Source organism: Phyllobates terribilis, unplaced genomic scaffold (genome assembly GCF_046119375.1).
Source record: "Phyllobates terribilis strain yellow unplaced genomic scaffold, ASM4611937v1 Scaffold_11__3_contigs__length_659146591, whole genome shotgun sequence".
In the NCBI taxonomy this organism is placed as follows: domain Eukaryota; kingdom Metazoa; phylum Chordata; class Amphibia; order Anura; family Dendrobatidae; genus Phyllobates; species Phyllobates terribilis.
Genome location: NW_027362771.1, coordinates 343,380,310 through 343,452,398, shown reverse-complemented (window position 1 = coordinate 343,452,398; position 72,089 = coordinate 343,380,310). Strand labels below are relative to the sequence as shown.

The 72,089-nt window shown below is 42.9% G+C and overlaps 1 protein-coding gene across 2 annotated transcripts; it reads right to left on the bottom strand.

Moving 5' to 3' along the window:
- Positions 1–17,168: 17,168 nt before the first annotated feature.
- EDC3 (enhancer of mRNA decapping 3) lies at positions 17,169–61,446 on the bottom strand. 2 transcript variants are annotated; one of them, XM_073650792.1, is made up of 7 exons: positions 61,358–61,446; positions 58,665–58,860; positions 57,215–57,300; positions 36,189–36,539; positions 24,282–24,435; positions 21,021–21,238; positions 17,169–19,117 (listed from the first exon to the last, which is right to left on the bottom strand). In XM_073650792.1, exons 2-7 carry the CDS (start codon positions 58,826–58,828, stop codon positions 18,783–18,785), a joined length of 1,308 nt encoding a protein of 435 aa, XP_073506893.1. In that variant the 5' UTR covers positions 58,829–58,860; positions 61,358–61,446; the 3' UTR covers positions 17,169–18,782. The 2 variants fall into 2 exon arrangements, with proteins under 2 accessions (XP_073506893.1, XP_073506892.1); XM_073650791.1 differs by having other exon boundaries at positions 17,179–19,117; positions 57,014–57,300.
- Between the last annotated feature and the right edge of the window lie 10,643 nt (positions 61,447–72,089).

Genomic DNA, 72,089 nt, shown 5'->3' with positions numbered 1-72,089 from the left:
AGATATCGCTCATGTAATGTAAGAAGTGAAATCTTTGCATTGTACTATATATATATATATATATTTCTCTGCAGTATCTGTGCATCATGAATTGTGGTATGTATTAAAGGGGCCCACTGAGACTCTTTCGCCCGGGGCCCAGAAAAACCAGGAGCCGGCCCTGGCTCGAAGTATCCATGGGTTGAAAACTGACAAAATCATTGCCTGATCTTGCTTAGAACAGCCAAAATTAAGAAGACTGGTGAAAAAGTATATTCTAGATAAAAGTCCCATCTGTGAAGAACCACATCTATCCTTTTAAAGAGGATCTTTCATGTTAATCTGGACACACAAGGTAATAGTGGCTTCACAGCGGAATAAAACGTGTTTTTATTTTTTTTTGTATCTTGCTTCTTCATTGCAGAGATATTATCAAAGTATTTGGCAAAATGAGTTAATTTTCGATAAGTCCAAGTGGGTGTTATCAGACAGTTTTCACTGAGGCGTGTACTTCTCCCCCCTGCATGATTTTGACCAATCATAAGCAAGCAGCAACACAGCAGAAAAATAATATGCCCCCACAATAGCTTAGTGCAGGTTTTTCAGTAAGAGCTGTATAATGGTAAAGCCCTGATCTCTTGGTTAAACCTCATGCATGATTAGAACGTGCTGGGAGTAGAGCACAGATGACTGTTTGGACAAACATTTCCAGGTACCTAATCAGGGAGAAAATCTGCCTACTGGATGTTTGGTAAGGAGGCAAAGATATTCACTCCAATGTTTAACTCTAATTTGTGCTTTCAGTTGTTCAAACCAGACAATGAGACCTTGCCGTGGTCGTAGATTCAGTTACTTCCTAGGTTCTTTTTAAGAAGCTATCGGCTTTTCTTTGCTAGGGATCTTTAAGCAATCCCATGACATCAAACGGAAGTATAGATTTCCCAAAACATCACACAAACTACAACATCAATTTTTGGATGCCTATCTTATAGTCGTCAAAACTTTTTTTTTTTTTTAAACTTTACTCTATTTTGTTGGTGTTGGTGTGTGTGTGTGTGTGTGTGTGTGTGTGTGTGTGTGTGTGTGTGTGTGTGTGTGTGTGTGTGTGTGTGTGTATGTGTATGTGTGTGTGTGTGTGTGTGTGTGTGTGTGTGTGTGTGTGTGTGTGTGTGTGTGTGTGTGTGTGTGTGTGTGTGTGTATATAGACATGTACAGTACAGATCAAAAGTTTGGACACACCTCATTTAAAGATTTTTCTGTATTTTCATGACTATGAAAATTGTACATTCACACTGAAGGCATCAAAACTCTGAATTAACACATGTGGAATTATATACTTAACAAAAAAGTGTGAAACAACTGAAAATATGTCTTATATTCTAGGTTCTTCAAAGTAGCCACCTTTTGCTTTGATGACTGCTTTGCACACTCTTGGCATTCTCTTGATGAGCTTCAAGAGGTAGTCACCGGAAATGGTCTTCCAGCAATCTTGAAGGAGTTCCCAGAGATGCTTAGCACTTGTTGGCCCTTTTGCCTTCACTCTGCGGTCCCGCTCACCACAAACCATCTCGTTTGGGTTCAGGTCTGGTGACTGTGGAGGCCAGGTCATCTGGCGTAGCACCCCATCACTCTCCTTCTTGGTCAAATAGCCCTTACACAGCCTGGAGGTGTGTTTGGGGTCATTGTCCTGTTGAAAAATAAATGATGGTCCAACTAAACGCAAACCGGATGGAATAGCATGCCCCTGCAAGATGCTGTGGTAGCCATGCTGGTTCAGTATGCCTTCAATTTTGAATAAATCCCCAACAGTGTCACCAGCAAAGCACCACCACACCTCCTCCTCCATGCTTCACGGTGGGAACCAGGCATGTAGAGTCCATCCATTCACCTTTTCTGCGTCGCACAAAGACACGGTGGTTGGAACCAAAGATCTCAAATTTGGACTCATCAGACCAAAGCACAGATTTCCACTGGTCTAATGTCCATTCCTTGTGTTCTTTAGCACAAACAAGTCTCTCTGCTTGTTGTCTGTCTTTAGCAGTGGTTTCCTAGCAGCTATTTTACCATGAAGGCCTGCTGCACAAAGTCTCCTCTTAACAGTTGTTGTAGAGATGTGTCTGCTGCTAGAACTCTGTGTGGCATTGTCCTGGTCTCTAATCTGAGCTGCAATTAACCTGCGATTTCTGAGGCTGGTGACTTGGATAAACTTATCCTCAGAAGCAGAGGTGACTCTTGGTCTTCCTTTCCTGGGGTGGTCCTCATGTGAGCCAGTTTCTTTGTAGCGCTTGATGGTTTTTGCAACTGCACTTGGGGACACATTCAAAGTTTGCCCAATTTTTCGCACTGACTGACCTTCATTTCTTAAAGTAATGATGGCCACTCGTTTTTCTTTGCTTAGCTGCTTTTTACTTGCCATAATACAAATTCTAACAGTCTATTCAGTAGGACTATCAGCTGTGTATCCACCAGACTTCTGCACAACACAACTGATGGTCCCAACCCCATTTATAAGGCAAGAAATCCCACTTATTAAACCTGACAGGGCACACCTGTGAAGTGAAAACCATTTCCGGTGACTACCTCTTGAAGCTCATCAAGAGAATGCCAAGAGTGTGCAAAGCAGTCATCAAAGCAAAAGGTGGCTACTTTGAAGAACCTAGAATATAAGACATATTTTCAGTTGTTTCACACTTTTTTGTTAAGTATATAATTCCACATGTGTTAATTCATAGTTTTGATGCCTTCAGTGTGAATGTACAATTTTCAAAGTTATGAAAATACAGAAAAATCTTTAAATGAGAAGGTGTGTCCAAACTTTTGGTCTGTACTGTATGTATATACAATACTGTGCAAAAGTTTTGGGCAGGGGTGGAAAAAATGCTGTAAAGTAAGAATGCTTTTAAAAATAGAAATGTTAATAGTTTATTTCTATAAAAGACATTGTAACATAGACTTCCTACAACCTTAAAAACTAAGTCCATCTAGTTCAACCCATAGACTAACATGTTGATAAAATACAATGTTTATGAACAACAGAGAAATATAAATCAAATCAATATTTGGTGTGACTGCCCTTTGCCTTCAAACAGCATCAAACTTTCAATTGTTCTGCATACACTTGCCAGCAGTTTTTGAAGAAACTCGGCAGGGAGGTTGTTTAAAACATTTTGGTGAACTAACCACCTTAGTACTGTACTTCTTGTTTTTAATTAACTTGTGCACTTCTGATTACTGAAATTGATATTTTATTATCTGAATCTTCATATGCACTCTTAGGCTGTGTGCCCACGATGCGATTTTTAAGCGTTTCTGCAGCAGCAGAAACGCTTAAAAATTGCATGGTAGAAGGTCTGCCATGTTCCCCAATGATAATCCGCATGTGCTGTGCACATACTGCGGAAATTTCCGCTGCGGGTTATCATTGCGGAAAAAAACGCAGCACTACCAATTATTTTGCGGAAGCGCTGCATTTTCGTCGCCATTGACTTTCATTGGAACGCATGGAATCCGCATCACTGGATCTGTACATGCGGAATTCAAGCGTTTCAGTGTGCGGATGGTACCCGGGTCTGGAGGAGAGGAGACTCTCCTCCGGACCCGGGTACCATAGAACCTGTAAAAAAAAAGAATAAAATAAAAAATAAATATATTTACCTTCTGATGGCCCGCGGTGCGCTTGTCTTCGCTTGCCGGCAGATCGCGGTGGACTGAAGCACCTGCGCGGACGTCATCTAGTCATGTGACGGCTGGTCCTTCAGTGTACAGCAAGCAGCCAGCAAGCCAGGACGGAGCGAATAAAGACTGCGGGGGCCATCAGAAGGTAAGTATAGATTTATTTTTTACCATTCTTTCGGTCACACTATATAAATCCATGCCGTTTGCATGGATTTATATAGTGTGACCAAGTTGTCAAGCACTTTCCAAGTGATGCTAAAATCGCTTGGAAAGCGCCTGACAACCCGCATGCGGAAATGCATGTGAAGAACGCTTCCCATCCGCATGTCCCTGGCAGGAAAAACCGTGTACAATCCACATGCGTTATTTCTTCCAGGGAGATGCAGAAACGCTCAGGAAAAAATCCGGCGCATTTCTGCATCGTGGGCACATAGCCTTATACTTGTTTTCTATATTACATTCTCATGGATTGTTATAAAATATTTTTTTTTCCTGTCACTATGTCTATATAACTATGTGTATAAACCACCTATAGCTGCAGTGTATAAGGTACTAATCCATAAGCAATATTTATGTAAACACAAAAGTCACAAAAATACTGAGCAAAATCAAATATTTACCCCTTTACCACCGTGGGTGGTTTGCACGTTAATGACCCGACCAATTTTTACAATTCTGACCACTGTCACTTTATGAGGTAATAACTCTGAAACGCTTAAACGGATCCCGCTGATACTGAGCCTGTTTTTTGCGTGACTTATTGTTCTTCGTGATAGTGGTAAAATTTCTTCGATATCACTTGCGTTTATTTGTGAAAAAATCGGAAATTTGGCGAATATTTTGAAAATTTCACAATTTTCAAACTTTGACTTTTCATGCCCTTAAATCAGAGAGATATGTCACACAAAATAGTTAATAAATAACATTTCCCACATGTCTACTTTACATCAGCACAATTTTGGAACCAAATTTTTTTTTTGTTAGGAAGTTATAAGGGTTAAAGTTGACCAGCAATTTCTAATTTTTCCAACAAAATTTACAAAACCGTTCTTTTTAGGGACCACATCACATTTGAAGTGACTTTGAGGGGCCTTTATGACAGAACATACTGAAAAGTGACACCATTCTAAAAACTGCACCCCTCAAGGTGCTCAAAACTACGTTCAGTAAGTTTATTAACCCTTCAGATGCTTCACAAGAACTTTTGGAATGTGGAAGAAAAAAAAATTAACTTTTTTTACAAAAATTTTATTTTAGACCCCAATTTTTTATTTTTGCAAGGGTAACAGGAAAAAATGGACCCCAAAATTTGTTGTGCAATTTCTCCTGAGCACGCCAATACCCCATATGTGGGGGAAAACCACTGTTTGGGCGTACGGCAGGGCTTGGAAGGGATGAAGCGCCATTTGACTTTTTGAATGTAAAATTTGCTTGAATAATTAGCGTACGCCATGTTGCGTTTGAAGAGCCTCTGATGTGCCTAAACAGTAGAAACCCCCCACAAGTGACACCTTTTTGGAAACTAGACCCCTCAGGGAACTTATCTAGATGTGTGGTGAGCACCTTGAACCCCCAGGTGCTTCACAGAAGTTTATAACATGGAGCCGTGAAAATAAAAAAAAAAACTTTTTCCACAAAAATGATGTTTTAGCCCCAGATTTTTTATTTTCACAATAGTAAAAGGAGAAAATGGACCCCAAAAACTTTTGAGCAATTTCTACTGAGTAAGCCGATACCCCATATGTGGGGAAAATACACTGTTTGGGTGCACGGCAGGGTTTGGAAGGGATGGAGCGCCATTTGATTTTTTTAATGTAAAATTTGCTTGAATAATTAGCGGACGCCATGTTGCATTTGGGGAGGCCCTGATGTGCCTAAACAGTGGAAACCTCCAACAAATTACACCATTTTGGAAACTACAATGTCCCGGGCAGTCACAGTCACGATGTAACAAAGTGCCGAGGGCCGGGGCGCTGCCTTTGGCACTAGGTACTTCCCTGGAGCTCCGCAGCCGCTCAGCCCCAGCTCCCTCATACTTCTCCGGACTTTTGGTCAGGTGACGTTGCATACGCGATGACCTCATCGCCTACGCGTGCCACTGGCTGTTGCTAGGACACCAGAAACCAAGCTGCGCCTAGAGGTGATCATAAGTGAGGTAAGTATGAACTTTTTTTTTCCTTTTTCTTTATAAAATGAATTAAATGAGTGAGGGGAGGGGGTTGCAAATGATGAAAGAGGAGGGGCACTGCAAATGATGAAGTTAGAGGGGGAGGGGACTGCAAATGATGGAGTGAAGGGGGGCTGCAAATGATGGAGTTTGTGGGGGCTGCAAATTATGGGAGAAGGGAGGCTGCAAATGATGGAGTGATGGGGGCTGCAAATGGAGTGAGGAGGGGATGAGGGACTGCAATTGATGGAGTGGGGGGAACGAGGAACTGCAAATGATGGAGTGAGGGGAGGTGGCTGCAAATGATGGAGTGGGGGGGACGAGGGACTGCAAATGGAGTGAGGGGGAACAAGGGACTGCAAATGATGGAGTGAAGGGGGAAGGAGGGACTGCAAATGATGGAGTAAGGGGGGGAACAAGGGACTGCAAATGATGGAGTGAGGGGGCTGCAGATGATGAAAGGGGATAGGCACTGCAAATGAAGTGAGAGGTGGAAGGGATGGCAAATGATGGAGTGAGGGCGCGAACGAGGGACTGCAAATAATGGAGTGAGAGCGGGAACGAGGGACTGCAAAAGATGGAGTGAGGGGGGGAACGAGGGACTGCAAATGATGGAGTGAGGGGTGGGAACGAGGGACTATAAATGATGGAGTGAGGGTGGGAACAAGGGACTGCAAATGATGGAGTGAGGGTGGGAACGAGGGACTGCAAATGATGGAGTGAGGGCGCGAACGAGGGACTGCAAATAATGGAGTGAGGGCGGGAACAAGGGACTGCAAATGATGAAGTGAGGGACTGCAAATGATGGAGTGAGGGGGGGGAACGAGGGACTGCAAATGATGGAGTGGGGGGCCTGCAAATGATGAAAGAGGTGGGGCACTGCAAATGATGGAGTGAGGCGGGCTGCAAGTGATGAAGTGAGGGGGACTGAAAATTATGGGAGAATGGGGGCTGCAAATGATGGAGTGAGGGGGGCTGGAAATGACGGAATGAGTGGGTTAATGAGGGACTGCAAATGGAGTGACGAGGGGAACGAGGGACTGCAAATGATGGAGTCAGGGCCGGCTCTGGTTTTTCTGGGCCCCGGGCGAAAGAGTCTCAGTGGGCCCCTTTAATACATACCACAATTCATGTTGCACAGATACAGCAGAGAAATATATATATATATAGTACAATGCAAAGATTTCACTTCTTACATTACATGAGCGATATCTATTGTAAATTCCACAATAGCTCAGAAACCAGCGAATCGCTCCACACAGAATACTGGCCCCCATATAAGGCCCCATACGGAATACTGGCCCCCATATAAGGCCCCATACGGAATACTGGCCCCCATACGGAATACTGGCCCCCATACAGAATACTGGCCCCCATATAAGGCTCCATACGGAATACTTGGCCCCCATATAAGGCTCCATACGGAATACTTGGCCCCCATATAAGGCTCCATACGGAATACTTGGCCCCCATATAAGGCTCCATACAGAATACTGGCCCCCATATAAGGTTCCATACAGAATACTGGCCCCCATATAACGCTCCATACAGGATACTGGTCCCCTTATAAAGCTCCATACAGGATACTGGCCCCCATATAACGCTTCATACAGGATACTGGTCCCCTTATAACGCTCCATACAGGATATTGGCCCCCATATAATGCTGCATGCAGGCTGTTACCACCCACATAATGCCCCATACAGGCTGTCCCCCCCCCTTATAATGCTCCATGCAGGCTGTTACCCCCCCCCCATAATGCCCCATACAGGCTGTCCCCCCCGCTTATAGTGCTCCATGCAGGCTGTTCCCCCCACATAATGCACTATGCAGGCTGTCCCCCCCCCTTATAATGCCCCATGCAGGCTGTCACCCTTCCTCTTTATAATGCCCCATGCAGGATGTACCCCCCTCTTTATAAGGCCTCATGCAGGATGTCACCCCCTCTCTCTATAATGCCCCATGCAGGATGTCACCCCCCCTCTCTTTATAATGCCCCATGCAGGATGTCACACCCCCCTCTATTTATAATGCCCCATGCAGGATGTACCCCCCCTCTTTATAAGGCCTCAAGCAGGATGTCACCCCCTCTCTCTATAATGCCCCATGCAGGATGTCACCCCCTCTCTTTATAATGCCCCATGCAGGATGTCACCCCCCTCTCTTTATAATGCCCCATGCAGGATGTCACCCCCCCTCTTTATAAGGCCTCATGCAGGATGTCACCCCCTTTCTCTATAATGCCCCATGCAGGATGTCACCCCCCTCTCTTTATAATGCCCCATGCAGGATGTCACCCCCCCTCTTTATAAGGCCTCATGCAGGATGTCACCCCCTTTCTCTATAATGCCCCATGCAGGATGTCACCCCCTTCTCTTTATAATGCCCCATGCAGGATGTCACCCCCCCTCTTTATAAGGCCTCATGCAGGATGTCACCCCCTTTCTCTATAATGCCCCATGCAGGATGTCACCCCCTTCTCTTTATAATGCCCCATGCAGGATGTCACCCCCCCCTCTCTTTATAATGCCCCATGCAGGATGTCACCCCCCCTCTCTTTATAATGCCCCATGCAGGATGTCACCCCCCTCTCTTTATAATGCCCCATGCAGGATGTCACCCCCCTCTCTTTATAATGCCCCATGCAGGATGTCACCCCCCCTCTCTTTATAATGCCCCATGCAAGATGTCACCCCCCCTCTCTTTATAATGCCCCATGCAAGATGTCACCCCCCCATATTATGCCCCATGCCTCCATACATTAAAAAAAAAATCAAATACTCACCTCCCTCCTTTTCACCTGCTACCTGCTGCCCGCTGCTCGGGTCCGGACTCCAGCGTTGTCGTCGTCGTCGTCCCGCTCTGCGCTCTCTGTGACGGCTCAGGGGAGCGCACGGTGGAAAGACGTCACGGGGCCCTCTGACCTGAGACGTCATAGGGAGCGCAGAGCAGGAAGACAGCGGATCTGCGGAGGCACGGGGAGAGGTAAGTATCTGGCTACCGGGGCCCTGAGCAAGCGGCGGAGAAGGGCGGGCGCTGACACCGCTCTCCTCCGCCCATAGCCCGGCGGGGTGCGCGACCGCCAGTGGGCCCTCCTGCCTGCTCAGGGCCCGGCACTTGCCCGGGTGAGCCGGGTGCCGACGCCGGCCCTGCTTCGAGCTCCCAGACCTATCGTCCCGGGGTCCAATGTTTCATCCTCAAATACCCAGTTTATATCTAACAGCCTGGAATATGAAAAGGGAAATGATAGCATGCTTGGGATTTCCAGAAAACGTTATATCTATGCTTTAAGATGGCAGAAAAGAGGTGAGCACTAATATTTATGATAAAATCTGGATGAGATTTCTATTGTCCTCTAAGTTGCACCCTTCAGCGGTTCCTGAATTGACTTTACGTGTTATCTTTGAAGCCTTCTTCAAAAAGGGGTTAAAAGGTGGAAGGAGGGGTTAGGCACCAAAACTCAGTTCAGGCATCTGATTTGGAAGTTTTATTTCATTGTAATCTACCTGAAAAAAAAAACCCTGTGTTTCGAGGTTCTTGATGGCTGGCTTTAGGTTTGGACTCCAGATTGGTCAAAGTTCCTCATTGGGGCCTAAATCTGGAAGAAGGATTCTTACCTAAAAAACCATACTTAAGCTATGTGCACACGATGCAGAAATGCTCCGGATTTTTTCCTGAGATTTTCTGCATCTCCCTGGCAGAAAAAAATGTGCGCGGATTGTACATGCGTTTTCCTGCCAGGGACATGCAGAAGTGAAGCGTTCTTCACATGCATTTCCGCATGCGGGTTGACAAGCGCTTTCCAACCGATTTTAGCATCACTTGGAAAGTGCTTGACAACTTGGTCACACTATATAAATCCATGCAAACGGTACAAGTACAAGTGAAGCTCTGACCGCCGGGTCAGAGTGACATCAGCAGTGTGAGCAGGTCATGTGATCATGCTGCTGAGGTCTCTCATCGGCGGTGAGAGGTGCGCATTGGTGGTAAGTGCTCTGTGCTCCAGAGCTGAAGACACCGAATATTCAGTGTAACGTGGGAGGATTTAGTGTGCGTGTGATTTAGGATGGGGGGGGGGGATTTAGTGTGCTTGTGATTTAGGATGGGGGTATTTTTGTGTGTGTGGGTGATTTAGTGTAACGGGGGAAGGGTTAGGGAGCTTTAGTATGAAGGGGAGATTTGAGGACACTAGCTTGGGGAGCAAGGAAGGGACAGGTGCAGACACAATATGGGGATCAGGAGATTTAAAGACACTGTATGAGGAGCAGCGGGGGGGGGGGGGAGGGGATGAATGGCATGTAATCAGGAAACAGTATGGGGGGATGGGTGTGGACGCAGTATAGTGAGCGAGGGGATGGTGCGGACACAGTATGATGAGTGGGGGGGTGGTGCGGACAGTATTGCGAGTGGGGGGGATTGTGCAGACAGTATGGGAAGTGATGGTGATTGTATGTGTGTGGACACAGTATGGGAAGCGAGGATGATGGCATGTGTGCAGACACAGTAAGGGGAGTCGGGGGGGGGGGGGGGGGAGATGTGTGAGGAGGCAGTATGGAGAGCGAGGGGATAAATATGAGGAGACAGTATGGTTAGCAGGAATACGTGAGGAGACCGTATGAGGAAGAAGGGGGGAATATGTGAGTGGGCACAGAATAGAGACCGAGTAGTGTGGAAGGGAAGGTAGCATGGGGGAACAGTGTAAGGGGACAGCCAGGGGGTAACAGTATGCAAAGGGGGGGGGGGGTGTGATTGTGTGATGAAGGGGCACAGTATGGAGACTGGGCCCTATAGGGAGAGACACAGTGTGAGAGGACAATGTGAAGAGGTGGCCCAGTATGGAAAGGAGGGGGCAGTGTGGAGGACATGTACCATAAGGGGGACAGAGTGAGGGTCATATTTTGAGCAAGGAATATAGTGAGGGGCAACTATTTATTCAGGGCGCAGTGTAGGACAGATATTTTTATTCCGGAGCATTATAATGATACTGCTATCTTTAAGGGCATCGTGTGGGGATGTGCTGCAGAAGACCAGAGAAGATGGAAGTCTGTAGAGACAAGGTGTGAATGAAAAAAAGTCATCATGGAGTCTGGAAAAGATGAAGGAAAGAAATTCTCATTTTTATTTATGTTAGGAGCATTAAAGGGGTTGTCCAAGTTTGTGATGAGTCTGCAGTCATTCTATGTGACGGCAGACTTCTGAATTCTCACAGCGCATAAACTGCACGCTGTCAGGATTCTCTAGTGCCAGCGATTTGCATACATGCTGACTAGACCTGCGTTGCCTCAATGAAAATGAATTGAGTGAGGCTAGACACGTCTAGTTGGAATGTGGCTAGAAGTATACAAATCGCATACTTGTGTTGACATGACTGTCTGCGCTTGCCACCAGCAAGGAAGAAACCTAAAAGTGTGCAGTGCATGTGCTGTGAAAATTCAGAAAGCTGCAGTCACATAGAGTGATTGCAGACTTTCATCTCAAACCCGGACAAGCCCTTTAATTATAAAATAAAGCACTGTAGCGTGCCAATGTGAACAGCGTGCAATATACTCATTGTCAGCATTCAGCTCTGCTTGCTGGTTCCAGCAGTAATCACATGGCCACTTCACTCATGTGATTTTCATACTTAGTCATGTGACAAAGAGCTTCTCTTCCTGCTTCTCTCAGTTTTTCACTAAACATTGAATTAGGGAGAACAGCTAGTCGGCATGTGCCTAAGTGTGCAAATTACACTGGGAGCTTGATGGGATGGGTGGAGATTGGTTGCCAGAAAACCTAGATACACCTCTAAAATTTCCCTATCATGCTCCTCAGTTGGTAAGTTTTCCAGTCGGCTTTACGCTAAGGCTACATAGCGAAATGTGTTTAGTGACAGCAAATAGCCAAATTGCAGAAGCTGTACACAAGTCGCATGTGACTTGAATTAAAGTCTATAAGTGAGTTGGGTTTGATTTGTTACCAGTGATTGATTTTCTAACACCTTTGGAAACATTTGCGACACCATTGGAGATCATTAGATGCATGTAGATAAAGGCTCACTCCGGTGGAGTAATTTCTGCCATCTGGGTTGACAACAAATACATCAATTGAACATGTTTGTAAAACTGCTACTTAGTAATCACCCTTTACCATCCACGATAAGTGAAACTTGGGATCTCCCTTTTATCTTTCCTTAAGAAGAAAGAAGATCCCTCAGGAGGTGGGACCTTGCTTAAAAATAAAAACTCCTGGTTAATGCTCTGGTACCATCCCAAATTAAGAGAATAGATGATAATTACACTCAGCAGTAGCTTGATATTTTTTTTTTTTTTAGAACCCATGACAGCACCCATTTGTCACCTCCCTTTTGGGTGCTGGTTGCTTCTCTTGTGTTTCATGTGGAATTGCAGAAAGATAACAAAAGATAAACCAAACGGTTACATTTTTATCTTAATGAATAAGGTGATGTGTTGGGAGAGGCTACACCCTTTTTTACCGTTAGGTTTCCTGTCCATGGGGTGCTTTCCCTCCATCTGGTGCTGTCATATGTTACAGAAAATCAAAAAGCCATGGGTAATAAATATTTTTTTATGCCTGGATTAGTTAAAAAACAAAACAAACAAAAAAAAAAATTAAAAGAGCAACATGCTTATTTGCTGCCATTCAGGTGGATCTAGAGTACGTGATCTCCTCGGGACGTGTTGATTATGCCATCTGTATATCACAAGACTGTCTGAGATTGGCTACAGCAGTCAGGTGACAAGAACTGTGGGTCATCAGATGTTTGATGATGTGCTTTCCTAGTCATTTGATCATTGCAGCCAATCACAGATTACAACGTTCCTGTGACATTAGGACCCAGCAGGTACTGAATGCACAGAAGTGGAAGCAGTTGAGTATGCCTCCGTTTGTACATACCTAAAATGTAGAGAGCCCTTTTGAAGGGATTGTCCAGGAATTGAAAGAAAAAAAAACCCCTAAATAAAATTATTAATTCCTCAATACCTTTATTCAGCATATCACACTCATTTTGTCTTTGGAGGTAATAATTAAAATGGACTATACCTTGTTATACTGACAGAAACCAAGAATGGGACAGGTGACTGAGCATGTGCAGTAGGAAGCTCTTCCCTTGTCCTTCATGTGGAAGATGTGCTCACAGTGGACATTCTGATGTAAAACTAGATACCTCAACACCTAAGCTAAGAGGAGGCTGCACAAACTGCTTTCGCCCCTGCCTATCTCCTCTAATACTAGGGGTGCTGACCCTACTTTCTACCCTGTCTTTCTGATCTAATACTGGAGATACCATAGATGCTGAGGTAAGAAGATGCTGCTTACACTGCTGTCCACCCCATCTCATCTTATACTGAGGATACCAGAGGTGCTGAGGTAAGAAGAGGCTGCTCACATTGCTGTTCACCATGTCTTTCTGATCTAACACCTGGAGTGCGGAGGTAAGAAAAGGCTGCCAACACTGCTGTCCCCATGTATTTTTGATTAAATATTGAAGATACCAGGAGTACTGAAGCAAGAAGAGGCCGCAGTACATAATTGGCTTTCTAAATGCTAAGCGGCTGCTGTGACCTGGTGATAAGCTATACTACATATTGGCAATCTTATGACCAGGTCACATCAGTTAAACTTCCTACTACCCCTGCACAATTTACATTTTAAGGCCATGACCCCCACCATCAGTAATTTTTCTCAGGAGTGGGAGCCAAAACCAGGTGAAGAACAATCAGAGAAAAGGTATAATAGAAACAAGTCACCAATTCTGCATTTATCACCCACTCCTGGTTTCGGCTCACACTCCTGAGAAAAAATACTGACCGAATACTGACCAAATACTGATAGTGGGGGCCGTGGCCTAAGTGTTCATACTCATTTGCAATAAAAACGGATGAGTGCAATCCAAAAAAAAAATAAATAAATAAAAAAAAAAAAATCGGATTGCACTCTGACAAATGTCAGATGAGTTACAGCTCATCTGCAATTTTTTTTCTGAGCTGAAATCGGACTGAGAAAAAAAAAAAAAAAAATCACAGCATGCTGCGATTTGTCGCGTATATCGGATGAGCCTCGCCAATGCAAGTCAATGAGTGCAAGGGAAAAAAAAAGGATGGCATACGGACCATCCGTATGCCATCCAATTTTTACAGATACATTACCATTCTGTAGCATAGAACACTGTAAATGGTCCTGTAAATGATTGCAGAATAGTTGCAGAGAAAAAACAGTATTGCATACGGATGCTATGTGAGATAAAAATCGCATTGTACTTGCATGACACTCGTCCTACTTTTCAGGAACAACATCTTTTTTCTCTCAGATGAGTAAGAGCCCTAAGGCAGATTTCTGCCAGTGTAGAAAGGTTAGCACTATAAAATTAAAATACCCACTGTCTTGTTCGTCAAAACAAGTATAATTTCTTAATTAAGGGAACTTAGGAATTTATTTTATAATGACATAGTATATGTCTTTTGAAAATATGTGATTGGTGGGATTTCACCTGACAGGATGAAGAATAGGAAAAAGGTTGAGCTACATGGACAAGTGTGGTCATCTGTTCTTGAGATTTGCAGATGCCTGAATGTTCAGACCTCTCAACAATCACAAATGACATACTACTGACTAAAACGAGAAAGGATGAGACCAGACAAGCAGCCGGATGGCCAAAAACCACAGCAACTCGGCTTCTTCATTTGGCTTATCCCAAAAAAAAGCTGATTGTTTTATCATTTAATTGCACAATCTTTCCTGGTTTTAACACTACGGTGAAGTAAATTTACTGTTCCCATAATTTCTTGCCCTAACCCCTTCTTCCTGCTAGTAGACACATGTAATAGAACATTTATGTTTATCTGTGTCTTGGATGACTAGTCTGTGGTTGGTGCCCTGTGGCTTCTCCCTACCCCACTGCCTTAGATTGACAGGCCCCCCTCCCTGTGTGCTCATCATAGGAAGCAGGACTGGGAGAAGCCTCAGGGGGGTCTGCCAAGGACTAGTCAGCTAGAGAGTACCCGGACAGCTTTTCAAAGTATGCCTTCTCTGAAACAGCGCAGCGTTTTACAGTAACACACACACACAACTGCAATAAACACAGCCAGTGTCTGGATTCATGCTGCCCATGCTTTGACAGGTTCCCTTTAACCGCTTTCTGACGTATGACCTAATAGTACGTCATCGTGACCTGGGCCGATTGGACCAATGACGTATTATTAGGTCATATGGCGATCGCGTCTGCACACAAGCGGTGCGGGGCGATCGCCACCGGGCGTCAGCTGTGACTATGTGCAGGAAGCGGTCCCGCACCGTTCCCGGCACATTAACCCCCTCAATGCTGCGATCGAAGTCGATCGCAGCATTACGGGGGCAAGGGGAGGTGATCGCAATACTCACCTCCTCTCCCGGCCTCCATCCGGGTCACCAGGAAGATATTTTGGTCATGCGCAGTGCATGACCAAAATATCTTCTGCATCTGCAGCACTCACAGCCTGTATAGCACAGGGATGGTGCTGCATTCCTGTGCTATACAGGCGATTAGAATAAAAAAGGTGAAAGTCCCAGAGTGGGACACAGAATAAAAGTCAAAAAGTGTTAAAAAAAAAAAATAATAATAATAATTAATTATAAAAATATATATTAAAAAAAACACCCCACCAAAAATAAAAATATAATGTACCCATCAAATATTATTATGAAAAAAAACAACAAAAAGTACACATTTGGTATCGCTGCGTCCGGAACGACCTGACCTATAAAACTGTCCCACTAGTTAACCCCTTTAATGAACATGGTAAAAAAAAAAAAAAAAAACGAAAGCAAAAAACAATGCTTTATCATTATACTGCCAAACAAAAAATGGAATAACACGCGATCAAAAAGACAAATATAAATAAAAATGATACCGCTGAAAACAGCATCTTGTCCCGCAAAATACAAGCCGCCATACAGCTCCATCTGCCGAAAAATAAAAAAGCTATAGCTCTCAGAATAAGGCGATGCAAAAAAATATTTTTTCTATAAAATAGCTTTTATTGTTTAAAAGCGCAAAAACATAGAAAAACGATATAAATGTGGTACCGCTGTAAACATACTGACCCAAAGAATAAAGCTGCCTTATCAATTTTACCACAAGCGGAACAGCATAAAAAAAAAAAAAAAAAAAAAAAAAAAAAAACAATTCTGGAATTGCTGGTTTTTGTTTATTCTGCCTCCCAAAAATCGGAATAGAAAGCGATCAAAAAATGTCAAGTGCCTGAAAATGGCACCAATAAAAACGTCAAGTCATCCCGCAAAAAAACAAGCCGTCAAATGACTGTCTGCCAAAATATGGAAAAATTATAGCTCTCAAAATATGGCGATGCAAAAACTAGATTTTGCAAAAAAAAAAAAGGCGTCTTTTAGTGTGTGACAGCTGTCAATCATAAAAACCCCATATGATTCTGGCATCACTGTAATTGCACCGACCAGAAGAATAAAGTAGTCTAATCACTTATACCGCACGAGGAATGGCGTAAAAAATAAACTCTAGGGTTAGGGTTGGGTTAGGGCTAGGGATTTTTTTCAAAAGTAAAAAAAAAAAAAAAAAAAAAAAGATGCCGATACGGCGACTAGTGTTGAGCGCAAGTGCTCGCTACTTGAGTTTGCATCGGGTGCTCGGGTATGCACTGAGTATCGCGGGTGCTCAAGTGACATGCTAGAGTCTCCGCCCCATATGCATCATGGCCAAAAAAAACTCACGGGGATTGCCTGCCATGCACGAGCGATCCCCGCATGTTTTTTCTGGATGTCTAATAACCATGAAACATGCGAACGGGTACTCGAGCATGTCACTCAAGCACACGTGATACATGGTGCATACCAGTGTATCAGATGCAAATTCAAGTAGCGAGCACTTGCACTCAAGACTAATGACAACTTATTCAATATGATGACCTAATGTTATCAAAGTCTGTGTCGTACCTCTGGGTTCAAAATGTTCACTATACCCCTTGATAAAATCCTTAAGGGGTGTAGTTTCCAAAATGGGGTCACTTGTGGGGGGGATTCCCCTATTTAGGCACATCAGGGGCTCTCCAAACGCAACATGGCGTCCGCTCTCAATTCCAGCCAATTTTGCGTTCAAAAAGTCACACAATGCTCCTTCCCTTCTGAACTCTGCCATGCGCCCAAACACTGTATTGTCCCAACATATGGGGTATTGGCGTACTCAGGAGAAATTGCACAACAGGTTTTGGGTCCATTTTCTCCTCTTACCCTTGTGAAAATAAAAATTGGGGCTAAAACATCATTTTTGTGGAAAAAGTTAGATTTTTTTATTTTCTGGGCTCCATGTTATAAACTTCTGCAAAGCACTTGGGGGTTCAGGGTGCTCACCACACATCTAGATAAGTTCCCTGAGGGGTCTACTTTCCAAACTGGTGTCACTTGTGGGGGGGTTTCCACTGTTTAGGCACATCAGGGGCTCCCCAAATGCAACATGGCGTCCGCTAAATATTCAAGCAAATTTTACAATCAAAGTCAAATGGCGCTCCTTCCCTTCCGAACTCTGCCGTGCGCCCAAACAGTGATTTTTCTCCACGTATGGGGTATCTGCACAACAAATTTTGGTGTTTATTTTTTCCTGTTACCCCTGCGAAAATAAAAAAAAATTGGGTCTAAAGTAACATTTTTGTGAAAAAAGTTAAATGTTCATTTTTTTCTTCCACATTCCAAAAAGCACCTGAAGGGTTAATAAACTTCTTGTATGTGGTTTTGAGCATCTTGAGGGGTGCAGTTTTTAGAATGGTGTCACTTTTGGGTATTTTCTGTCATAAAGACCCCTCAAAGTGACTTCAAATGTGATGTGGTCCCTAAAAAAAATGGTTTTGTAAATTTTGTTGGAAAAATGAGAAATCACTGGTCATCTTTAACCCTTATAGCTCCCTAATAAAAAAAAAAAATTTGGTTCCAAAATTGTGCTGATGTAAAGTAGACATGTGGGAAATGTTATTTATTAATTATTTTGTGTGACATATCTCTCTGATTTAAGGGCATAAAAATTAAAATTTTGAAAATTGCTAATTTTTCCCCAAATTTCCATTTTTTTCCACAAATAAACGCAAGTGATATCGAAGAAATTTTACCACTATCATGAAGTACAATATGTCACGAAAAAAATCTCAGTATCAGGGGGATCCGTTGAAGCGTTCCAGAGTAATTACCTCATAAAGTGACAGTGGTCAGAATTGTAAAAATTGGCCCGGTCATTAACGTGCAAACTACCCTCGGGGGTAAAGGGGTTAAGTAATACTTGAAAGAATTGATAGCGTTCGTAATATCAGGTATCTAATTAATAGCTAAATATCTAGATTTCTGTGGCCATCCCATTCATCTGAATAGGAAATTCAGAAAGCCATGTACTGACTACAGAAACAACCCAATTCAGGTTTATGGACGGAATTTCTGTTGTAGAAATAAAAGCAAGTCTTCCACATGTGAACATGGCTCCTCTTGTGATAAATGATATGATGGTGAACTGAGCTCTGCTAAACTTGCCATCCAACAATTAAGAAAAAAAAACACACCATATATACACAGAACACCAAGTGCTTCATTTGGTACATATCACATGAGTCAAGTGATAACATGGCAATGAACAGCTGGTAATGCTACACGGTAACAGGATTGTGTTGCACAAACAATGTGAATACAAAAACTGTTTTAGACAGTATTAACTTAAAAAGTAAAACAAATAAAAAAAACTTCCTTAAATTTTTTTTTTTATAGGAAGAACACTTCTGGCATTGTTTTCATGGCTGGTATGTGAGGATCCGAAAAAAAAAGAAAAAAACATTTTTGTTTCCTCAATAACCTTTGATTGTGGCCAGAAATTTACCACTGTGGTAGAAATGGACAGCAATGGTAGTCTTGTGCCCATATTAAGGCACAGTCTTGAAGGTTGTGCGGCATTATTAAGCACTTGATGCTCGGATTATGCCTACATGGAGTGCAGAGGAATGACAAACTTGCAGCCAAAAGGTGAATGATAGCTGATTCCAACTTCTCTGAAAACCTTTTGAGGAATGCCAATGTCACACAGGTAAACTCTCCCAGCCTGCTCCCCGAGGGCTAATGGGAGACCCAACTGTAGTGACCACTTGGCATGGATACCCTGCTCCTGGTCAGCCACTGGAGGGTCAATGCTAAGCACTGGGGCTCGGTTCTGATTGGCCCAGTCCACAGCTGCTCTGTACCATGGTTGGTCTCGTAGAAAGGCATTTTCATGGCAGTCCAGACAATTAATAACCAGGTCTACAGGACAATCTGGAAGATCTGAAACAGATAGAATAGCTAAATTTAATATATTTCTGCCAGAATACATATAATACATTACAGTATGTAAGGTAACACATCATATTTCAAGATGTAAACTTTGTTGGGTCCCCAAATGTACAAAAAAAAAAAAGCTTAAAATGAAGGATAAGATTTGGTAATGCTTTGCATTCTTCATAGAAAGCCACGAGATGGCAGTATTGCATTGAGAGATGCATAACAGAATGCTGAGATTTCTTCTGCTCCACTTAAACATAATTACACCTTCTGCTTGTGGCTCTGACCAATGTACCCATAAAATGTTTTGTGTTTTTTTTAATTTGGCAACGCCTGCAGTTTTTTCTCCATTAAGGCACATAAAGGCTGTCACCAATCTGCTTTTCTTTTAATGGTCTGGCTAAGTATACCTTATACATATATGATATGTGAAGACACATGATCGTGCTATTTTGCTTTACAGAACTTTGAAGAGTCATTGTATGCTATCCAATTCAGCAGACTTATCCTTTTAACCTGGGGCTACATTCATACATCTGTGTATTTTTACATCCATGCAAATTGGACACTTTTTTTATCATGTGTCATCCATATTGCCAGAGTTTGACTCCATGATGCAAACCTTTTTTTGATTGCGTTTAAAAATGGACAAATAAAGCCCTTTAAAAAAAAAACAAAAAACAAAAAAAAACAACCACATATACATTATCTATAAAAGCAGCTGTAGAACACTCACAAAACTGCAGTCTATTCATTGAAGTTCTTATACACTACACCCCTTGAAAAAAGGGCTTTCGGTCAGATTACAAAGTAGAGAAGGCGCAATTAAGTTTGCCAAATCTTAGATCCTGTTCACATCTGTTTGGAATAGGTTATCATACTGTACTACTTTTAAAAATGATGAACGCCTTCTCGGAGCCCGAGCCAATTGGGTTCTTTGGGCACCAACAGATCATTGTTGCCTCGTAAATGAAGACCATGATGCAAATGTTACAGGGTCCTAGATTATGCCTAAGGAAACATGCAAACAAATTGTTTTCCATATCTGACCGTCAGCTATTACATATATAACATACCAACTACTTGCTTTGAGGGGTTTTGGATGCTTTAATGCAAACTGTATTAAACCAATCAATATATTCTTACCAAGTCTAAATCTGTATTCAGGCATAGACAAGCTAAAAAAACTAAGAAATTGTCAGTCAGAGGAGAGATGATTTTTGGGAGCTCACTGGTGCAATTGTGTTACTTTACTGGGCAATTAAAAATCTGAGAGGGCAACTCTTGGCTAAGCAGTAGAAAAGGGCTCACGGCTTCAGTAGTGGTACTAAGTATTTGGCTATGGGCACACAGCTGCTGATTAGAACTTTAAATTGTGGAAATTAACAGCAAATCTGACTATGGGTAAGCGCAGGTTCAAAAATCGGTGTTTCGTGGTATGAGATGCATATATGCTGCAGAATCCAGTTCAGAAGACCCGCAGCCAGTCTCTGCATTTTGTGTTTTAATCATTTTTATAAAATTATAAAAGAGAAGGAAAAGGGGGAAAGGGAAGTTAAGGAACATGTGGATAAAGGGAAATATTTATTAGGAGGGGAAACCAGGAATAAGTAAGGAAGAAGCAGTCTATGCATTATGGATCTTCTGGCTCACACGCAAACCCGGGTGTGATTTGGCAAGTCGGAACAGTCGTCATGTGACCAGGACGAGGACTGGAGCAGCGCTGGGGAATATGGCAATCGGTGAGTATATTACCGCACTTACACAGGTTTTGGCATTAGTTTTGTGAGAGTGCTTCTATAAGTAAGCGTTTGACAGGCATTCACCAAAAAAAAAAAAAAAAAAAGAGTACTATTCAAATACCATCGGATGACCCAATGTCTCATTATCCAATTCAAGCACTGACCTTTTACATTTGACACCTGCTTGCCCTCTGTTCGACAAAACAGATTTATCTCGTTGGTAACCGGCTCCAACATCTTCACAAAATTTGGTAGAAAAAGGAGAATATCTACATCATGATTGGCCAAGTGCCGACCGCAGCTTATTCCCTGAGCCCCTTTGATGTGTGGTCCACACAGAACGGCAACAATAGGTCGTTGGTGAACATTTTTAGGATTAAGCCTATAAATAGATTACAGAAACAAATTAATAAACAGGGCAATATACTTCTATATTAACAATAACTACTCAAATTACATTTTTTCACTATTTGTCAGCTTTACGAGACAGATTTGGAGTGGGCAAAGATTGCCAATTGTAGATGTGCCATGCTGATAATACTCCTACCCAAAGGGATGAATGTTGCCATAATTTCAGAGGAGACTTCAACAAAGTAGTAGTTTAAGGGTGTGCATATTTATGAAACCAAATTATTTTAGTATGGGATTATTTTAGTTGTTGTGGGATCCCACAACCCAGAAGTTCAGGCCTGAATTTTGTTACTTTTGACAATAACATATTTATGAGGGTCAGTCAATAAGTAATGCCTCCTATTTTTTTTCTCCTTAAATAAGGCAGTTATGTTAAATATTCGAATTTGGTACAATTCCTCAAACCTTCTTCTCCAATCCACAGCAATTGCAACTTCCTGCACCAACAGGTGGCCGGACTGTATCTGTTTGCAAAATGGCTGACATCAATGTTCGTATTAGACAACGTTCTGTGATTGAACTCTTGCATGCAGAAGGTGAAACGCCCATTCGAATTCATGAGAGACTGAAAAATGTGTACGGTGATGCAACAGTGGATGTCCGTACTGTTAGACGATGGGTTCGTCGCTGTAACACAGCTGAAGGGCCATCGCCGTTGGCTGACAAAATGCAGAGTGGCAGGCCAGTAACCGCAGTGACTCCAAGCAACATTCAGCGAGTCAATGACATCATTCGTGGTGACCGCCGGGTGACTGCAGATGAATTGTGTGCCATTATCTGCCTCAGTAAAGGCAGTGTGATGAAAAGTTTGTGCACGGTGGGTCCCAAGAATGCTTTTTACCATGCTGGAATACATGCCCTTGTTAAACGGTAGACCAAGACTGTGGAAATGGATGGAGATTATATTGAAAAGTGACAAATTAATCGTTAATGTTGTGGTTTTCAACCTATGTAATTGCATTTGAATTTCTTGCCAATTAAAAGGAGAAAAAAAATAGGAGGCATTACTTATTGACGGACCCTCGTAGTAAAATCACTAATGCAAGAATCCCCACTCTTATTTAAGAGGTTGTGTGACCAAGTCAAAAGTGGCCAGTTTTTGCTCTTACTTTATTCCCCCTACTCCCAAGTATTCAAAGTTAGTTTTTTTAAAACCCGCCATATGGTATCAGAGATATGGGCCTTTTTATTTTGTACTTTGTTGCCCTGGCATGTAGCAAAGGGGCGTTGCTCACTGGATTCTCTAGAGGTGAAGTAAATATAGTGTTAAAAATGCTGCCTGGCCGCATTACTAAAAACAGGCTACCAGGAGGATATGAGCTTATATCCTCCTAGGAGCCACTTGCTTTCAGTTATAGGGGCAGGTACAAAATGGTTACAGTCACCACTCATTGTGGGCGGCTGCTGTAATCACTCCCTGGCACTTTGATTGTCAGCACACACGATGGGCAGCCCCAGACTGGTGATTGGGTAATCACATGTATTTGACAAAAGTCTTCGAGTTTCAACTACTATCACTTTTTGTTTTGTCCTGTTTAAGAATCGCTATGAGTTAATTCAGTCACTCACAGGGTGGGCCTGAAAACCACTTGACTACACTTGGGGTGGTCCCAGCCCATGTACAATCTGACCAAGACTATAATTTCAACACAATATTTACAAATCGCCGTATGTAAAGTCAGCTTTAGTCCCTACAATCTAATTTCCTTATGCAGAAGGAATATTCTCACTAACAATAAAAAGCAAAAACAGAGATAACGAATGTATATATTATCAGTCTAAATGACACCGCTATATAGTATATACAAATTACTACATAGCACATGATGATGGGATATTTTATTAGTAAAATGATTTACAGATTATGTTACAAGGCAATAAAAAAGCATTGGATGTTAAGTCCCAATAGATGTCGGTGTGTTTCATGCAGAAGTAATGATATCCGGTTTATTCACACTTTGAAGACCAACCCACACCTAGTAATTTATTTGTGCCTGTTTATACACACGCAAGGCTTGCTAAGCAGGACCTTGCTAAATTGGTTTGTACTCTAGTACCCTGCGTAAAACTGGTATTACTGGTGTGGTGTGAGAGCAGGAAGAGAGGAGGGCAGAAGATCGGCATCGCGTGTGAGAAGAACATTCCTAACAGACTTGTATCACTTTAACAGTGGGAAATAGAGGCCTGGTTGTATAACTGGCTTCATTCCTCTTCTTATCTTGCACGCCTGGTGGCCGAGTTCCCAGTTTTAAGACTAGACATTGGCTTGGCAACTCTAATAATGATGCAGTTAGACACTCATGGTTTTATTCAACTTGTTTTCACCTCGTGCCTGTGAGCAGTCAGTATATACACTGCATATAGATAAACTAGTTCACCCAAATTGTATCTTATACCTTATGCTGGCCTTAGATTGTAGTTTTAAATTGGGCAAAATCTTATGACATGAGAAGCAGATAAAGTGCATTCAATGGTCGAAGGGTTTAACGCAAGGGAATTTCCCAACACAGACTGAGGGGGGACAAAGTGTCAAAGTGGGGGAAAAGGCTGAAGGTTAGGTGGGGTAGGCTGAACTAGGGGAGGAGGGGGGGCTGTATTAGTTCTTGTAATAGTCTTACTGAATCTAAGTGTTTTGGAAGAAAGGAGGAGAATATAAATCAAAAACAAAAAATCTCATGGTCTAGAGAGCGCCTTTAAAAAAAAAATCGCAGGCATTGGAGGGATGGCCTGATTTCCCCTGACACCTACTTTTTTTGCCTCATGGCAACCCCTTAACTATAGTCCTGCTCTAAGAAACATTATCCTACTCTTGACCTAATAAATACCTTGTTTTTTGTTACCTAAATACTCATAATTAGCATTTTTTTCTATCCTAAATAACTGTTTCATCTCAGACAACAAAAAGCAAAATGTAATACTTTAAGAGTTTCCAGATCTTTAAATCACATTTGCCAGATCTGTTAACAGAAACGTTAAACATTCGTTCATATGCCAAGTCATTCTTTTCAGCTCACCTGTTTGGACCACCAAGTAGCGTCAGTGCCATCTGACTGGCACAAACTCCTGACATTTCCAACCGTTTCTCAACTGATAGACCATGCTTCTCAGCCACGCTTAAGAGCTTCTTGTGCAATCCATATGAAATGCTGGGTACCACCAGACCTGAATCTGGAGAATAAAGAAGAGTTTGAGAAAAAAGAAAGCAAACCTAAGGGGAAAGTTTAAGAAAAGCCACACATTCATCTGACCTGGGCTTGTAGAAATCCAGATAATTCCCACCAAAACAAGCCCATTTGGATGTAGCCATGTAAGAAAGACATGTTTAGCGTAGATTCACCTATCCTTTGTAGCTCAACTTAATGATAGCAAGATACAATCCCCAACATATCCCATGTATCTTTTTTGCACTTTTAAAACATTGGACAAGAAACAAAAATGTACAACCCCAATTCCATAAAAAGATGGGATGCTGTGTAAAATGTAAACAAGAATGCAAGGATTTGGAAATCTCTCAGCCATATTTTAATCTCAATAGAACATACAACATGTATCAGAAAAGGAAAAATGTATTAGTGTAGATGGTAGCAACACCTCAAAAAAAAGTTGTGACAGGGCCATGTGTACCATTGTGTAGCATCCCCTCCTCTTTTTACAACAGTCTTAACTTGTGAGGAGACCAATTGCTGGAGTTTGGAGAGGAATGTTGGTCCATTCTTGTCTAATGTAGGATTCTTGCTACTTAACAGTCCTGGGTCTATCTTTCTTCATTTCATAATGTGCCAAATGTTTCTAATGGTGAAAGGTCTAGACTGCTGGCGGCCAGTTCATCTTAACTCTTAATCTGTGATGCCAAGCTGTTGTATATCTTTGCATCCATCACAAGACCTTCTCTGAAATAGACGTTGTCTGGATGAAAGTACATGTAGCTCTAAAGCCTGCATCTAAATCAAAGGCACTCAATGCCGAGCTAGATTTTCAAAATGCACTCCCCATAGGCACTAATGAAAGCCCATGCCATCAGAGATGTAGGCTTTGAACTGTGTGCTGATAAGCTGGATGTTCCCTCCCTTCTTGAGCCCACAGGACACAGCGTCCGTGGTTTGCATAAAGAATTTCAAATTTTGATTCCTTTAAAATGGGTTGAGGCAAAATGGAAACCGGGTCTGTGGTCAGAGGAGCTTTGGCACAGAGAACAGCAGCGTTCAGAATTGTGTGGATAGATGACTTATTTGTATTTCTGGACTGCACGGCGAACTGTCTTCACATTCAATAATTTCTGAAAGTATTCCCTAGTCCATGAGTTATGTTCACGACCAATTAATGCCCTTTCTTTAATGCACTGCCGACTGAGGACCCATTGATCACAAGCATCCAATATTGATAGTCGGCCTGGTCTCTTGTGCACATGGCTTTCTCCAGCATTTTTGATATTATGTACTATAGTTGGTGGGATATTCAAAGTGTTTGCAATTTTACATTACGGAACATTTTTCTGAAATTGTTCAGATTGGTGAACCTCTGCCGAATTTTGTTCTTGAGAAACTCTGTGTATAAAAAGGAGTTTGTTAGAGAGGCAGTCAACTGACTTAGTTGAAGATTGACCCTCCATGTGCTTTTTATCAATTCATTAGTATCACTTAATTTTCCAACCTTTAGTTGACCCGGTCTCAACTTTGAGAAGTGTTGCCGCCATCAATTTCTAAATGAGTTTTTTTTTTTCAAATGAAATTGAAAAAGGTCTTAACGTTCAACTTCTGATCTGTGTTCTGCTGTGAATTTAATATGGCTATGAGTTGTTTAAAACTGAACTCTTACGTAATAAGCTCTGATTGTAATACTTAAATGATGTATATAAACTAAAGGGGCAAAGGGCCTAGCTCTCCTGCATTCTGATAAGGAAAGATATGGCAATGTGTTTATTCACACAATTCACAGTTGCGTGCAATACACTGCAGACTAACTTGACTATGGGTGCCACCCGTGTCCCATGGGGAGCAGAGTCTGTTGTTCTACTGCACGAAAGCCTGGCAGCTGTGATTAGGAATTGGCACAAAGGCTAAGGCAAGCAGCCAAGCCTCTCACCTCAGATAGAGGCAGCTGGCGACTTCTGGCACAAGCAGCTTTGCTTGTCACGTTATGTTCATGGAACTGACCAGGAGCCAAAGCTTCCCCCCTTCTGCCCTCTGCCCTTACGAACCAGCACTATTTATCAATTACCAAGATGAAAGAGGGTAAAGGTAGCACAAACACCAAAAAGCAACCATATCCATTACAATATATGTTGAGCAACTTTAAAGATCACATACAGTGTTAAGCGAATCCTGGAACCATGGTTACTGAATATCACTAGAGCATATAATTAGCTTATATACAATCATGGGAAAAACTAAATACACCATCTTTTAAGTCTATGGAATAATATTATTATTATTATAAATGTCTGGTCCTTAGAAGGTCTTGAAATTAAGTACGGTAAATAGAAGAAAAGAAAAAAAGAATGACAAATTACACTGTCATTATTTAAGAAGAAAAAAAACCTAGGCCAAAATGTAGAAGACATAGTGTGACACATTGAGTGCACCTTCTGAATTAAAGGGAACCGGACACTTAAAATGCAGTCCAATCTGCAGGCACCATGTTACAGAGCAGAGGAATATATAATTTTGTGAGAAAGGACTCAGTATAACCTGTGTATTATTCAGTTAATCCTCTGCTCTTTCTGGGATTTTCATTCCAGCGTGCGGTTGTATCAGTGACTGACAGCTTTCATTGTATAGATGAACATCCAGAGATAGCCGTCAGTCACTGATCGGATCACCCACTGGACCAAAAATCTTAGAAAGCACAGAGGTTTAAAATGAGATATATATATATATATATATATCTATATCTATCTATCTCATTTTAAACCTCTGTGCTTTCTAAGATTTTTGGTCCAGTGGGTGATCCGATCAGTGACTGACGGCTATCTCTGGATGTTCATCTATACAATGAAAGCTGTCAGTCACTGATACAACCGCACGCTGGAATGAAAATCCCAGAAAGAGCAGAGGATTAACTGAATAATACACAGGTTATACTAAGTCCTTTCTCACAAATTATATAAATTATATATATATATATATATATATATATATATATATATATATATATATATATATATATATATATATATATATATATATATATATATATATATATATATACACACACACATATATACACTAAAATGGTGCTTTTTTGGTATGATCATCAGTTTCTCACGTTGTTCGGGAGGAATTCTGACCCCTCTTTCTTTGCGACTTGTTTAAGTTTGCAAACTTTTGCTGTGCTACCATGTTAATTTTGGAAAGAAGACTTTCTCTTGGTAACCCTTCCAAGCAAACCATACTTGTTCAGTCTTTATTTAATTGTACGGTCATGAACATTTTACATGCTAACTAAGGCCTTTAGAGTCTGAGCCTAAGCTCTTGGGCGTTTTGCAATTTGTTCGAGCATTGCACGGTTTGATCTTGAGGAACATTTGCTTGAACAGCCACTTTGTCGATAGTCTATCTGGAAAGTTTTCTTCTTGGGAATAATCTTTTTCACTGTAGAATTATTAATCAACACATGTTCAGAATTGGCCTCAAAACGTTTCCCGGATTGCTGGACAGCAACATTTGTTTCTCAAAGATCATTGCTGATTACTTACCTCTTTGGCACTGTTTTAAAGACACACTGGAAATGCTCTAGAAAAGCAAACAGCTATAACTTCAGATTTTTTAGAGGTGGTCAAAACTTGCTGATGACCAATATTTCAATGACATTACATTAGCAGCACCTGACAGCGTCTTAACCCTATTAATTCCTATCAGTGTTTAATTTTTTCAAACACTGCTCAGGCATTTTGGATTAGTTTGTTAAATGTGTAATTTGTCATGTGTTGTTCATCTGATGTTGGGTTTACTACGTTTTAAATGCCAGATTTTTTTGTTGTCGTGATACTTAAAGCCATGGAATTAATAGAGGGTGTACTTGTTTTTTTTCATCACTATCTTTCTACCCATCACGGTTTGCAAACCTTCTCAATAAATTTACCATAACAAGAGTTTAAGAGGTCATCCACTTTGTTAGTGCTTCTTCTTACAAACTGACCAGCACTTCTGTCCATTAAAAGGCTGCTGATGGAGGAGCAGGTGACAAGACTTGTCCATCAGCCTCTTCCAACCATAAAGAAGTGCTACTCAGTAAGGAAAGATGCAATAACAAGGGAATGTGGCCAACCCCTTGAACTCCACTTACTGTTTATGCTATATGCCACCTTGTTACATCTCTGTACTTTTGCTATACTATGGCACCTTTGAAAATTTGGATCCCAATATCAGCTTATGTGCACAACATATAAAATCTGACCAAATATTGACTTCCTTGACAAGGTAAATGCAAGCAAAAAAATAAATAAATAATAATGTGTTGTCAGACAGGTTACTCCAGCTGCACCTGCTTTCCCCAGCTGTTCAATAGTCACACGCAACATACCCTCCATTCATATGAGGCCTCATTCATCTACTGTGTTACCTAGCACAGCCAAACCTCTAGGTTTAACCCATTCACACATGTGCAGTTGCAGTTGTGTATTAGCTCAATCTGCTAATAGTTCTTCCAATTTTGAAAACAGTGTCTCAGAATACAAGGGACCTTAAGCTCATTTAAAAAACATTTTACATGGACTAATACAAATTATATGGGGATGAACAATCACTACAGGGTATTTGTCACTTGGTTCATATTGCTCAAACCACAGGCAGCATAAATCAGAGCATGGCTGCACGATTGCAGCCAGGTATATGCTTCTCTGAAACACACTGACATTTCAGGGGAAATATAAATAGAAGAATTTGTGTGGGGACCATTGGCAGAGGAAAGCCTAGTCCAGCGCCGACCCGGCTGGCTTTTCACTTCATTGCGCCAGGTAGCTGACCGAAGTAATTGCCCATGGTTTTGGGTAGTATGCATCAAGTGACAGCTTCCCTTTAATAGGATCGCACAGTCCTCATCTGGTCTAAACTATATCAACCAGAATTCATCTGTTTATGTGGAGATATGTGCTTCAGACAACATTTGTCCTAGGGATACAATCCGCTCTCGGTCCAATGATTATCCTGTGTAAAATTGCCTTAAGAGAGTGCTTTACCACGTATTGTGTTCTCACAACCCAATAAGCTAACCACGTTGGTGTCCTCTACTTCTGTCATCAAAATTAATGGGATGTATTTAGGCATTACCCCATATATGATGCCATACTTTCCTGTACCATATAAAAGGATGTAATCAATACGTACTCATGTTTATTTGTTCATGCAAAAAGCTCGAATCACATTTAACAGACCTAGCTTCACTCCATCTATGCACCTTGGCATTTCTAATACATAGTCATCTAAGCTACAAAAGACAAAGCAGTGACTGAAAATTTACAGAAATATATTTTAACCCCATGTGTGAGTGTGATGCTGCTGAAATCCACACCGACATGCAGTTTAAATACTCTTCAAACTGATTAGTTCTGTGCAGCTTTGGAGATGAAACTGAAATTTACCTGAAAAACTGCATGGACAGTATCAATTTACAAATTGCAAATTGGCTGTAAAGTACATGTCGCAGTGTTTTTCGGAGGTTAGATTTACCCGTACTCCTTTATCAATACTCCTGGACATTTCATTCTTGTTAAAGTGATTTTTACTCTCCATGACTATTAGGTCCCTGTCGTGAGATGCTGGATACAGAGACATGTGTTGTAGTTCTAGATATGGTGTTGGAAAGGGTAATTATGATTAAGGATTGCAAACAAGATAAACATGATGTAATTACACCTAATAACCGATGCCCACATTCCTGACACTTTGCGTGCCATACAACACTATCCTGCTGGCATTGCTCACACTAGACAGGAAGGTAGCTTTCAGGAACTGGCAGGCAATGTATTTAACTCCTTAACTTTTGCCAAGGTGAACCATCGCACACAACCTAATCGAGGACAGAGAGGGTGAAGGAGAAAGTCCTGTCACGCAATGAGGGAGAATCTAAAGCTAATGTTTAGATTTTTAATTACTGGATGACATATGTGCGAGTGAAGAAGGAACGCCTCCTGCCTCACGCACACACGCAAGGCAATGCTAGTCAAACCACAGCAGAAGTAATAAGGGATGTAATATAAACTTTACAGTGGGGTAAAGAGAGGAGCAGGCGCTCCTCGGGGAGGCAAGAAAGCTGGAAGGTGAAGTTAAACATAAAATATGAAGTAAAATATGGGGGAGCTTGGCAAAGCGCTATATGTTCTTCTAAACAAGCTGAACCTCAGGCACAATGGGGCATGCTGTGGATAGGAAGCTGGGGGGAGGCTTGGCTGCTCAGGAAGCCAAGTAATTAAAGAGGCCCTGAAAGGAGGAGGGGGCTGGGGGCTGTTTGAAAAGTTTTACTATGAGATTTTACAGCTGGTAGTGAAGCTGGGCAGATACTGATTGAGCAGCACTCTTAACACGCAACACATGCAACGCAATCATTCACACTGTGGGAAGGAGCAAGGGTCACTTGTAATACATACAATACCCAGTAACCCATTTCTGTCTGTAACAATCACATGGCTTCAGAACATTTAGATGAAACCAGAATTAGGGCTTATTCACACTTTTTACTTTCACAATTCCCAGCCCAACTGCGGGTCTCCTGACCTGAACTAACTGCCTCATAGGCAGATATAACACTGTTAGCTTGGGTCAGAAGACCAGCGCTTAGTCTGGGAGTTGCAATTGTACCATGGACTGTAAAATACAGCCGGTATAAGGTCATGTGAATAAACCCTATGGCCTCACACATACCACGTTACATGCTCCAATGCATGCTGTATCACGTAATGCTACTACGTGACTATACCGTGCTTCTTGAAGGCAGTCCAAAGTGCAGTCTGTGCAACAGCATACATGTAGATGTACACAGCACCGAGCTCCAACGTGTTCAGCTATGTCACATATGAACATTTCCATGGAATGAAAAGTTCCACAATGATACAGATTTATTATACTGCAGAAGAAAAGTTCAAACGACCTATGGCCAGAAATACAATGGAGCACATTGATAAAGGCTCCAGGGTTTGTGCACCCCGACGTAAAATGGCTTCATTATACATAGAGCCCAATGCGGGCTTCCATAGGAGCTGCAAGTTCAGAGCAAGAATTAATGCAGAATACCATTTTCTTTGCTTTATTGTTGGCCATTTATTGTAATCTTTCTACTGTATTTCTATATAGTGTGATTAGTGTGGGTTCTTGCCATTGCAGGAACATCTTAGAATATGGTTTCTTTCTCATTAGATATATTGCTTATTATGTAAATCAACACCATTAAAACTTGCAATTCACTTGGACAAATATTTTAAGAATATCTTAGGTATCTTCTAGCAATCCCATTACCAGGTTACCCAACAAGATGACAGTTAAGAGGTGTTTGCCTCATGATTAGATGATCAGTGCTTGCAACACATCTTTGGCAATGCTTTCCTTATGGAATGAAAGATAACCTCTTACTTGTGCACGTGTCAGGTTAAAATTGACATTACAACAATAAATTTTCCCATATAACAAAGGGGCAGCAAGTGAGAAATGGAAGGCATGGGAAGAAACCAGGCCAAAAGTTAAGTTTAGATAGCCCAAATAAGTTATAAAGGGATTTCTGCTGCCCTGACGAAAAAAAAATAAATGGATTGGAGGTAAGCTTTGTGATAAACAAGTTTGTGTGATTGGAAGCAGGATTTATAAATAAAAAGCTGAGTAAGTCCAGACAGGACTCCTGGGGGAGATAGTAAGAGTCCTACATAACCAGTCCACATAGAACAACTGGCAGTTCTCTCTGTAAGGCCCTCTTCACATGTCTGTTTTGTAGGTCTGTATGCGGTCTGTTTTTTAAAGGACCGCAAATTCAATGTGTGTGAGCACGTTAGGTTTTTCACATGGACCGTGTGTAAAACCTGCAGACATGTCAGTTTTTTTTTATCCCTGTACCATCAGCGTGACACATACCGGCAACTGGAAATCAGCGGTACAGTTTGTGCTGTTCTCCGATGCCTGAAGGCAGCTCTTATCATTGTCGGCTGCTCCCGCTGAGATCAGCGCGAGAAGGAGACAATGATGGGAGTTGTATTCAGCAGGTGCTGAATACATGGTGTGCAAATGAAGGAAATTAAATAAAACTGCGTGTGCTCCTGTCGATTATTCATACCAGGCAGAGGGAAAAACCACCCGCTGTGGGCTGATATTACTAGCCAGGGAAAGGGCCCTTAGCCAAAAAAATGTTCCCTGGTTATTAATAGCCAGGGAACATTTATGGCTAATGGCCGCTTCCCTGCCTAGTAATATCAGCCCCCAGCGGACAGATCTCTCTGCTGGTTAGGAATAACAGTCAGGAGCCCAAGCCATTTTATTTCATTCTTCATTTTACACAGCGGATGCTGAATATAACTCCCATCATTGTCTACTGCTCACGCTGATCTCAGCACAAGCAGGGGACAATGATGAAAGCTGCCTTCAGCAGCCGGCACCTGGGATCAGCACGAACTGTAAAGCTTTTCCCAGGAGTCGGTACATGTCACAGACAGCACATGGATGTTTTACACGGACATACTGATTTCATTTGTATGCCAAACGGATGTCACGCGGACAAGCACCTCTCCAGTACTGTTTTTTCCTGTACAGGAATCATCAGGATGTATTAAGCGGAGGAGGGGGGGCGGGCTAAAAGAGTGTGTGTACAGAGAGGGTTGTCAATCATCCTGTGTGGGTGGGGTACACAACATTCAAACAAACTCTCCTAGGTGTATTTACTCAGGCAGGATGCCACTTCTCTCTCTCTTTTAAAAGGTATGTGCACACAAAGTTATTTTTCAGGCTGTCGAACCTGCCGAGTTTTTCAAGACGAAGATGCTTCAGGAAGTGCTGCTTTTCTCTAGCGTCTTGTAATCTTGCAGAGTTTCCTGACATTTTTTAAACTCAACAATGAAGAAATAGATAGCAATTTTTGAAGCTAAAAAGCTGGCAAAAAGCCATATTCTAGGCTTCTTTTGAGACTTCCTATTGTAAATTTAAATTTTAGAGCCCCTTCAGAGCAGAAAATGTCTATATCAAAACAAAACAATGGCCTGCTTATTTCTTTAAAATCGCTTGTCGTATTTGAAAACCTGAAACGATTAAAAAGACGCTAAAAAAAACAAACTGTCGTTTTTACTTAGAAATGCATATGCTCATTCTTTTGACCATTTAGCTAGCAGTTTTTCCCTCCTGGCAGGTTTTAGAGCAGTACTGTCTAAAAATAACATTGATTGCACATAACCTTTTTATACCTTAGATTAGATTGCATCAACCACCTAGCAGCTTTGCTTTTGAGGCTGTGTGCCCACGTAGCATTTTTCAAGCGTATATGCTGCGGAATTTCCGCAGCGTAAACGCTTGAAAAACGCAAGTATATCCGCACCCCATGGTCCCCAATGGGATTCCGCAAGTTCTATGCACATGCTGCGGATTTTTCCGCAGCGTTTATGCTACGTACAAAAATCCGCAGCATGTCATTTAATTTTGCGGAAGCGCAGCGGAACTCCCGCCATTGACTTGCATTGAGACGCATAGAAACCGCGACTGTACATTTGTACAAGCGGCTTCTATGCGTCTCTATGTGCGGATGGTACCCAGTTCTGGAGGAGAGGAGACTCTCATCCAGACCTGGGTACCATTGTACCTGTAAAAAAAGAATAAAATAACAAATAAAGTTTATACTCACCTGTCCGGCGTCTTCTCTCTGAATGCCAGCAGCGCTGAAGGACCTTCGGTGACGTCACAGTCATGTGACCGCAGGCCCTTCACCGCTCTGTCTCGCGATATGCCGGCAGCCGGGAACCAGCCAGGAAGCAGCGCTGCAGCCACGCCGGGGCATCGGGGGTGAGTATAGCTTTATTTGTTTTATTTTTACGGTTCACACTGTATAAATCCATGCCGGTTGCATGGATTTATATAGTGTGACCTAGTTGTCAAGCACTTTCCAAGTGATGCTATCGCCTGGAAAGTGCTTGTCAATCTGCATGCGGAAACGCATGTGAACCCGCATGTGGATCCGCATGTATTCTGCAGGAAAAACGCATGCACAATCTGCATGCGTTTTTTTCTGCCAGGGAGATGCAGAAATGCTGCAGAAATTTTCTGCTTCATTTCTGCATCGTGGGCACATAGCCTAAAAGGGAACATGTCACGTGAAAAGACGCCATTAACCTGTAGATAAGATCCCTTAAGACACTTAGACCCCGCTGCCAGTTGAAAATGAACTTTATTCCTCCCATCGTTGTTTGGTGTTCAGCCGTAGGGGTGACGCCGGTGTGGGTTCAGTCACTGCTCTATGTATGGAGCGTGGTGGCTGTAAACAGCACCCCTGGCCCTGACCGACAGCTGCTCAACATTTGGGCTGGCTGTTAGTCAGTGCTGGGGGCGTGGTTACAGCTGGCACTCTATATAGACACACAGAGGTGACTGAAACTATTACAGGTTTCAGGCAAGTAATCTGGCGTTCAATTTTTCGGGATATTGGGCTATGTCAGCGCTTATTTTTTGCACCATGAGCAGACGTTTTTACCAACACCATTTTGGAGTAGATACAATGTTTTGACTGCCTCTTATCGCAATGTTGCAGCGACTAAAAACCTTAATTTTGGAGTTTAAATTTCTTTTCTCGTTACAAAGTTTACCGATTTAATTTCATATTTTGATAGAGAAAACTTTTCTGAACGCGGTGATAGCAAATGTGTATTTATTTGTTTTTTAATGGGGCAAAAGGGGTGGCGATTTGAACTTTTGTATTTCTTTGTCATTTTTAAGACATTTTTTCCTCACTTTTTACCGTATGTAATAGTACTTGAATATATGTGTTCATCGGATCGCTTGTACAATACGCAACACTGCTCTCACAGGTATATCGTAATGACAGAGCCGGGGGTATTCAGCAGACTCCCAGCTGTCATGGCACCCCATCATCATGGGAAGGCTGATGGGAAAATGGAATGATACATCCCCCTGCCGGTGCCTGTTAAATGCCGCTCCACCCGTGTCTGTTAGAGGAAGATAATGGCTGAATAAATCAGCCATCATCTGCAGGGAAAGATGCAAGCCAAGCCTGCATCAAAGGCAAGGACAGAACATATGACGCAAGTGTTTGTCATATGTCGTGAAGGGGTTAAAATGTGGATCCCATATTGAAGATATAGCCTTACCAGTGATTTATAGATGGGTAATGGGATTTGCTCTTAAAATTACCCTAAAATCTTGTTTGCTTTTGCAGCTGCTGCTTGACATGGAGTACTGCTGCTCAGCTTACTTGTAATCAAAATACCCCAGTCCTCCTCCTGTTCTGTAATCTCGAGTATATTTCCATGTAATGTACTGTATATGCATTAATATGAATACTCCAGCCTAGGTGCATTACTCTACATTTATTAACATTAAACTTAATCTGCCAAGTGTTTTGCCCATGCAGATATCTTATCCAGATTCATTTGTAATATTACACTATCAAGCTCAGTTTTTATGATCCTACAAAGTTTTGTGTCATCAGCAAAGACTAAAGAGCTATTTTGCCAACTTGCATGGCTATTGGAGCAAGTTTTTACTGAAATCAGAACTTTCATAGTAGTGAATGGAGAGGGCTTCACATGCATAGCAATTGGGGATTGTGGTACTCATGTTATGGAAGCAAATGTGGATCCCAGCCACATCCGTTAGACATGTATGGGATATCCTGAAGACTGACAGCTGGGCACCTGCTGCAGTCGCTAGGATTTCAGATAGCCAAAATTGAGGTCAAAATCAGAGTTGACACAGATGTGATTAGAGAAACAGGCCCTCTTTTCTTACCCGTGCAGTATTCCTTACCACCTGGTTGTGGTACGATAATTCTCCTATATACGATTGGCTCAGATTCAAGTATATTTTCATCATGTCTGTATGTTGGGGGTCTTTCATTTGGGGTTCCACGAGTCTTGGAACCTCCACCAGTGCCTCCACCCTTTCTCTCATGAGTATCTATCGCTTCAAAGACTGCTGCTTTGTCAAAGAGAGCAAGATTTCCTTCAAAGTCAAAATCTGTATCTGGAATTTCCTCTAGGTCATCTCCAAAGCACTCATCATCCCGAGCCTTCAGTTGCCCATTCTTAGGTCCACTCTTTTTAGGTGTCACTTGGTTAGGGTACCGACTGCTTGATGACCCTAGATGTAAAAAGCAACAATAACAAAGAACGCAAACTATAGATAACAAAACTCTTTGCAATGGTTTTAATGGTATAGTCAATTGTGAATTTTGTACTTAATATGAATAATTTATATATTCATATAATGCACGAGTAACAGTTTCTGTTCCTTTCTGCCATACATTATGTATGTGAGGCAGTTTTACAAGACTTGCGAGGATTCATTTTGCATATTGTACTCAGTCATTCCACTGTTCTTTTGACATCCCTGTGTTAAAGCACACAGAGGGCTAAAATGAAAAACTTGGGACAAAGTCGAGGGCCAACAAGTATATAGGATAATGGGCCCCACACAGTCCTCCAATGCAGAATAATGAGCCCCACATAAGGGTGGCTGTTCTGGTGTCGCGAGCCAAATATAATCACCCTGCAGGCCAGATTTGGCTCACAGGCCAGAGTTTGACATGTGTGCTTTAACACATCTCCTACACATAGATCTGTCTTTCAAGCACAGCCCATTAGTTAACAGACAAACTGATGTCCTCAGGGAACCTGTGGTAAGTAAGGTCATTTGCTGAGTCACACTATTCACAATAGTTATAGAAATCCAAGTTACACAAACTTTACATAAAACTTGATGTTGTACATGTTCATTCATGTTGTCAATATAAGCACCTGAAAGCCACCTTCAAACCTAATAAAGGTTTAGATTTCCTGAAGACAAGCTGTAGTGATAGCAGTCTAAATTGAGAACATTCAGGTTCCCATAACTCCCTTTGATTATATGGGAAAGAATGAAGTCAGAATTCATTATTGTATGCACAGGAGGGATAACACTATTTCTTGTCCACTATATGTCTGGCAAATGGCATTTTAACCTGTTTTAACTCTGCACGTTCTCTTTAATATTCAGTTGTCTCTGAGCTAGAGAATAGAGATTGGAAACTACAGTGTCCCCTAAACACAGTACATAGCGACATAAGAGATTCCTATTCTCCAAACAAATATTCAGAAGCTGCAACAACATGGAGGACATTATACAGCAGTCCAGAGCAATATAACAGAATCCAGGACTGGGGCGAGGTATATACTTACTATAAAGTCGCAGCATGCCCTGTCTGTCTCACTGTACTCATTCCTCCTCCTCCTCCCCATTTAATTAAATAGGCCGATTTTGTCTGTTTTCAGTCCCAAAAAGTTTAATGGTACAGTTGCCTGTGAGAATGTGCAGTAGGAATCGCTGTCCTGCCATGTGTAGGTGTGATATTCTGATTGAATGCTGGATATACCAGTGGTACTGTGGTAAGAAGAGGCTGCTCATACTGCTGTCCACCATGTATTTCTGAACTAATAACAGATATACTGGGGGTGCTGAGTTAATAAGAGGCTGCTCACACTGCTGTCCACCATGTCTATCTGATCCAATACTGGAAATACCAGTGCTGTTGTGGTAAGAAGAGGCCATTTCTGATCAAATACTGGAGATATCAAGGGCACTGAAGTAAGAAGATGCCACTCACACCGACGCCAACCATGTCTTTCTGAATGCTGAGCAGCTGCTGTAATCGGGAGATAACCTATCGCAAACACGTACTGTCAAGCTATCGCCAGGTCACAGCTGAAAAAGTGCTTCCTACTGCATATGCTCAGAGGCACCTGTCCTGTTATCATTACAGGACAAGTTTCTGGACACTACCAAGATGGCAGCAATTTTAAAAGTACTATAGTTATTACCTCCCTATATAGCACAATGGTGATTTGCTAATTTAAGGAACTTTGTAATTTATAAATGACAACTCATTCATGTAGCCGTTTTGTTATATTTCTGGAGAACCCATTTAAGTTTGGAACAAAAAAAAGATTGCTTTTCAGATTGTTCCCCTCTGCATTCTAAGGTAAAGAATTTCATATATCGAGAATAAAGTACAGCAGTGTCCTACTTTTGAGTGACAGTGTACGTGCCTGTGGCTTACAACCTGTTCACATCTCGTGCTAAGGAAGGAATTCCCACCTCCTGGGGGATGAACTGCAGTACTGTATCTCCGTGACAGTATAAGTGAGCTGGGAGGCAGCGCACGCATGAAGACAAGAACTCTGTCTACCCTAGCCCAGGCAATGTTTAATCTAATTGTGTTTGTGTAGAGCTTATTAAGCAGCATTCTCTTTTTTTTTTTTTGGCAGAAATAGGTCTTCAATGAATCCCTGAAGAAATAGCAAAAACAAACATTGCCTTCTCTCCCTCATGAAGGGTGCGTGCAAGGATTTGCTCATTTGCAGTAGTCGGAAACTATATCAAAGCCTGAAATGCCCTGGAAAATCACTTATCTAGCGTTTGATAAGAGTTTAAAACAAAACTTCAAAAATCACTTCACGCAGAAATAAAAAGTAACTGATATATAGTGTTATTAATGTAAAGGAACCGAGTCACCTCACCCTGCAGACACTCAAGGGATTAGGAAACTTGTATGCAATACAATATAGGGTCTTATGAGCAAAAACAAAATAATTTTGGAAGGGAACAGCCTAGAATATAGAGGTTGGAAGAAGGTAAAATAAAGTCATCAGCTGAGGAAGTCCAAAGTCTCAAGGCTCACTTCTCAAGCATGCTTTTCTACTGTTATGTTAATAGTGACTTTATTTTAACAATATTCAATGACCAGACAGAGCCACATGAATGGGATCTGCCTAAGGAGAGATGGAGGGAAACCCATTAACATTTAACTGCAAAGAATGTAGGTATTCCTAATCACTTTCAAGCTCATTGTCCAGGTTCAAAGCCTAGGTATAATAGTCTGGATTTTGGGGAGCAGGATCATGAGTCTTCCTTCCCTCTTCTGGGTGACGGTAAGGAAGGGTGCTGAAAGTGACACCAGAAACAAAGATCACAGCATGTCAGCTCTTCATCAGTGCATTCTCCAGCGACTCCAGAAGGATGGGGGGGGGGGGGAGTGATACTGATTAATCATAAGGAAAAAGTTCCTGTAAGTGCATGTGCTCTCCAATGGTCACACTTAGGGGGCACTTTTGTTCCACTAATGAGGGCTGAGATTATGTGCAGTTGCACAATTTATCACTGACGTTGCTTAATCTACCCATGTCTCGACTCCATGATTCAGATGCTTACCAGCACTTGTACAATAGATCATTTTGGATATTACATAACGCATGCATGATACGTGAAGAGGTGGCATGTATGAACTCTGTACAATTTAATTTTTAGTAGGTGTTGTGCATCTCAAACTATGCTTTGGTCAGACTTTTAGCTGCACACCTTTTTTCTTTTGCCTCTTTTTTTATTTTTATACTAAATGTCTCACTTTGATGCAAAATTGCATTAAGGCAATAGTGAATGGTAAATAAATACCCATTGCCACTTTTAAAATGTCAACATTCAGAAAGTACATAAGAACTGGGGTAGTACCCTAATAAAACTTGAAAAAGATGTAGTTACTTACTGGTAACGGGATTTCTCAGAGCCCATGACGGCACCACGGAGAGAGGGGATCCGCCCTTCAAGGACAGGAAACCTACAGATAAAAGGGTGGTACCTCTCTCCCACATCAGTTGTTTACAGAGAATGAGAGGACCACCAGGTTAGTAACACAAAATTTTACATTTTAAGAAATTGACAGAAACACCACGTGGCTACAACAGGTAACTAATAAGTGTGTGCACCCACACGTGAAGGGAGGGAATGTACGGGTGCCGTCATGGGCTCTGAGAAATCCCGTTACTGGTAAGTAATTACGTCTTTCTCATTCCCCCCCATGACGGCACCACGGAAAGAATTACAGAGAAGTGACTCATTTGTGGGGGGGGGGGTATAGGGCACAGCTTCCAGAACCCTTCTCCCGAAAGTAAGATCTGAAGAAGAGGTTAAGTCTAGCCGGTAGTGATTGAAGAAGGTAGAGGGGGAAGACCAGGTTGCCGCTCTACATATCTGCTCTATTGTAGCACAGGCCTTCTCCGCCCAAGAGGCTGCCACCGCTCGTTGAGTGGGCCTTCAGTTTCTCCGGGGCAGCTTCTCCGCGTGAGGAGCACGATAGTATGATGGCATCCCTTATCCACCTGGCCAGAGTGCCCTTGGAAGCTTTGTTCCCCTTACGAGGGCTCTGAAAGCAAACAAAGAGAGAACTAGCCTCCCTACACTCGTGTTGCCTCTAGGTAACGGATTAGGCACCTTCTGACATCTAGGGTATGCAAGGCTCTCTCTTTCGTGTTCCTAGGGTTGGGGCAGAAAGAAGAGAGGGTGATTTCCTGGGACCTGTGAAATCTTGACGCCACTTTTGGCAGGTAGGCAGGGTCAGTTCTCAGAGTAACCCTATCCTCCAAGATTTGTGTGAAGGGAGGGCCTGCCGATAGGGCCTGAATATCACTAACCCTACGTGCAGATGTGAGAGCTACCAAGAGTGCTGTTTTGAGGGATAGAATTTTTATGGACGCTTCTGACAGATGTTCAAAAGGGGACTTCGTTAAAGCTGAAAGGACCAAGTTTAAATCCCAAGGTGTAGTATTTCGGGAGGGGATGAGTCGGGATCTGGATGATGCCTTAATGGACCTAGATACCCATCTATCCCTAGCCAGATCAAAACTGTAGAGGGCTTCCAGGGCCGCAACTTGAACTTTTAAGGTACTTGTGGCCAGATCCTGTTCCAAACCCCTCTGTAAAAATTCCAGGATAGCTGTCAATGGAACCTCCCCTCCCAGCCTGGAACCTGAGACTGAAAGGAATTTCTTCCAGGCTTTCCAGTAAAGTTTGGTGGTCACTGGTTTCCTACTTTGAAGTAGTGTGGTGATAAGATTTGGGGAGAAACCTTTGTCCTTCAGAAGAGCCCTCTCAAATTCCAGGCTGTCAAGTGTAAGTTTGATGCCCGAGGATGGAGAACCGGACCCTGAGAAAGAAGGTCCGGAAGCACCCATGGGTCGGAGATTGATAACATCCTCAGCCAAGAAAACCAAAACCCTCTTTGGCCAAAAGGGGGCTACCAAGATTACTCTCGCTTTCTCTTCCCTGATTTTCCTCAGAACAGCTGGAGTCAGGGCGGTCGGAGGAAAAGCGCAAGCTAGAGGGTAACTCCATAGGATCATGAAGGCATCCAAAGCTATGGGGTTTACGGAGCAGAAAGAGTGTGTTTTCTTGATCCGACTGTTGGCGAGCAGATCTATGGAGGGACGTCCCCACATTCATACAATCGGACGAAAAACTGACTGATTTAACTCTCAGTCGCCCTGCTTTAACTGTGTCCGACTCAGGAAGTCTGCGGTGCGATTTTCTATCCCTTTTATGTGTAGGGCTGATAGGGATTGTAAGTTTTCCTCGGCTAAGCGAAAGATGACCTCTGTTGCCTGCATCAGGGAATGAGACCGTGTACCCCCCTGGTGGTTCAGGTACGCCACTACTACTCGGCTGTCTGAGAAGACCCTCACGTGGTGGCCTTGTAGTGTGTGCATGAATTCCCAGAGTGCCCACTCTACTGCTAAAAGCTCCTTCATGTTTGGGGAAGCTAGACGTTCTGTCCAGACCCCCTGAGCTACAAGGTTGTTGAGGTGAGCCCCACCGCCCCCAGGACTTGCATCTGTGGTCAGGATTTGAGGTGTAGGGATTGTCCATCTTCCTCTACCACTCTAGGGAAAGTGTGGTTTCTGCAGATAGCATTAGCTGCCCTTCTAAATGCCCTTTTAGGGATTTTTCTGTGTCTAGGATTTCCCACTGTATGACCCTGGTGTGTATTTGGGCCCATTGGACGGCCGGGAAACATGCTGTCAGGGAGCCTAGAAGGGACATGGCTTTCCGTAGGGACATAGATGGGTGGGACTTTGCCCGCAATATTTGGTCTATGATTTTGTGAATTTTCCCTGTGGGGAGACGACACTCTTGTCTTTTTGAATCCAGCACTATGCCTAGGTATTCCTGTATCTGGCATGGTTCTGTTTTGGATTTTTCCAGATTCAAAAGCCATCCCAAGTGTGTCAAAGAATCCATGACCTTTTCCAGATGGGTTTTGCAGTTTAGGAAGGAACTGCCTATTACCAGAAAGTCGTCCAGATATGGGACGACTAGGGTGTTCTGTTCCCTTAGATCAGTGATTTTCAACCTTTTTTGAGCAGCGGCACACTTTTTATACTTAGAAAATCCTGGGGCACACCAACCAAAATAGCACAAAATGACACTAAAACAGTCATATTATACATATAGTTAATAATATAGATTCTAAATTTATTTTACTCACTCAGTGTGAAACCTGGGCCTGTTTCGATAAACACAAAAGGGATATCCTGGCAGGAATGGTGGAAAGACACACACGAAGCTCTTCCTCAACAGTTCTCAGTTTCTCCCTGTTTAGTTTTTATCGCAGTCAAGCTTGAGAAGCCCAGCTCACATAGATATGTGGTTGAAAATGGGAGCAATGTCAAAATAGCTTTGTTGGCCAGAATGGGGAACTCCTTGGCAACAGATAACCAAAAACTGTCCAAAGGAAGATCAGCAAACTTTAGCTTTAAACCGCGATCTTGCTTCAGTTCAACGAGTTCCTCTTGCTTCTTTAAAGTCATGTCCTTTCCAGCAACGGATAATGAGCTGCATGGGTCCCTAACCCAGTCAAGGCATTCTGTGAAGGCTGAAGAGAAATAGAACGATAACTTCTCCTCAAGAGTTTTCAAATGTCTGCCAATCGCTTCGCACATTGCAGCAGTATTGTCATCATGCAGTTTCTCGGTGAGTGGGAACATCTGAAGGTTGCCACCCTGCACATGTTGTTGTTGCCAGAGCTGCACCTTTAAACGGAATCCGTTCATTTGATCAGTGCTTGTAAGCAGGTTTTCATTTCGACCTTGCATCCGTATGTTTAGTTCATTCAGATATTGAAATATATCAGCCAGGTATGCCAGCTTTGCAAACCACTCATCACTTGCAAGCAGCTTTGAATAATCGGACCTCTCGTTTGTAAGAAATATTTTAAGTTCCTCTCGCAACTCATACACACGGGCCAGCACTTTGCCGCGTGACAGCCACCTGACCTCCGTGTGGAGCAATAAGATTTTATGTTCCGCTCCCATTTCTGTACAAAGACGCAAATAAGCGACATCTCAAAGGTCGTGTTTTCACAAAGTTCACTATGCGCACAACATCATCCAACACAGGAGCTAGATCTGCTGGTAAGGTCTTTGCAACGAGGGCCTCACGGTGCAAGAAACAGTGGGAAGCAAGAACATCTGGGTTTCTTTCTTTAACCCTACTTACAAAGCCTTTGATGCGCCCGACCATGGCTGCGGCTCCATCAGTGCAGACACCTGTGCAGTTTTCCCATGTAAGTCCACTTTTATCAAGATATTCCGATGTGACTTGGAATATTGCCTCTCCTGTTGATTTTTCTGTCAGTGCCTTGCAAAATAGGAAGTTTTCTCTAATGGCTTCACCATCCACAAAACGCACATTGGCCAACAACTGACAATGTCCACTGATATCCGTCGACTCAAATTTCTTACTGATGCGCACCTTTTCCAAAACAACTGTTTCAATGTCCGCAGACAAGTCATCAATCCGTCTGGCAATTGTGTTATCAGAGAGAGGCACTTTAGCTATCTCTTTAGCTGCTTCAGGGCAAAGCATCTCATTTACAATAGCTTTACAAGCTGGTAGTATTAATGTTTCTGCCACAGTGTGGGACTTTTTTGATTTAGCTATGAGTTCAGCAACAAGGTAGCTAGCTTTGAGGGCTCTCTCATTTACCTTTGTGCTTTTTCTCAAAAAAGTTGCCCCTTTCTCATTGTTTGTACGTAAGCGTACAAAATACTCCATCGGTTTATTTTGAACGGAAGGGTGTTTCGTTTGGAGATGGCGTTTCAGTTTGCTTGGCACCATAGCGCTATTGGAAAGCTTCTCACCACACACCAAGCACAGTGGTGTTGGTGCTGTCGCATCCCCAGTGGAAGTAAATCCAAATGAAAGATAGCTTTCACTGTATTGCCTTGAGCTCACCGTCTTGTCTTTTTTCTTTTGCTGAACTCTCATACTAGGGCCTTCATTTGGGTTAGAATTGTGTCCAGGGTCCTGTTCGGCATTTGCCTTTTCCATTCTCAAATACTTCTCCATCACTGCTGAGATAGTGTGCGCAGCCACACACTAAAATAGAAGAGTATTACATTATCTGCCACACTTAAAGGACCTCTGCTAGGCATATTTCATTCCTGAGGGCTTAAAAAGCAGCTCTCGTGGTGACAAGAAGCTGATTTAAACCCCCCCCAAGAGTGAACTTCGCGAGAGCTGTATGTGTGTGATAATAACTTATATTACTACGGTCTGCATTTCCTGCTTGAATAGACACTAGTGACGTAGCACTCAGCTTTCTCTATAAGTAGAATAGAGCCGGCTGCCAAGTGCTACGCCACTAGTCAATTCAAGCAGGACATGACTGCTGAAGAACGGTACTAATATCATTTATTATTCCATACATACAACTCTCACGGAGTTCACTCTTGGGGTTTTAAATCAGCTTCTTACCACCACAAGAGCTACTTTTTTAGCCCTCAAGAGTGAAATATGCCTGGCAGAGGTCCTTTCAATAAATTATTTATTTTAAAAAAGTGAAATAAAAAAGGATAACCCCCTCATATATTCAATCCCATGTAACCTCATAAATACAGTCCCACGTATATGAGCACATGATTATCAGCATCATATACTGTGGTGATGTGCACTGTACAGCGCCACAGTATATGGTGCTGATTATTATGTGGCTCATATACTGCAATATAAAAGGGGTACAATGAGAAGTACTATGGCCATGAGGCCAGAGTACAAGTGCCAGCTCATATACTCAGCATATGAGCTGGTACTTGTAGTACTCCAGCCTCATGACTATAGTATTTCTCATTTTACATTTCTCATTGTTATATGCAGTATACTGCTGGAGTACTAAAAGTACCAGCTCATATGCTGAGTATTCTGCCAACAGTTCATATACTCAGGCAAAAGCTTATATAGTCAGCATTATTGGCGGGCATTACCTTGGCGGCGGGCAAATGCGAGAGTCACTCCGCTCTCAGGATGACGCGCCGGCCTCGGTGACGTCATTAAGTCGCGCGAGGTTCAAAGCTTGCGCATGTGTTATTGTACACGTCTCCTACATTGTAAGAAGGCGTGACTGTACATCGAGCGCATTGCCGGGAAACAAAACACAGGGGGCACCATAGTTTGGGGAACTTTCCCCGCGGCACATCCGACCGTGTGTCGCGGCACACTAGTGTGCCGCGGAACACTGGTTGAAAATCACTGCACTAGATGAACCATCACCTCTGCAATAACTTTGGTGAAAACCCTTGGAGCTATGGCGATGCTGAATGGGAGGGCCGTATATTGATAGTGTTTGACCACTCCACCTATGGGAACTGCTACTCTGAGGAACTTCTGGTAATCTTTGTGCAGCGGGACGTGATAAGCGTCTTTTAAATCCAGGACGGCCATGAAACAATCGGGAAACCGCATTTTACTGATGATTTTATTGTTTCCATTTTGAAGGCTTCCACCTTCAAAAGTCTGTTCAGCTTTTTTAGGTTTACAATCGTCCTGTAAGTCCTATCTGTTTTTTTTCTTAGGAATAAACGAGAATAGAAGCCCTTGCCTTCCTTCCCGCACGGGACCTCCTGAAGGACAGCCTTCCTTACCAATCCCCGGATTTCCTGCTCCAAGGCCAGCTGCTCCTCATTTGATGACCTTTTGGGGATTACGACAAAGTTTGGCTGAGGAAATGTGAGGAACTGGAGTTTCAGGCCCAATTGTATTAGGCTCAGAATCCATGAGTTGTTGGATATTAATTCCCAGGTCGGGAGAAAGCCCGATAGCCTTCCCCCCACCCGGGGAAAATCCACATTGGGAGGGCTTTCTGCTATCGTTGGGGGGGGGGGGGGGGGGGGGGTTTGTTAAATAGGTACCCTTTGGTCTTCCTTCTCCTGTCTTCCCACCTATCCTGCTCTTTAGGGGGTTTTCTACGGATGAATCTTTTGCTCCGAAAAGGTTTTCTGTAAGCAGTGTAAAACAGGGTAGGGAACCGCTTCTTATTGTCCCCTGCTTTTTCTAAGATGTCATCAAGGGTGGGCCCAAATAGAAATTCACCCTCACAGGGGATAGAGCACATTCGCAATTTAGTCTGTAGATACCCGGGCCAACATTTGAGCCAGAGGGCTCGTCTGGCCGCGTTAGCGAGCCCTGTCGCCCTAGCTCCTAATCTGACGGAGTCCGTCGAGGCGTCCGCTAGGAAGGCCGCTGCTCCTTTCATTACCGGGATGATTTCTAGAATTTTGTCTCTACATTTTTTCTGCCGCAGTTGTGTTTCAAGCTGGTCTAGCCAGACCATTAATGACCTGGCCATACATGTGGCAGCTACCGCAGGTTTTAACTCACCCCCCATCAAGAGAATGCCAAGAGTGTGCAAAGCAGTCATCAAAGCAAAAGGTGGCTACTTTGAAGAACCTAGAATATAAGACATATTTTCAGTTGTTTCACACTTTTTTTTGTTAAGTATATAATTCCACATGTGTTAATTCATAGTTTTGATGCCTTCAGTGTGAATGTACAATTTTCATAGTCATGAAAATACAGAAAAATCTTTAAATGAGAAGGTGTGTCCAAACTTTTGGTCTGTACTGTATATATCTCCCCATTTAATTATTTTCCCCTAGACAGCGTGCCAGATATTCAAGACCCAATTTCGTGGCGTCCCCAGCTGTCTTTTAAGCCACTGGAAGTCCCTCCCATAGTGCCTGCGGTGATCCAGTGCCCCCTCCTCCCCTGCACCTGCGGGGGGACGCTCGCGCAGACTGGTTTCCCAGTCATGCATTTCGGCGCCGCAACATCAGGAGGCGCTCCCGCATACGCGGCAGACCCGGAAGTTCATCAGAAAGCCGCAGGGCAGCGCCGCGCTTCCACCTGCCACAACCAGGGGGGGTCCAGCATAACACCTCGGCGGGCCCCGACAGGCCCCCAACTCTTCGTCTGGACCCCCCTCGCACACCCTAAAGGCCACTGACCCCAGCGGTGGCGCATCAGGGCACCGCACCAGTCGAGGCAGGGAACCACCTGGCATCCCATGAAGATCATCTTCAGGCACCCCGCAGGTATGCCTCCTTCCAGAACTGTAGGATCCCGTCAAGGACAGGAAACCAACTGATGCGGGAGAGGTACCGCCCTTTTATCTGTAGGTTTCCTGTCCTTGAAGGGCAGATCCCCTCTCTCCGTGGTGCTGTCATGGGGGAAGGAGAAATAAAGTTATGACAAATGTGCTAATTCTTGTGAGAATTAAGGATTAAAATTGCAATTCAGCATTTATTTACATCCTTAGCCACAGTTATGTGCACAGTGGATGTAATAAAATACTTACAGACTGCTGTTTTCTCCATTTCCAACGACGTTCCAAACCTCTACACACAACAGCAGTGATGACTAACCGGCTCTCAGAGTGTTTGAGAAAGTGACTTCCAGTCCACACCAATGTAAACCTATGAGACTTGCATCAAGGCTCCAACAGAATTAATTTAAGAAAGCAACTTCCAGTCCACACAAGAGAAGATGCGAGATCCACCTGATCAGAACTGCGGTCACATGGTGTATAAAAGGACCGGAGCAGTGATTCATAAGTATTTTAATGCATCCACTGGGCACACATTAACTGTGGCTAAGAGAGGAAATAATAAAGATAAAGCCAAGCTTGGCCAATAGGACCAATATAATTAACATTTATTATTACCTACTCACATAGCACTCCCATGGATATTTTAAATTAAAAGTGTGTATATGTCTATGATGGTCTGAATTGCAGTGATGTCACTGAGAAGAGGACCAGAACTATGCTGGATCCCAGAGAAGGCGGTGGTGGGTTAGTATATTAAAACTCTCACACTACACACCAGAGAAACAATATTCGTGGCAGTGCGTCTTTAAAAATATTTTTTTTCTGGTTTCAGAAATCGTTTCTTCCCCAGCTACAGTTCTTAAAAAAAAAAAAAAAAAAGTTCTTTACTCCCCGTCCTTGGGTCCAGCATTTATTCTCCAAAGCTGCTCCTTGTGTGTAACTCTCTGCACATGATGACCGTGCAGAAGCCAATAAATGAGCCGGAGTTTAAAGCACAAACCGCTTAGAGATGCTTAGCTCACCGATTGGCTGCAGTGCTGTCAATGTGAGGTCAGTGCTGCTCCTGCTGTCTGTTATCTGCTTTTTTTGTTTGTTTCTTTTTTTACAGCAAGCTACAGACAGTGGAGAAGGGTTTACCGAAACTGGAAAACCCTTTTAACCATTTAATTATATAGAACTATACAAGCTTGCTTTTTCTGTGAAAAACTGCAGCTTTTCAGGCATAATTTTGGGGAACCTGTTTGCTTTTATTGACACACTATTTTTATGAATTTTGATGTAAATCCACTTAATTTTAGGCAAGGAAATTCCCACAGTGATCAAAAAACAATGCACATCACAAAAGTCAAGTATCGATCGATGCTGGCAAGAACTAGAGCACTGCTGTTTCTGGTCGGTCTACATTCTTTGACTTGCATACATCCTGCTATACCTTTAGTCTGCATTTATTCAGCATGTAGGATTAATATAAAACAGATGCAATTGCCTGACCAGTATACCATTTATGCAGTGTACCTACCGTACTCAAATTTGCTGTTTACTAACTGGCTGCAAAGTTTTCATCTGTAGACCCAATTGAGACAGCCATATTGCAGTGACCATTTGCTGTTCAATTTTTAGAAACAGCAGTATTTTTAGGTCTTATTCACATGATGGTGTCCGATTTTCCGTGAAAACCTATTGATAAAAACTATGGCACACTGAAGGATTTTGTGTGCCATCGATTTAGAGCCCGATGCATTTGAATGTCCATTGGATCAGAAAAGGATATTACTTTTTTTTCAGAACTGGATAGAACACTGACCGACAGTTCCACAAAAAAAAAAAAAAAAGCACAGATGTGTCGCCCCATTGACTTGTATGATTGCATATGGACTAAAAAAAAATAATTCTTGTGAGAATAAGCCCTTAAATCAGATATCAACAATTTAATAAAGTCTATCATTATCTTATGTTTATGGTTTTTACCTGGATTTGGTAGGTAATCATAGGACACACTACAAATGGGTACATAAAATCCAGTACACCGCCATGCAATCGCCATATACAGACACTGGTAAGTAAACTTGTCAACACAACCGTACATGTTACTGACTTTAAACGAGGCACTGTCATAAGACGCGATCTGAAGGTGCTGATCTTCAAAATCAAGGCTGATAAAGTATATGGGGTCGATTGAACTAAGTGTTTGTTTTCTGGTATAAAGTTGCAACAATTTTGCAGCGTGGAGATGCAAACATTTTGTAACTTTTTGGCATTTTCATGCCAGTTTCAAGCAGCTCTGCCAAAATGGTTGGAGCTGGGGAGAAGCCGGGTTGGGAAACAGCATGGCTATGCACAGCCATCAAACATGTCAATGTTTCTTAAGTCAGAAATATTACTCCAGTCCCTGAATGGAGTAATATTTTTGGCGAGGCACAAACCACTGATAAGACGCTCCAAATTCATTAAAGGGGTTTTCCCCATGAACAAAGCTAAGTTTAATCAATACATCTTGGAATAATAATAATTTCCACAATTGTATGAGTTTAAAAAGAAATAAAATAAAATTGTTCCTGTGCTGAGATAATCTCATGAACGTGCCCCTGCTGTTTAGAGTCTAATGGCTGTGTCTGACCGTACAGGAACATGGTTTGATCATACCACATCTCCTGGGCAGGGGAAGAAGCTTTATAAAAAAAAAAAAAAAAAAAAAAGGAAGAATATACAGACATTACAGCAGGGGATCCAAGTCCATTCTTTCTGTGAGGTAAAACATTTCCCTGCCTGATGTTAAAAAATGTTTTACCTCAAATAATTATTTGCGACACCGTGCTGTAATGTCTGCAGGGCCGTGGAGTCTGAGTCGTGGACTCGGTGTCCATTTTGGTGGAGTCAGAATAAAATGGACCGACTCCAACTCTTAAAATATATACTAAATTGAGTACAGTAATTCAATGCAGTTTGTGGGGAATATTTTTTTCATAAGAATTTGTGAAAGTTCGGAAATGTCCTATAAATGTCTGTCCTATTCCTGATCTAAGGGTCTAGACTTTTAGCTGAGATGAATCTGTGCTGCAGTAAATTTATCACTTAAACATGAGCCGTGTATAATCTTTTGCTTCCTCCCTGCCCAGGAGCTGTGCTATGATCAGACCATGTCCCTGTAAAGTCAGACACAGTCATTACACAGTACACAGCAGGGGCACATGTATAAGATTATCTTAGCACAGGAAGTTGTTTTTTTTTTTTTTTTTTTTTAAACATCCAATTGTAGAAATTATTATTAGTCCATGATTGATTGGTTAAAATGAACTTGGTTAGTGGGACAACCCTTTTAAGTGGTGAGTGTCACTTAATGAATTTGGCACATCTTATTCCTGCACGCCTCTCATTAAGACTGGTGTACAGGCTAGTCTTAAAATTAGTTCTTAGGCCCTGATTTGTTAAGTGTAAGCAACAATAACTTAGTCACAAAGAAGGTGGAACAAGCAAACAGAGTGGGGATGGTGAGTGCCAAACTGTGTGGCCCTTAAAAAATAAAATCAACTATCTTCTGTTGCATTACTCATTACAGAGTTACAAAATGAGTCTGAAGTGCACACGCAAGAATGGAGCACCGGAAGCTTAATCAAATCTGGAAGTCTGGTAGATTGGTGGGTGCCTTGAGACCACCACCCACTGAAATATATGTTCAAAAAAGAAAGGGGAAAAAAAAAAAAAAAAAAGGGGGGGGGGGGGGTACAGATGTACACACTGTACAGATCGAGTGACAGCAAAAAGAGGAGGAGATTTTTCCAGCGATGTTAAAGAGAAAAATTTGGTTTTTTTTAGGATCTTATGGGAATGTGGCAGGTGGTAGCTTTTGGCTCGTATCTTCAGGACTGTTTTAAAGTGATTTAAATTAAGAAAACTGATTTTTATCATCGCTGGAAAAATCTCCTTTTTGCAGCACTGAAATATATAGTGCCTTCTTAAAGCACCACCCTTCCTTTTCTTGCTGTTTTTTTCTTTTATTTCACCGCCGGAGTTCAGTAACTAATAGTAATATGTGGATGCTGGGTGAGCCAGATGTCACTTTTCAATGCAAGTTTATGAGAGCCAGAATGAGGCCCTCAGACTTACATTGAGAGCTTGTGATTGTTAACTATGACTTCGCTGCAGTCACATGATGGCGGCGTGGGACCGGAGCAGGGAACACTAGATGGCAGCTGGTAAGTATAATTATAGGGTTAGGGAACTTACATTATGGATACCACTCCAGCGGTGACAAAAAAAAATAAATAAATATGCTGGAGTAGGGCTTTAAAAATGTATTGGCAGAGGAAAAGTTATATAATCGGGCAGACGGTCTAGGTTAGGCCTATTATTTGCAGTGAAGAGTAATACTAATGCAACATACAAAAGACATTTTAGGAAATGCTCTTAACTTTTTGAAAATATTCAGGGGAAGACTCTTTCCGAGTCCAGCACCACTGTGCCCCTCTTCCATAGAAATGTCCATGGACAAAGTTTGATAGGCTTGGTATCGAAGGGCCTAAAATAGTCTACATGAACTCATTCCTATTCTACACTTTTGGGATGAACTAGAAAAGGCAACTGTGAGGGAGACCTTCTCCTCACACAACATCTGTGCCTGAACGCACAAACGCTATTTTGTTTGCATGGTAGAAATTTATATGGACACTCTGTTGAGTGTATTTCAAAAATAAGCCCAACACCATATTACCATTCATAGTTTTGGTATGGGATTTCCTGCAAGCTCATAAAGGTGTGAAGATAAGGTGTGGACATACTTTAGATCAAATAGTCTAGCAGGTCACCATAGAAGCTTCTTTTTATTTTATATACGCTGGAAGAAGACATTAGGGATTAAGGTGGGCACCTATATAATCCAATACGGACAACTGAAATAGACTCCTCTCCACCACGGATAGGTACTACAATGGGTTGTCTAGCAGCACAAAATTAGTCTTGGTATACTCAATTTTTGCCAAGAAGTATTTAAAACCTTTTCCTCAGCTGTATGGGAAAAACATGGTGTGAACCTAGCCTTAACATGTCAAATATAATTACCGCCGGTACGGATTACATGTAGTAAAATACGAGTCAGCCTTACTTCCGGCCACGTCTCAATTAAATTGCCACAAAGTCAGCACTTTATACGATTCTATTGGGAAAGAACAACAACAACACCAACACACAGCAGTCCTGGTTAGTCTTGGCTACCACTGGCTGGCTTTCTTTCTTGTGCTATAACTTTGTGGACGTAATAATATCCTATAGGGTTGGCTGAGGGTACGCAGCAGCAGAAAGCTGGAGTGATTATTAACACTTTGCCAACTCAGAGACCACCAGTCTAATAGAAAATGAGAGTGTCAGAGGATCAATAAAAAGTTAGAATTACACAATGGTCTACAACAGATATAAAAACATTTTATATATTTGACCAAAAATCACATATCAATATGAATAAACCCTCAAGAAGATCATATTGGCAGTCATGACCTCCCTCTGCTGTGACCCAGTGAACTACCTTGGTGGAGCAGTTCAGCACCATTAATAAAGATTTATACTACTAGGCTTCTTGACTTAAAGCACGTATCTCTCATATATCCAAGACAATATATTGTTAACTGCACAACTTATAGATAAGGTCAAGGTGAAAAGAATATTGGAAAGTTGTCAGAAGGCAAAGGAAAGAAACAGTCAAAGAAAGTTCCATATTCAGAGTGTGATAGCACCATTGTTCACCTTTGTTCCCATAGTGTTAAGCTGAACTCTAGCACCAGGCTTTTTCTTGTTGCAGAGGGAATAAAGCACATGAAATCACTGTGCTTTTGTTAAACAAAAAGGGACATAAAACTCCCTAGAACATAATTTATCTATTCCAAACACTACCGTTTGGGCAATTTACCTAAGCAACCATTTCCTAATTCCTCCCCACAGAATGTCCGAGGCTTTTGGGGGGCGCTGCCATAAAGGAATAGGGAGAAGACAAATGAAAAACAAAATTATTTACCGGTAATGGGATTTTCCAGACCCCATGACAACACCACGCGGGAAGGGGAATCAGCCCATCAAGAACAGGAACCTACTGAATAAAAAGGGTGGATCCTGTCCCCCACATTAGTTGAGTTACAGAGAATGAGTGGACCTCCAAGACAGTTATATGTACATACCATCATCACCAGACCATAAGCTACAACACCATCTGAACTATACACCTAAAACTATTAGTGCACACCAATACCAGTGGGGTGGGGGAATATAAGGGTGCTATCATAGGCTCTGTAAAATCCCATTACTGGTAAGTAATTTTGTCCTTTCCTTTCCACGCCCCCCATGACCGCATCACACGAGAGATTTACAGATAAAACAAACCCACCCTAGGGAGGGACCACCACTTATAGAACCCATCTCCTAAAGAATAGGTCAGCAGAAGAAGTTCAGATCAAGCCTATAGTGCTTAAAGAAAGTTGAAGGAGAGGCACATGTTGCCACTATACCTATCTGGTCGATAGATAGCCCCTTATCTGCCCAGGAAGTTGTGACAGCTTGAGTAGAATGAGCTTTTCTGCTCTCTGGAACTGAACTACCACTAGAAGAGTAGGCTAACCTAATGGCTTCCCTAATCCATCTAGCTAGGGCACCCCTCAATACTTTTAGGCCTTTCCTAGAGCCCTGGAAGGAAACAAAACAACAACTGTCTCTGAATCCATTGTGTTGTTACTGACATGTAATTTAATAAAAACCTCTTAATGTCCAGGATGTGAATTTTTTCCTCATTTGGGTTCTTAGGATTAATGCAAAAGGAGGGAAGAATAATCTCCTGACTCCTATGAAATTTCACGGCTACTTTTGGAAGGAATGCTGGATCCCACCAAGGACAATATCTGCAAGGAGTTTGTATGGGTTTCCTCCAGGTACTCCATTTCCCTTCCACACTCCAAAAACATACTGAAGGGGAATCTTTATTGTAAGCATCAATGGGGACAGTTCCAATAAGGACTGTAAAGCACTGTGGAATTAATGCGCTATAAAAGTGAGTAAAATAAAAATAAGATCTGGTCTTAGAATAACCCCATCTTCCAAAGTCTGTGTAAATGGGGCATTAACTGACAAAGCCTAGATATCACTGACTATGGGTTGAAGTAAGCGCTACCAAAATCAGTCAGGTAAGATTTTTAATAGATAAGACATCAATCGGTTCAAAGTGGGTGTTGGTTAATGCCTACAGCACCAGGTTCAGATCCCAAGGTGGAATCTTTGGACTAGGAATTGGCCTTGACCTATCACATGCTTTAATAAATCTAGTTATCCATCCCCAGGTCACCGTTATACAATACCCCTAAGGACAACCCAGGACGACGCAGAGACGGCCAGCATTAACATGGAATCTTGTGTCCGAACGCCAGCGCGAGTCCCCAGTGGACATACAGCGGCGCCTCCAGGACCCGACACAAGCGCTACACACAAAGCCTTTCTTCCAGGCAACCGGGCCAAGCCTTTATCTTATGTCCTAATCTTCAGCTATAGTTTCTCTTCAAGGACAAGTCTTTCAAAATGGACTGCATAGTTAGGTAATTTTTATATGGGCAATTTAAAGTACTAATAGTACCCATCTATCACAGCTGGGTCTTCACTAACTAGACTCCACATATGGCAAACCCTGATGTGTACCCCAATCAGCCATAACATTATAGGTAACTGAAGGAGACGGATTATCTTGTGACAATTGCACTTGGCAAAGGGTGAAATATATTGGGCAGCAAGTAAACAGTCAGTTCTTGAAGTTCATGATTTGGAAATGAGAAAAGTGGACTAACATAAGGATCTGAGTGACTGACAGGGGCAAAGTTATGATGGAGATGCTCCATCTCGCAGAAGGCAGGTCTTGCGAGAGGTTTCTTGTATGCACTGGTTTTCATCACCAAAAACAATCCAAGGAAAGACAACCAGTAAACTAGTGACAATGTGATGGGTGCCCATTGCTCCCTCATGGGCATAGGGAGCAAAGGCTAGCCAATATGGTCTAATTTTACAGAACAGCTACTGTGGTAAAAATAGCTCAAAAAGCTAATGGTGGCTATGATGGCAACCATACAAGACCGCTAAAGTCTTTGTGCCAAGATACCATATGCCACCTTAAGAAGTCTTTTTGAGGCAATGCAACAAAGACTCAAAACAGTTTTAAGGGCAAAAGGGGAACCTGCACAAAATCGGAGACTGTAAGCCCAAATTTACACTTCAAACTGACCAGTCTCCACAGGAATGGAGCAAAAATAAAAATCAAGCATGCATTCTATAGAATGCTCTTCCACCAGCTCTGGGCAATCCAACACTGCCAATCAACATATGAAGGGACGTCATGCTAAATATGGGAGTGGTATAGTGCAAAGGGGCCACACCAATGGAGTACTGGACATCCTAGTTTGCATATTGTAATAAAGCCTTTGTGGTGGACAAAGGAGGAAAGGGTTTAAAAACTAAAACAATTTATTATTTTTCCATCCCCTATAAAAGAGTAAATTGGGCTGAAAGACTCCCCTTACTGGTAGGGCTGATCTATGTATATCCAGTTACAATTTTCAAGTATACGGCCTGGGCTGGCTCAGTGAAAGATTTTCAGATCTAACTTAGATAGTTTCTAAAGGCATATGCTAGTGCACCAATAACTGTTATTTGATGTATATTTTAAAGTAATGCAATATCAATTCCCTGCAGTTTTAAGGATCTCAGCTTGCAGTCATATAATATTAAGTACTGTGAAGGCACCTAAGTGTTTAAGTTGCACAATGTAAGAAGCCGAGCAGGTCAAAACAGATATTTAGGCACTGAAGCTAAAAGGTGAAGGCTGTGAATGAATGAATGAGAGGAACAGATACAGAAACACTATATGAAATAAAATTGTATACAATTTTCCAATATATTTTTTTACCGACAATAATATGACTAAAATGATAATTTGGTACTTTTAAAGGAGAACTTCCACCATGGAACCACTTTAGAAAATGTGGTTATTATGAACGATCTAGCCTAGAACTTAATTAGGAGTAAGGGGATCCTACAGTACATTATATCTGGTTAAAAAGCTAATTTCAATAATCAGAGCAATACAATATTGTTCTTTCATGTCAAAAAGTTGTAGAAAATAAATATGGACAGAAGACTGAACCTAACCGGATCACGTGAAATGATGAGGGCAAAAAAAAAAAAAAAACATATCAAGAAATATGACAGACCATGAAATACAAAAAGCAGAAAGAGAAAACGTAAGGGGAGTTTTGGTGAACCGATATTAATCTACAATTAATGTCCTTCTTAAATACAAAAATATATCCACTCATGGTTAAATGACATTGTTCCTATTTATGTCAGTACTCACATGAGTTGTGCCTACGGCGAAAATTCTTAGGCGGGTTAAGGCCGTCAGTGTGTCTGTCCACATAACTTTTTGAGCAGGGTTGTGGGGAAGTGCCTACAGAATCATTGCTCCTCGCATCTGATCTGCGAGGGATGTTCTGTGCATTACTTGTCTCTACTGGCCTTTGCTTTGCTGTACCATTTATGTAGTCTGTATTCATACCCATTGTGTTCTCAGGTAGGTCATTTGTCTGCCGTTTGATATCTACAGGTATCTCCAAAATCTTCAGCTCTACAATGTCCCCTGCCCTAGATAAAAAAAAAAAACAGAACTCATTATTAAACATGTACACATAAATGGGTTAGGATTCCCACATCATTGCCTCTGTTGTGCCTTGAAACCTTTTCCAGCCATCACAACATTCCAGCTACATTGTGGTTTATATTTTTATGTAATATGCATCTCAATATCTTATACTATACTTGATACAGTTTGGGATATGTGCCCACGATGTGTTCAGACCTGCGGCCCAGACGCTGCGGAAGAGCCGCCGGCGGCTTCTACTCATCTATGCAAATGAGCTCCACCATTTTTTTTTATTCACATGCGGACTTTCTTCATATAGGTTAGGTCTATGGGGAAAGCCCGCATGCGGACCCGCCGCAGAAATTGACTTGCTGCGGTCTGGAAAGACATGCCGCATGTCAGTTTCTGCGGGTGAGCAGCAGACGCATAGTGGACATGGGATTTCTAGAAATCCCATCCACTATGTTGTAACATCTGGACGCTGCATAAATACGCAGCATCAAACCCGCAGCGGATCCGGATCATGGGCACACAGACAAAATATCACACTTCACAATACATGCTGTAGCAGTCAGGGACCATAGGTTAGTGGAAACTGAATACACTTGGACTAATGAGCTCTCTCACTCTATAGATAGATAGATTCATAAAAGGCTCATTTTAACATCAAGATTATACAGCTATTCCGACAAGTATTTTTAAAGCAAGTACACCAACCTTATTAGGTCTGACAGATCCATTTAAGAATGCATACAGTTGCGATTGGGAAAGATGTTGACAGATCTGCTTTAAAGGGATTGTTCAGTGCCACTCACTTTAGCAACTGGAGATTAACAGTGAATGGCATATACATAAAAATATTTAAAGGGGTTGTCCACTACTTTTTATTATCCCCCTAATGTATTCCCCCAGGGCCCATAAGGGATTTTGTAAATACCTTGCGTTGCAGTTACTGCCTGTGAGCGGCGCTATCACAGGCATCATGTGACCCCCGGCTGCAGAAGGCTCTGACATAAGCTGATGTCACGTCAAGTTCCTGCTGCAGCCGGGGGTGACTCACTTCTGCATTCCTCGGTGGATGCTGGGCTGTGGGAGGGATTACCCCATGCGCCACACCCGGCATCCACCACACGCTTTCCCTCTCCTCATTCATTGTGAAAGCGCGCAGTGGATGCTGGGTGTGACGCGATAAAGGCAAGCATGGTAATGGAAAATATCCACTGCATGCACAAATTAAATGCCTCCATGCTGCACTATTACCACACAGTGAGCTTACCCGCCAATATACAGCCGCCTTACTGCTCACATACACTAACAAGTACTGTCACCAAAGGCAGAAGCTTAGGAGAAAGAGGTGTCAACTAACCTGAATGTAACCTCTGGAACGAGGCACTTAACTCCATTATGGAAGGGCTGTGTGAGTGATATTGTCTGATTGCGCTGATCAACAGCAGATACAAGGCCTTGGTACACTCCAAGGATGTCTCCACAATTTATGGATACAATGCTCCCCAGCCAATCTCCTGCCATTGTGTAGGCTTAAATTATCCAAAGTGCTTTTCCTGGAAGAGAAAAAGTATATAAGTCCATAAAAAAAGGTGTCAGTGCACAATATCACACCATGTAAAGGCTAAGAGGTCACATTTGACCTTTTACCACACCTGACGAGAGTCCTTATACTATGTTCCCCCACACAGGCTTTTATGGCATTAGAATTACTGAAGCAAGTACATTATTGTACCACAATGTAGGTAAATAGTCATCGTCACCATTTCTCAGTAATATTTGCTTATGAGACAATATTAATATTCTACAAATTTTATTTTTTTAAACAAGAAAATACACGTTTTCATGTTCATCCTCCCCACACCGGGAGCCAGCGAGTAAATAAAATGTATAGCATCACAAAAAGACAATTACTGTACATATAAGTAATCGACTGATAACTGCTTCCTGTGATTTACATATTTAAACCAATCTCCGGATTAAAGGTCCATTGTTCCTCCTGCTAAAGTGGCTACAGAACTCAAGAGAAGAATGATTAGAGTGCTATTTACATGTGAGAGTAGATCTTTTTATTCACTTCTATGGGACAGTGCGGGGAGAAAAGGGTGGAGGCCATAGTTCATAGTTGTCTTCTCATAAGAGGAGATGGCGTGGTGGGTATATTCATAAGGGAGGATGGTGTGGGGGTTATATTTCTTAAGAGGCAACAGTGTGGTCATCATAGTACATAAGGGGTGATAGTATTGAGGTCATGTAGCTTATGAGTGACAGAGTGGGAGTCTTTTTGTGCAGTCAATGCAGAAAGGGACAATTATTTAGAAGCAGAGTACAAGGCTCATTTAGCGTACAGATGAGCGCATATTATGAATCAGGGGCACTATAATGACAATGTTATTTTTAAGTGTCGGGATCAGCATAAGATAGCAGATTGTAAGTCCTGTGAAAGAATACCCTGGTGACAGGACCAGAAGAAGTAGTAAAGGATGAGAACATCGACAATCAGAGAAGATGTCACCTATAATGTACCTGGATCAAAGGGTGAATTTACACTGGCCAATTGTAGCCTAAAACCCCTTAATTGTTTAATATCTTGAACAGGCAGACTGACCACATTATCATGTGCACCGAATGATCATTAACATGATGATCTTTCTGTGCACATAGAACAGCACTGTCCTCAGAATCACATGTCCTGTTTACACAAGACGATGTCCTGCTGAGAATGAATCCTAGGGCTCACTCACATAACTCGGACCAATGTTATTTTATGGGGCAGTGCTGCCCATTGTGTTTCCTGGTGCCGCAGCATGCCGTGTGTCATCCGGGAATCGGATGACACACACACACACACTCATCCTAGTCTATGGGTGCGTGTAAAACAACGGTCTGCCACCCGAGTACAGTCCAACATCTGTAGACTCAGACAGTGGAGAAATTACGTTCAGCCTTAGGCCTCTTTCACATGTCTGCTATTTAAATGTCTTTTTTCCCCAGCAGCATAGATGACAAGGGCCAATGCAAATATATGGGTCCTTGAAAAACACGTAAAGCACACGGATGGCATCTGTGTTTAACATTGCAAAGTGTAGGAGAAGCTTGGCAATTTCTTTCTTATCCATACCGGACAAACACTGTTGGTAAAAACGTACACAGAGGACACACTGATGGAAAACACGGATGACATCGGTATTGGTTTAAACGAATGTGTGATAGAGGCCTAAGTATAAGGCCAAACGGTGCAAGGGCTGCAGCTCTGCCCACCCGCATGAGGGCAATGGCTGCATAATTATGAAACCAAATAATAGGCAACTAACCTTTGCAGAATCTCAGCCATGTGCGGCCATCTGCACTCTTAGCCTCTGTTCACATGTATACTCCATTAGGGGTGCAGGAGATCACAATTAACCATAATTATGGATTGGTTGCATGAATAAAAACAGTGGTGCTCAATGCCTATAAGGTGACCTGTTGGATTTCTATATTGTACCTAACAGAACAGCGCAGCATGCAGAGATGTCTGGTATTCCTTAGGGGAACGTGCAACGAAGCCTCCAACGCAATGATGAACAAAGCCTTTAGATTAGGAGATACCTGTGCGCGGGATGATTAGGCCACCATGACAATTCCCACAAGTATCGACTGTGGCTGCTTTCCAAGGCACAAGAATGGAACTGAGAATTACAAGGATTCTCTACTCTGGGCTTAGGAGAGTGATGTGATCCCTATGGACGGCAAACAGGAGGCTGTAGGCATTGTACAGTTTTATCTTCTTGGGAAAAGTACATTATGTGACAAACAGGAGAACCGCGATCTACACCCACCACGCAGTGTGTGAACACAGCTCATCCATATATATATATCGCTCCCCACAGGGCGGGAAGTTTGCACCCACACGTGGGTAAAACAGCGGCTCACACGGCACAACCTCTCCGCATTACCGAGTGCTGTAGGGAGGATTGAAAGCGCCGCATGTAAACACCGGGAAGAACAGGCCGGTACCGGCAAACAGCGCGGGCTACAAGTATAACACACCGAGAGATGCTGCACACTTACCACCTTCCTCTACACAGAAGTCTCCACATAAGCTTCCGTTTCCGGTCGCCCGCTACGTGACGTCACTGCCGGTTTTGTAAAGCACGTGGACTGTTGTTATGGAAACGAGGGGTCACGCGGCTCCTCTGCCTGTAGTTACCTGGCGTCGCTCGGTGTAGGGGCAGAGTAGCGGCGCTTTATGCTCGTGTGTGCGGTGTCCCCGCTTCCTGCCGGTCACATGACCATAATGGCCTCCTGTGGTTGTTTTCTGGAAAAACCTCATGAGGGAGATTCTTATTTATCATTTTTGCTCATTCATTTTTTTTTTATCTTGCGTCCTTCCAAGAGCTATTACTTTATTTCCCTCAACATAGCCATTTAAGAGTTTGCTTTTTTTTTGCAGGCCGAAATTTTTTTTAGACCATAAAATGTACTGAAAAACGGGAAACAAATCCAATTGGACATGAAATGGTTAAAAAAAAGTCAAATTCACCATTGTTTTTCGGTTCTGTTTTTACTGTACTTAACAAAAATGTGAAACAACTGAAAATATGTCTTATATTCTAGGTTCTTCAAAGTAGCCACCTTTTGCTTTGATGGCTGCTTTGCACACTCTTGGCATTCTCTTGATGAGCTTCAAGAGGTAGTCACCGGAAATGGTTTTCACTTCACAGTGTGCTCTGTCAGGTTTAATAAGTGGGATTTCTTGCCTTATAAATGGGGTTGGGACCATCAGTTGTGTTGTGCAGAAGTCTGGTGCATACACAGCTGATAGTCCTACTGAATAGACTGTTAGAATTTGTATTATGGCAAGAAAAAATCAGCTAAGTAAAGAAAAACAAGTGGCCATCATTACTTTAAGAAATGAAGGTCAGTCAGTGCGAAAAATTGGGCAAACTTTGAAAGTGTCCCCAAGTGCAGTTGCAAAAACCATCAAGCGCTACAAAGAAACTGGCTCACATGAGGACCGCCCAAGGAAAGGAAGACCAAGAGTCACCTCTGCTTCTGAGGATAAGTTTATGCGAGTCACCATCCTCAGAAATCGCAGGTTAACAGCAGCTCAGATTAGAGACCAGGTCAATGCCACACAGAGTTCTAGCAGCAGACACATCTCTTCAACAACTGTTAAGAGGAGACTTTGTGCAGCAGGCCTTCATGGTAAAATAGCTGCTAGGAAACCACTGCTAAGGACAGGCAACAAGCAGAAGAGACTTGTTTGGGCTAAAAAACACAAGGAATGGACATTAGACCAGTGGAAATCTGTGCTTTGGTCTGATGAGTCCAAATTTGAGATCTTTGGTTCCAACCACCGTGTCTTTGTGCGATGCAGAAAAGGTGAACGGATGGACTCTACATGCCTGGTTCCCACCGTGAAGCATGGAGGAGGAGGTGTGATGGTGTGGGGGTGCTTTGCTGGTGACACTATTGGGGATTTATTCAAAATTGAAGGCATACTGAACCAGCATGCCTACCACTGCATCTTGCAGCGGCATGCTGTTCCATCCGGTTTGCGTTTAGTTGGACCATCATTTATTTTTCAACAGGACAATGACCCCAAACACACCTCCAGGCTGTGTAAGGGCTATTTGACCAAGAAGGAGAGTGATGGGGTGCTACGCCAGATGACCTGGCCTCCACAGTCACCAGACCTGAACCCAATCGAGATGGTTTGGGGTGAGCTGGACCGCAGAGTGAAGGCAAAAGGGCCAACAAGTGCTAAGCATCTCTGGGAACTCCTTCAAGATTGTTGGAAGACCATTTCCAGTGACTACCGCTTGAAGCTCATCAAGCGAATGCCAAGAGTGTGCAAAGCAGTCATCAAAGCAAAAGGTGGCTACTTTGAAGAACCTAGAATATAAGACATATTTTCAGTTGTTTCACACTTTTTTGTTAAGTATATAATTCCACATGTGTTAATTCATAGTTTTGATGCCTTCAGTGTGAATGTACAATTGTCATAGTCATGAAAATACAGAAAAATCTTTAAATGAGAAGGTGTGTCCAAACTTTTGGTCTGTACTGTATATATATATATATATATATATATATATATTATAGTTTGGTTTATGTCACCATTTTCTCAGGGTGGTTTCACATTGCATTCTGGCACCTGTTCAGCGCCTCTGTTGGGGCTTACACAAGACGGGATTCAGACATATATGCGTCAACGGAGCCATAGACTATAATGGTGCCAACAGAGCAAACGTGCGTTCTGCCGTGCATCATTTTCAGGCGTATATAGTGGGGAAAATAAGTATTTGATACACTGCCGATTTTGCAAGTTTTCCCACCTACAAAGAATGGAGAGGTCTGTAATTTTTATCGTAGGTACACTTCACCTGTGAGAGACAGAATCTAAAAATAACATCCAGAAAATCACATTGTATGATTTTTTTACACAATTTGCATTTTATTGCATGAAATAAGTATTTGATACAATAGAAAAGCAGAACTTAATAATTGGTACAGAAACCTTTGTTTGCAATTACAGAGGTCAGACGTTTCCTGTAGTTCTTGACCATATTTGCACACACTGCAGCAGGGATTTTGGCCCACTTCTACGGATCTTCTCCAGAGCTTTCGGGTTTTGGGGCTGTCACTGGGCAACATTGAGTTTCATCTCCCTCCAAAGATTTTCTATTGGGTTCAGAAAAACCTACAAGAAGCAAAATGAACATAAACCATGCTATAAATAAAAAGCAAGTGCATTTAAATAAAATGGGGCTCTTAGTAACACTGTTTTTGATCAAAAATAGTATATAAGCCATCCCACCAGCGACAAGGTGAACCCGTTCGGGATAGTCCTACACTGTCTAATATTAAAAACCTTACCATGTGTCAAAGTTGACCTCTGTGTGAATAAGGGCAGACACAGGACTGAGCCCTGAACTATGAACACCAGCCTAGAGAAGCTTTAAATGTATTATCCAGCTCTAGGAAGGGAGGCCACACCCAGGTTTGCACAGAATACAAAAAATACAAAGAAAAAACACAAAATTTGAGCTTGGTTTAAGTTGGTATACATGCAGCATTTCCCACCTACAAAGAATGGAGAGGTCTGTAATTTTTATCACAAGTAAACTTCAACTGTGAGAGACAGAATCTAAAAATAAAAAAACAGAAAATCACATTGTATGATTTTTAAGTAATTAAATTGCATTTTATTGCATGAAATAAGTATTTGATCACCTACCAACCAGCAAGAATTCTGGCTCTGGGCTACAGGACAATAGACAAGCAGCTTGGTGAGAGGGCAACAACCGTTGGCACAAATTATTAGAAGATGGAAGAAACACAAGATGACTCTCAGTCTCTCTCAGTCTGGGGCTCCATGCAACATCTCGCCTCGTGGGGTAAGGATGATTCTGAGAAAGGTCAAGAATTAGCCCAGAACTACATGGGAGGACCCGGTCAAAGACCTGAAGAGAGCTGGGACCACAGTCTGAAACATTACCGTTAGTAACACACTATGCCGTCATGGATTACAATCCTGCAAATCACGCAAGGTCCCACTACTCACGCCAGCACATGTCCATGCCCGTTTGAAGTTCGCCAATGACCATCTGGATGATCCAGAAAGGGCATGAGAGAAGGGCATGTGGTCAGATGAGACCAAAATAGAACTTTTTGGTATCAACTCCACTCGCCGTGTTTGGAGGAAGAAGAAGGATGAGTACAACCCCAAGAACACCATCCCAACCGTGAAGCATGGTGGGCTAAACATCATACTTTGGAGGTGCGTTTCTGCAAAAGGGGACAGGATGACTGCACCGTATTGAAGGGAGGATAGATGGGGTCATGTATCGCGAGATTTTGGCCAACAATCTCTTTCCCTCAGTAAGAGCATTGAAGATGGGTCGTGGCTGGGTCATCAAGCGTGACAATGACCGAAAACAAACAGCCAGGGCAACTAAGGAGTGCTCCATAAGGCTACGGCCCCAATATCAGTATTTGGTCAGTATTTTCCTTCAGTATTTGTAAGTATAAAACCAGAAGTGGGTCAAAAATGCTGAATTGGTGCACTTGTTTCTTTTACACCTTTTCTCTGATTGTTTCTCATCTGGTTTTGGCTGCCAAATGCTGAGGAAAAATACTTACCAAGTACTGATAGTGGAGCCATAACCTTAGAAGTATTTCAAGGTACTGGAGTGGCCTCGTCCGTTTCCAGACCTGAACCCAATAGAAAATCGTTGGAGGGAACTGAAGCTCAATGATTCCCAGCGACAGCCCCGAAACCTGAAAGATCTGGAGAAGATATGTATGGAGAAGTGGGCCAAAATCCCTGCTGCAATGTGTGCAAACTTGGTCAAGAACTACAGGAAACGTCTGACCTCTGTAATTGCAAACAAAGGTTTCTGTACCAAATATTAAGTTCTGTTTTTCTATTGTATAATATACTTATTTTGTGCAATAAAATGAAAATGAATTATGTAATAATCATACAATGTGATTTTCTGGATTTTTTTTAGATTCTGTCTCTCACAGTTGAACTGTACCTACGGTAAAAATTACAGACCTCTCCATTCTTTTTAGGTGGGAAAACTTGCAAAATCGGCAGTGTATCAAATACTTATTTTCCCCACAGTATACTCACCTCCAGTGCAAAATTAGGCTGACATTCTAATGAGCCTAAAAAAGCAGTGTGACAATCAACATGAGTCAGCCAAATTATTAAAGACGCACTCCCATTAAGATTTTTTTGTAAACCTGTGTATATGTAATTGTAATGTATTGTGTACCATATGTGTTTATATACTCACCTACCCTGCTCTCCCCAGTGTCCAGGACTGTTCTACTCCTCAGTGATGTCACTGCTCTCCAGACTCTGCAGGTCACATTGCGCTCTGCGTCACCCAGAAGTAGCTTTTGCAATGTCAGAACGAGGCTCCATAGGCTTACATTGTAAAAGAGACTTCCTGCTCATGCAAAGAGTACAGAGTGAGCCGGATAGTCTGAAGAGTGGTGATGTCACTGAGGAGTAGAACGGCAATGGATCCCAGAGTGCATACACAAATTTATATGAAAAAAATAATCTTCATGGGAGTACTTCTTTAACCCCTTTACAATATTTGACATAAGTTTATGTCATGGTTGGAGAGGGGGGTTCACGATCTATGACGTAAACATATGTCATGGTGTCATGGCCAGTAGCCCCTGGGCCATTAACCCCCTAAATACTGCATTGATATCAATCGAAACATTTAGGAGGCTAGGAAAGGGAGGGGGCTCCCTTTGAATCCGTGCCCCGCAAACATCATCGTGAAGACCCGATGGTCGTTTTGACAGCACGAAGTAGTAATGACGACCTCTGGGTCTGCCATCTATGGCAAGCTTGTTGGACCATACTGAGAGCATGGTTTAAGAGGCTTCTGTCAATGCAGCACTGACAGGTATTCATTGCAATGCATTATTTCAGCAATCAGTCATAAAAGTCCCTTAAAGGGACTAAGTTTAAAAAAAGTTTTAAACAATTTTTAAAAATATTTAAAAAAAGTCACAAAATGAAAAAAACACCAATAAATACGTATATTTATGAAAAAACAAAAATAAACAAAAAAAGTAAACATATTTGGTATCTCCACGTCCGTAATGACCCAAACTATAAAACTGTCACACTATTTAACCCCTTCAGTGAACACCGTAAAAAAAAAGGCACAAAAAAAAACTTGGTAAGCTATGCTTTTTTATATCACCGAACAAAAAGTGGAATAAAACGCGATTAAAAAGTCGAATGTAAATAAAAATGGCATCGCTGAAAAGATCATCTTGTCCCGCAAAAAAGCAAGCTGTCATACAGAGAAATGACGGAGAAATAAAAAAGCTATGGCTCTCAGAATATAGCGATGCAAAAACAATTGTTTTTTTACTAAAAGAAAAGCAGCAAAACATAAAATAATGATATAAATGTGGTATCGCTGTAATCGTACTGACCCAAACAATAAAGTTGTTATCATTTTTACCACATGGAGAACGGCATAAAAAAAAAAAAAACAATTCCAGAATTGCTGGTTATTCTTCATTCTGCCTCCCAAAAATCAGAATAGAAATCGAAAAAAAAAATGTTATATGATCAAAATCAAAAATGGTACCAATAAAAACGTCAACTCGTCCTGCAAAAAACAAGCCCTCACATGACTGTCAGCAGAAATATAGAAAAGTGAAAGCTCTCAAAATATGACGATGCAAAAACTTTTTTTTGTAAAGTAAAACATCTTTTAGTGTGTGGCAGCTGCCAAGCATAAAAAAACAAAATCAATCTGGTATCTCTGTAATCACACCGACCCGAAGAATAAAGTTGTCATATCACTTATACCGCACGAGGAATGGCGTAAAACAATAAATAAGCCAATTCTTCACCTACAATTGATTTGTTTATTCTGTCTCCCAAAGATCGCAGTAAGGCTCGACTCACATTTATCCTGCGCTCTGCACTGAGCACTCACACCGGGGTCTCCGTGTAAATCTCTGAAATATGTGATTCAGACAGAACCCCCCGGCGGAAGATTCCCCTTAATGAGGCAGATGGAGGCACCATGGACGCCGTTTGGCCTGTTATCCCACGGTGTCCGTCATTTTAGGTGTTCATAATAGTGCCATCGGCCACAGTTTTGTGCACCTATGAAAAAATGGACAACGTTGAACAGAGGACAGACTGAGTCCAGAGTAATTCTGCTCCCTCATTATAGTTTATGGATCCCTCAGGGATTTCATCTGAATCATGTCACACAGAGATATAGATGGAAACCCTAGTGCAAGTGCACAGAATAAATGTGATCCAAAATTTTATGTAAAATGTTCACAATAAAAGCTTCAACTCAATCCACACAAAAAAACAAGTCCCCACACAGGTTCGTCATCTCTCAATTGAAATATAGGGGGCTTCCACGTTATTGGTAGCACAAAGGCTCAGGAAAAGTAAAGTGGCTCCTCACCTTCCAAAAGAAATCCAGCGAATTCTGCGCTCCTAAATCCTAATGCCCCTCTCCCTTCTCAGCCCCACTGTGTGCCTAAACCACGGTTAGCATCCACATGTTTGGCATTTCTGTAGCGATGACAGCCTGCTTAATTTATGGGGTCCATGTCCTCAGAAGTATGAGCTGGGCACAATGTATGGGCACAACAACGTACGGGCACTACAACGGCAGATTTGCAATTTTCATTCAGCAACATCCATTGCTGCTTGTTTCTGGCAAAGACCCATGGAGTCAAAATCATAACTACACCTGTAGATAAATTCCCAGAGTGGTGTTATTTTCAAAATGGGGTCACATGAGGGGGAATTCTGCTCTTCTATCACTTAGGGGCTCTGTATATGAAGTCCGAAAACTATTCTACAAAATTTGTTCTCCAAGAGTCAAATAGCACTCTGTCCTTCCCGAGTCTCTCGGTGTGGCTAAGCAGTACTGTACAGCCACATATGGGGTATTGCCATGTTCACCAGAAATTGTGTGATAAATTTTGGTGCCATACTGTCAAAATTTCCGGGCCCCCTTGAGACTCTGCACAGGCTCCACTCCTCCCTCAGCAGTGTGTCCCCTCAGCAGCCTCTCCTCCCTCATCAGCCTGTCCCCTCATCAGCATGTCCCCTCCCTCATCAGCGTGTCCCCTCAGCTGCCTCCCCTCCTTCATTAACCATTTCCCAGTGTGAAAATGTAAAATCTGGGGCTAACACAAACTTTGTGGTAAAAATGTCATTATTTTTTCTTCACTGCCCAATGGTATAAAATTCTGTGACCCACCTGTGTTGTCAATATGATCGCTGCACCCTTGAATTCATTGAGAGGTGTAGTTTGCAAAATTGTGTCACTTATGGGGGGTTCTTCTGTTCTGGCATCTCAGGGGCAATGTGACATGGCCAGGGCTGCTACTAGGAATTTTGGGGCCCCATACTGTCAAAATTTCCAGGCCCCCGTCATACTCCGCCCAGGCTCCACCCCTCCCTCAGCAGTGTGTCCCCTCAGCAGCCTCCCCTCCCTCATCAGCGTGTCCCCTCATCAGCGTGTCCTGTCATCATCCTCCCCTCCCTCAGCAGCGTGTCCCCTCAACAGCCTCCCCTCCCTCATCAGCATGTCTCCTCATCAGCGTGCCCTGTCAGCAGCCTCCCCTCCCTCAGCAGCGTGTCCCCTCAGCTGCCTCCCCTCCCTCATTAGCATGTCCCCTCAGCTGCCTCCCCTCCCTCATCAGCATGTCCCCTCAGCTGCCTCCCCTATCAGTGTGTCCCCTCAGCTGCCTCCCCTATCAGTGTGTCCCTTCAGCAGCCTCCCCTCTCTCATCAGCATGTCCCCTCATCAGCCTCCCCTCCCTCATCAGCATGTCCCCTCAGCAGCCTCCCCTCCTTCATTAACCATTTCCCCCTTGTGAAAATGTAAAATCTGGGGCTAACACAAACTTTGTGGTAAAAATGTCATTATTTTTTCTTCACTGCCCAATTTTTATAAAATTCTGTGACCCACCTGTGTTGTCAATATGATCGCTGCACCCTTGAATTCATTGAGAGGTGTAGTTTGCAAAATTGTGTCACTTATGGGGGGTTCTTCTGTTCTGGCATCTCAGGGGCAATGTGACATGGCCAGGGCTGCTACTAGGAATTTTGGGGCCCCATACTGTCAAAATTTCCGGGCCCCCGTGAGACTCCGCCCAGGCTCCACCCCTCCCTCAGCAGTGTGTCCCCTCAGCAGCCTCCCCTCCCTCATCAGCGTGTCCCCTCATCAGCGTGTCCTGTCATCATCCTCCCCTCCCTCAGCAGCGTGTCCCCTCAACAGCCTCCCCTCCCTCATCAGCATGTCTCCTCATCAGCGTGTCCTGTCAGCAGCCTCCCCTCCCTCAGCAGCGTGTCCCCTCAGCTGCCTCCCCTCCCTCATTAGCATGTCCCCTCAGCTGCCTCCCCTCCCTCATCAGCATGTCCCCTCAGCTGCCTCCCCTATCAGTGTGTCCCCTCAGCTGCCTCCCCTATCAGTGTGTCCCTTCAGCAGCCTCCCCTCTCTCATCAGCATGTCCCCTCATCAGCCTCCCCTCCCTCATCAGCATGTCCCCTCAGCAGCCTCCCCTCCTTCATTAACCATTTCCCCCTTGTGAAAATGTAAAATCTGGGGCTAACACAAACTTTGTGGTAAAAATGTCATTATTTTTTCTTCACTGCCCAATTTTTATAAAATTTTGTGACCCACCTGTGGTGTCAATATGATCTCTGCACCCTTGAATTCATTGAGAGGTGTAGTTTGTAAAATTGTGTCACTTATGGGGTGTTCTTCTGTTCTGGCATCTCAGGGGCCGTGTGACATGGCCAGGGCTGCTACTAGAAATTTCGGGGCCCCATACTGTCAAAATTTCCAGGCCCCCGTGAGACTCCGCCCAGGCTCCACCCCTCCCTCAGCAGTGTGTCCCCTCAGCAGCCTCCCCTCCCTCATCAGCGTGTCCCCTCATCAGCGTGTCCTGTCATCAGCCTCCCTTCCCTCAGCAGCGTGTCCCCTCAGCAGCCTCCCCTCCCTCATTAGCATGTCCCCTCAGCAGCGTGTCCCCTCAGCAGCCTACCCTCCCTCATCAGCGTGTCCCCTCAGCAGCCTCCCCTCCCTCATCAGCGTGTCCCCTCAGCAGCCTCCCCTCCCTCATCAGCATGTTCCCTCAGCAGCCTCCCCTCCCTCATCAGTGTGTCCCCTCAGCAGCCTCCCCTCCCTCATCAGCATGTTCCATCAGCAGCCTCCCCTCTCTCATCAGCATGTCCCCTAAACAGCCTCCCCTCCCTCATCAGCATGTCCCCTAAACAGCCTCCCCTCCCTCATCAGCGTGTCCCCTCATCAGCCTCCCCTCTGACGCGCCCCCTGGGCCAGTGCTGTAGTGCGGCGCACGTGTGCGCGGGAATACCCGGAGCCCGATCCGATGGGGGTAGTAGTCTCCGAGTAGCGGGGACCTGATCCGTGCCCAGGGTGGTCAAACTAAGTGTGTGGCAGTCTTTGTAGATGTTGTTTAAGTGTCGACTACGCCACCCGTTGATTTGCGGCTATGAGGCCGCCGCTGCAGGGCAGACCGCTGAGGCCGGTGATAGGATTGCAGCAATGGTGGTATAACCCCCAACGGGAGAGGTATGGCCTCAGGGCAGCTGGTGCGGGTGAAGGAAGTGATAGAAAGGGCGTCCCGGTACCTTTAGTGCTGGTAGTACGATGGAACACAGAGACTGATGGCAGTTTTCAATGCTTTACTCACAGATGTTATCAGTGTCAGTCCTGCAGGTGATGACGACCCGAGCCGTGCTGCATCCACCAGGTACGGGGCTCGACCAACCCCCAGGCAGTTCCAGAGTGTGACCTTGAACTCCTTTCTCCGTTCCTTTCTCTGGCCGTCCCCACTAGGGACCCACCCATGTCCAGCTTCCTCGGGCCTTCTGGTGGCGAAACCTATCTCCGGTTTCCCTGACCCTATGTGGCGTGCCTTCGTGGTGAGTGTAGTGAGTGGTCGCGCCAAGACGTGGCCACGACCTCCGGTTCCTGGCTGAGGATAAGTGGCCTCCACCAGTTCGGGATCCGGTACCCTGATCTGCCAACCCTTCACCCGTTTTAGCTCACTCGTGGGATCTCAGGGTTCCCTCTTCCTTCATGTCTCTGGGCCTTTCTCCAGGTTCCATTCCTTCCTTGTTCCTTGTTCCTTTCCTCTTGTCTTTCTCTCTCTTGCTCCCTTCAGGAGCAGCACCCAGACAGGGCTGCTGCTCCCTGTCACTACTCTTCTCCTCTTCTTCTGTCTAACTCCACTCCCCCTAAGA

Excerpts from the sequence above, each read along its gene's own strand:
- EDC3 (XM_073650791.1), bottom strand. The coding sequence starts at position 58,828 with ATGGCAGGAGATTGGCTGGGGAGCATTGTATCCATAAATTGTGGAGAC. Across the intron at positions 36,540-57,013 it reads TCGCCGTAGGCACAACTCAT|GGTCATCAAGCAGTCGGTAC; the intron begins GTGAGTACTGAC and ends TTTTACATCTAG. Across the intron at positions 21,239-24,281 it reads CTACTTGGTGGTCCAAACAG|GCTTAATCCTAAAAATGTTC; the intron begins GTGAGCTGAAAA and ends ATCTATTTATAG.